Raw genomic sequence first — 71,004 nt, 5'->3', positions numbered from 1 at the left:
AGGAGCATTTTCAAGGACAACATTATGAACATTCTGATTACAGGAAGCTAAAAGCTTAATTAACTCAATAAAATTTTCCCTATTCAAAGATCCAGGACTTTCATCATCGCCTCTAAATGCACATGCTTGAAATGCAAGCCATCGAATAGCATTAATAGATGTCTTCAACCTTAACGGTTATTTGCAATAGTTTCATCACTATACCTATCAAGAACTTTGTCTATATGCTTAGATTGAGCCATTAAATCATCACAAGATTTCACACATAAATTATGGGGAGAATTAGGAATAGAACCCTTGTGACATACAAATGCACAATTTACCCCATTATTTATTTTCTTCCAGTTACTAAATTCTAACTCTGAAAATGTATTTTTTCCATCATTGCGAGCAACATAATGTTTACCAAACAAGTAGTAAGGCAAACAATAAGCAGCATCTTTTTCTGGTGAATATTCTAACCAACTTGAAAATTTCTTAAACCAAGAAGATTGAAAATATCGACGGTGATTGTTATTACCAGAAGCTGCATAGCTAATATTTGTTGGTTGGTATGGCCCAACTATTATGTATGCTCTACGAATCTTATCACGTTCATTGACATTATACTGCCAAATTGGACGTCGTTTTTTTGGATCCCTTTCTAGTAAAGAGATATCAACATCTCTTTCTAATCTTGGTACTTTGGTTTCATGTTAATATGTATTTTGAGTAAGATTATAGAGCTCACTTACTTGACCTTCTTGTGAAATAGGATTAGAGGGTTGGCTTGTTTGATCTCCAACATTATCAGTAACCTTTCTCTTAAAAATTGCATCAATTTTACTTTGCTTTTTTATCATAAAATGTTCTAATTTCTTTTTACCTGAAAAAAAAGAACTCAAATAATTATATATTTACATGAATAAATAAAGTCTAAGTATATTTTATTAATTAAATATCAATAATAATAATAATTTTTTTACTAAATCACTATTAATTTCATTAAAAAATAAAATAAAAAATAAGAGAGAATAAATCTTAAAAATAGGTCAATAATTTATCTATGTAAATACAAAAGAATAAAATTAAATTATTCCATAATAAAACAATGTACTTTGTTAATTAATAACTTTATGTAATTATATAAAAGAATTGAAAAATAAAATAAATGCATTGACTTCACTAGAGACCGGTAATGGCAGTGATATGACAAGTGAAGATTGAGGACCCCGCGTGTTAGGAAACAAAAGGATTAGAAAAGAATAGGAAAGGTGAAGACAGAGAATTAGTTTTAGAGATTTAAAAATTTTTAATGTTTTATTTGTGTTACGTTGGGCTTCTGACTAGTGATTACTACTTTTTTTTTTTAAAAAGTTGGGCGCCCAGACCTATACTTGCCCCCATGTATCCGTCCCTGGTAATATATCGACGATTTTGTGGATTTTTTTAAATAAATAAAATAAATATTTCATCTACTGAAATAAATTATTTGTAGCATTTTTATAAAAATGTATTGTATTTTTTATTTCGTTTATACTGTAAATCAAATAATACTACATATATCTCATTTACAATGTAAACGAGATAACGCACGAGACGATGTAGTCGTATCACGTTTGTACACGTGGTGTTTAATGTCTTTATCTCGTTTACAGATACGCATAATATTATTTTGTTTACACTGTAAACGAGATAAGACTGGAGGATGCCTATATATATACATTTCGTCCACATTCGTTATTTACCCCTTGCAACATCCATTTCTTCAACATTTGTCCCACTTTTACCCTTTTCTAATCAAATTCTTGAATTACTTTAAGATTATGGCACGCGCCGATAATCACGATGTGAACATCAACTGACTGAACATGACGTGGCAATTTGCTAGGACAACCAACTTTGAGTTTGGTGTTGTTTTTCATTTTATGTTTAAGGTTTAGGGATAAATGTATTGTCATACTTAGAGTACTTTTATAAAAGTAGTATGCAGTATATATTAGGCAAATAAATATATCGTTAAGAATTATTTAAATGATGTTAGACATACTTTAAAATGAATTTATTAGTTAAATATTTATTTAGAATTATTTTTCTTTAATCTAAGTTATTAAACATATATTTTTTATATTTATTAATTAGGGTTACTAAATTTTTTTAGTAAACTTAAGTAAGTAACAATGGTGTTTATACTTCTATTTACTAAATATCTAAGGAAATGGTTTTTTCAATTTGTTGTTACTTAAATTAAGTTATTAAATTGATAATGTACTTGTTGTTAGTTATTTAAGTAAATATTTTTATTTAATCTAATTTATGAAGAAAATAGAAAATGAATGTTGTTATTAATGATGTAATTAAATAATTTTATTTAGATTAAATTATACAGATGTTTATTAATTTAGTTGTTAATTATTTAACCAAATATTTTTATTTAAATTAAATTATATAGACGTTTATTAATTTAGTTATTAATTATTTAAGTAAATGTATTTATTTAAATAAAATTATAATGTAAATATTTATAGTTATTTGTTAAAATAGTTTACTTATTCAAATTAATTTGTTATGTAAACATTTGTTGGTAAAATTTTTTACTTTGAAATTTTTATAGCTTTATAGGTTTACACATTTTTTATTCGAGTTTTTTATTATTTACCAGAGGCCTTGACTACTTCTTTTTAGGAGAGTAAGTCACACACTTCTACCACCGGACGCCATTGTCCCTCTATATGAGGGAGGCTGGTTTCGGCAACGAGGTGCCACTCAAGGATTTTGTCTTTGACAACTCCTTGATCACGGTATTTGTGGAGTGCTGACGTCCAGAGACCTACACCTTCCACCTGTCGTGGAGTGAGTGCACCATCATTCTGCAAGACGTTGCGTACTGTAACACTCTACTACACAGAACCTTACGCTTGAGTCGTAAAGTAGAGGTCGCAAAATATTACGACCTCTAAAAATAAAATATACATATACATAGTATAGTTGAGATGAATATATATTCGAGGAGCCTTGAAAGAAAGCTTAAGCAAAAGTCGCAAAAATAAAAGCGCATCGCTCGCATGAACGTAAACCAAGAAAACAGAAAAGGATAAAACATATGTATAAAGAGTAGAATGTCAAGAGTTACAAAATACCGAACCTCCAACTCAACCTGCGAAGCTAAGGCTGGCCGGAGTATAAATACATAAATATACATAACCCAAAATATCCCAAAACAGATAAAACAACAACATGTTTCTCCACATCGACCTCTAAGAGGAACAAAATAATTATACATACAGAAGAGAATCTAACTACAGAATATAAAGCATAAGCTCAAAATACAGAGTCCTAAATATAGCACTTTGCTTGCTGAATGAACTCCAAACGCTTATCAAGGTGTCTCTCCACCTGCATCTGCAAAAACAACATATATATGATATGAGAACTGGAAGTTCTTAGCATGGTAACGGTGCCCACATAAATAAGATATAAGGTCCCGAGAATGGCAGAGGTAATCCTAGAACTCTGACACTCAGATTATATAACTTAAAGACTTAAGACGGAAACCATAAAAAGGGGTAGTTCTCTAAGGTTCTTAAACTTAACCAAACTCTAACCAAAATTCTTAATCCTTCACCTTCCTCCAGTCCTTCCAACTTTGGTCGAACCACACAGACAAATAGACAAACAAAGGAAAACACATATAGAGTACAAGTAATACAAGTGGCAAGTATAACAATTAGGCATACTAATTAACATAGGCACTCCCAATTAATGCACAAACAAGCAAATCAAACATATGCACATGATGCATGCCTGTCCTACAGTTGATGAGTCTCATCTGTCGATTGTAAAGCCAACCCGACATGTCTGGTAGCTAACCCTGGACAGAACACCAAACACAGAATAAGTGGGACAATGCCGCAATCCTTGCAACCTCACCACTGCCTCTTACCCAGGGGTATTACAGTTCTCAACCCGGAGTAAGCGGTGACAGAACACAGCCCTTGCATCTTACCCGAAGCCTCGAACTCTCCCGGAGCAAGTGAATAACACCACTGCATCTTACCCGACTTATTGACTCTTACCGAGAGCAAGTAGATAACACCACTGCATCTTATCCGGAGTCACATATAGAAACACATTTTCATTATCATTACAATTCGTTCTCATTCATCTATTCATTCTCAATTCATACCCAAAGTAAGTGGATAACACCACTGCGTCTTACCCGGTCACGTATATCTCAAACATAATCATTCATCATCCTCTCAATCAAACCCCTTCATTATTATCTCATTCATTATCTTCTTCATCTCATCAAATCAGATATCCTCTTCTTCAATTCATTAACCCCTTATTCCGTGACTCAACCTTAATAATACATTTTAAATAAGAGTTTCTAGAGGTTTGGAACATCAGAGGATTGTTCAGTAGTTCAAAAATAGTGAATTTTCATCAAAACAACAGTTTCGGAGGTTCGCAGGCTTGCCAAGAAGGTCAGACCATAAAAAACAGAGTTTTGGTACAAAACAGGAGAGTGTGCATACGCACATGTCCTCGTGCGTACGCACGCAGGTAAAATCGGACCATGCCACGTACGCAGCTATACGCCGCGTATGCGGGAGTGCTAGACAGAGGCTAACACTCGCGTCATGCGCGTGCGCCGCGTACGCATCCAAGCCAGCTTCTAGAAATATGTTAAGTTTGCAGAAAATTGATTTTTGCACCTAACTTCCGATGTCCATAACTTCCTATACAAAATTCAGATTTTAACAAACTTAATATCGTTTTAAAGCTCCTGAAATTATCTCTAATTTGAAATAGATTTCATTCAAATTCAAAATTCGAGGCTTAAGTTATGAATCGCTGAAGTTCATTAAAAATAAAGTTTTCATAAAAGCTCCAAACCTCAAAACTTTCATAACTTTCCATTCCAAACATTCCAAACTCTTACCAAAACTACATCAATTCTCCACCATACACATATCCACTTTCATATCATAGCTACTCTTCCAATTCGATCAATTCAACATATGATCCATCCATTATTCTAATCAATTCTAACACCGATTTTCCAACCAACTTCAACAACTCATCAACAACATATATTCATCATAATACATTATCATTATCAAACACCAACAAAATCATCTTTCAACATAATCATCATTCATCAATTCAAATACATATTGCATTAATTACAATCACTAAGTTTACACCAACACCATCCAAATTTGCTTCCTTCCCTCGTTCAACAATTCACATTCATTATCCTCTTCAAAATCATCAATCATCAATCTTTTTATTAGGATTACTAACTTTTTAACATACATGTATACTTCAACCTATCCTATGGTCATCTAGCCTATGTTTTCATGAGACATTATATATTATTTACGAAAAACCGAAACCATACTTTGGCCAATTCTCCGATAAACTTGGAATACCTCAAGCGTTCCCTGCACCACAAGCTATCAACTACAGCCCCTCATCAATGAATCCTAGGCTTCAAAATTGATCTCAAGCTTCCATTCTCTTCAAAAGAGTTCCAATTTCACAAGTTTGACCTCCAATTTGATTTTTCACCAACAATATTCAATCATCCACATATATCACTATAATTAATCTCTAAACTCAAAATCTCAACAATTTCACAAAAGGGTTAGGGTTCTTACCTTCTCCAATATTATAGGATCACAACCCAATAATTTTCTCAAGTTAGATTGACCCTAAATACATCAAAACATCAAAATCTCACACTACAAGAATATGGCCGATTAGCTACCACAAAAAGAGTCGCAAAATCATCGCTAATTTGACGCAAAATATATTTAGTGACGGATTAGCTACCGCCTAGCAACCAATGCTTTCCTCGCTAATTACAAGTCGCAGATCAGTGAGGCAAACACAATAGTCGCTAATTCATCGGAAAAGTTTTTTAGCGACCGAATAGATAGTCGCAAATCCATCACTAAATTAAAAGCTAATTCCATAAAAGAAATAGACCAACAGTTAGTCGCTAATTAGCGTCAACCTCTAGTGCAGTAAATTTATCGCTAAATCGAAGCTAACTTCGTAGACAAAATGGAAAGCTTAGTTGACGCTAATTAGTGACGAACATTTTCGAATCTAACTCGTTACAAGTTGTTCGCTAATATGATCACAAATCTATCACAATTTGTAGCAAATCTATAACTAATCTTTAAAAATCCTTAATTAAATTTGTAGGAATTTTGTCGCTAAACCAAAGCCAATCTAAATGAGAAAGCAAAGTTACGAAGTAGTCGCTAATTTGCTAGAAAATATGTATTTAATTAGTTGCAATACTATCCAAATGTCATTGCAAATTCTTTTTAAACTAGTAACAAATCGATAAGTATCTTGCACTACTAGAAAATTTGGCTTTTACAACACTTTTAAAGCATGCCAAAAATGCAAAAAAGTGTAGTGATATCTTTTCACCACGCTTTTAAAGCGTGCCAAAAAGTGAAGATACAGCCACGCTTTTAGAAACGTGCCGATTGAATTGGTTTTAGCTACGCTTCGAAAGCGTGCCAATAGGAGACATAGCCACACTTTTGAAGGAAGAAAATAAGAAAATATAAAAAGAATTGATTTTTTTATTGATTTACATGAATTATTTACATGCTATAATTATAATTAAAAAAATTATAATTCTATAATAAAACTAATAATTTAATTTACATACTGCAAATGTAATGCCAATAAGCCATAACAACCTCTTTGTTTCAAGCTGAAATATGGAGAAAAATGCCTGATCCATTTTTGGTAAATTTAATGAGAAACCATCAATTGAATATTAATTACTTCATCAGTTCTGCATATTACAAAAAAGCAACACAAATCAATAGAAAAATAAAATAAAAAAAATTTGTCCATACATGAGGTCATAGAACTAGCCAAACTAACCCATGATGCAGAATTCCATAAATGGATTCATAGAAGATTATCACCAAAAAAATAGCAAGAAATTCAACAAAAAAAAAAAGAAAATAAATTCATAATCATAAAGAATCTAACATCAGTCAAAATTAAAGACACTGTACTACACTACACAACATCATGTGATTCTTGTTTGCATGTAAAAGAAATTAATCAAGATAAACAACATAATCAAATAGAAAAAAGTAAGATGAGAAAATTATATAAAATTATTATCAAGAGAGAAAAAGAAGTGCAAAACAGTTAGTATAAATTAAACAAAAGACATAAAGTGATGACGATGATATAGAGTTATAGATATGTATGGTATATAAATACGTATGTTGTTTAACTTATTTTCAATTCCTAATCAATTTCTTTGTAATCCGATCATATCTCGTATGTCCTTATTCAATAGAACAATTTTATCACTTAAACATTCAACTTAAATTCTTGTTACTTTTTTACTCCCCACCGCTTAGTCCCGTACAACAAAATGACGAAAGTTAACTTTAAAATAATGAGCAAAGATGAGTTTATATTCTAAATTCAGTATATATGTCCTTTCTATACACAATTAAGGGTAGTCCACGCCTCACAACTGTTTAAAACATATCTAACATATGTGAATATAACTTTTCTCCAACATCCTAAATACCTACTATCATATTTTTGTTTCCACGAGAAAATAGAAAGAAAAAATTCCATGACTTTGAAATTAGTTCATATACTCAAACCACAAGAGAATAGAATACAGTTTATTATTTTATGGTTAAATTTTGCACCCAATATAGTGATAAGTTCTTATAGAAATAAAATTGATGAACTACTCCTAAATTTTAGAATTAAACATATTAATTCCAAATAAAATGATTACTCCATAATTTTGTAAAAATATAATTTGGTAGAGAAATTAATTAAACTATTTAAAATTTTAAAAGATTAATTTATCCTTTTGTTTTATAAGAGACTCATTTGCTTAATATTTTAAAAAGAGAAATTAAACAATCAATTTTCTTTAATTAATCACTAATTTGTGAAGCAAAAATATAAAAGGGACCGTTTAGGTTCTTATTCTTAAGAAAAATCCTCCATCCATTAGACTAGCAACTTTTAAAACAATTTATCTCACCTCTATAATAGGAGGAACCAATGGTCTTTTCCATTTCAACTCTTTGGTTAAGAAGTCTAATTTCTTCTCTTCATTCAACTCACTGTATGCACCCATTCCCAAGTACTTGGTAATTGCATCAACTGTTTCAGAATGTCTAGTAGATTCCTATGACAAATCTAATTTTCAGGGCACATGTGATCATAAAAGGAAAAATGAGCAACATATTATTCATACCTGACGCAAATCAAGCTTCATTAACATCATTCCAAAGGTAGAAACTCTTAGAATTAAGTCAGCTAGTCGACCATCAGCTAGCACTGCAGAGCTACATGATTGCTAAGGAAATCGAGAGTTAAAATAAAACTTTGAAAGGTATATAAACTATTTGAGTCCTTACCCCACAGCTTAAGTGTTTAGGAGATAGAATTCATGCATGGTATCAAAGCCTATAACAGAAATTGTTTCTCATTCTTCTAAGTATTAATTGAATTTAACATAGGTTACATGTGGTATGTGTATTGTCAAAGCTTAAAACTCAAGAAAAAGACTCTATTGTGAGAGCATATATTAAATATATAACCATTTATGATCATGTACCTCTACTGATAGCTTAAGCTTTTGGGGTAAGATATTTCATTATAGGATGAAAAGAAGCAGTAGGAGAAAGCACCAGAGATTCATAACAGAGGAGCAGAGGTTCCAAAAGCTGATCTGTTGTTTCATAAAAATCAGATGGATTTTGCTCACATGGACAATCCTCTAAAAGAAACTCTAGCCGACTTTGAGTTCTTTAAAGCTAAACACATGGAACAGAAAATGAATTCATTCACTACAATATTATAAATTATAAACTAATTATTTTAATTACTTGCTAAAGACAAAACTGAAAATCAACAAGTTTACATAATAATATAGATAAATGCATTAACTTTAAGGTGAAAAATTACATACAGTTGTCTGCATGTGAAGTTGATAATTGAAGATCATTAGATGACAATTTCGTCAAATATGTCAAATCATCTAACGGTTCTTATCTGTTAACTTTACATAGAGATAATTGTAGTATTTCCCTAAATTTAATGGATCATCATAAATTAACCTTTTATGGACAATTATAAATCTATTTGTGAAATAAAAGTCAAATAGGAATGCCATTCACTCTTTATTAAGAATTAATCGTGCAACAAGTTCTGTAAACATGATTAGTTAATGGTTCGTCACAATCACAAACATCCATAATCTTTCAAGTAAGGGAAAAATTAAGCCAAACCATATGAGACAAGAGAGGAATGGTAGCGGATATTTATATTTTCTAGACCTCAAAAGTGGGAAATTGTACGGCCAACTTCAACACCCTTAGATTCATAAGCCTGCAGTTGATTATATTCAAACAGGGTCTTATCCCACTGCTTTCTGTAATCATTGTCCATATATAAGTTTCTTAGCATCTCAGACAAAATATCATTAATATAGTCACGCTCAAATAATTAAAATCAATAAATTAAAATCAATTAAAATCAATAACAATTAACAAATTAAAACAATTACAGTAGCAGGCTGGCAGCAGCTAGCACTGAAGAACAACAAATCAATAGCAAGAACAAATTAATAGCAAAAAATAGCAAGAACAACAAACAATAGTAGTAGTGCAATGAAGAACAGAGAAACAATAGCAAGAACAACAAACAATAGCAAGAATAGAGAAAATCAAGAAGCAAAAAATAGCAAGAGACTGAATCAGAAATTGAAGAACCAACCTGACTCTCCATTCTTGATGAGTTGATGATGGAGTGGCAAAGTGCAGGGAGGACCACGGAAAGAGAGAGGCGCTACGAGGACGACGGCGTCCTGCATTGCTGATGGAGAGTTGCTACGGCCTGTGTGGAGAACGATGACGTGTTGCTGGCCTGCTGCTGCGTGGAGCCTTGCCAGGGAGGACGATGGAAAGAGAGAGGTGCTACGAGGAATGGATGGGAAGAGGAAACGGTCGCGGGACACGAGCAAGGGTTGGTGCCGTCCGGCGACGTCAATGGCGGAGGAGAGGGAGGAGTTTTAATGGTGTGAGAAATGAGGGGATGAGGATTTTCGGCGCTGAGGATTGGAGAGTGAAGAGGGAGTCAGTTAGGGCTACTAGTGCGCCTAGCGCATTTCACGCATTTGGGGGTGGGTGGGGTTGTATTTGGGGGGAATTCAAACCTTCTAAATTTTAAATTTTTTTTTTAGAAGGTGAAAGTCTTATTTCTTATTTTTGAATAGATTTTTTTTATATTTTTTTTGTTTTTATTTATGAATAAATGATAAAAAAATTACATTTTATCTTCTAAAATAAAATTTAAAATTTAGAGAATTTAAATTCTTTTAAGAGAGAAAATTGTGAACCGTGTGATTAATTTAAAAATTTTTAAGAGAACCAGTTTTTAATAGTAATTTAGTATAATTATAATATATTAAAATTATTTTAAAAATATATTAAATATTTATTTATTAATTTATTAATGAGTTAAAATAATTATTTTGATTTAAAATATAAAATTATTTAATTAATTTATTTTATTCATAAAATTAAATTTAAATTTTAATTATTTAAATTAAATTTTTAATTTTTATTATCTTACAATTATTTACAATTTAATTTTAATTATGTATAATAACTAATTATTAAAAAATTATTTAAACATCTTAATTAAATAAGGTTAATTTAAAAGGAATTTAATTTAGTTTATTTTAATATTTTAAAAATAAAATTTTTGAATAAACAAAATAATTTCTAACTAATTTATCAGAAATAAAAAAATGATAAGAACGATGGGAGAAAGAAATTACATAGAACATCCTATATAAGAAGTGAAGTTAATGTGTAATGTACGTGTTTAGTATAAAAAAAGTAGTGAAGATTTTTATTAGTGAAGAGTTTTTAACAATAATAATATATTAATAAATTTGTGGTTTAATTGAAAAAAAAAAACTTTTTTAAGAAAAAGCTTTTGATTTTGATTTGAGTTGTTTGTAAAAATTTTTAGAATTGACATCTTACTAGAATATTATAAATTATTAGTTATTAATAATTAGTTAGTCACAACTTTAGTACTTTAATTATTCTCTCATTTAAAATTATTTTAAATTAATGACAAAATTGTGACAAATTATATTAGCGTATTTGGCAAATTTATTTCAAAATTTTCATGAATTTTCCATAGCTTTATATAGAGGTTAGTAATTAGTAGCAACATAAAATAAGGACAAAATAAAGACTAACTTTTTTTCTGCACAAATTAAAAGCAACATGAAATAAGCGAGAAAAGTCTATCAGTTGTTAAACGGTCGCTAATTCCTCACTAAATAAGCTTTTTATTAGTGACTTAATTGCGACCAGATACTTCTAAAATTTTCTCGATTAGCTTTGGATTTGTTATAACTCTGTGACGGATTTTCAATGAGATTAGTGAGTAATTTGCTACAAAATAGGTAGGATATAGCTTTTGATTTGCGACAAGATTGCAATTGCCAAGTCGCTCGCTGAACTAAACTTGCGACAACTTAGCGACAAATGTATTTCGCCCGCTAATCAGCGACTTGAAATCAGCGAACAAAGTGTGTCAGTTGTTAAATAGTCGCAAATTTCTTGCTATTTAGCTCCTAGGCGCTCAATATCCGTGTTTCTACTTTAGCGAATAATTAGCAAGGAACACTTCCCTAGCTGAATGATTTATCTATTGCGACAACTTAGCGACAATTATTTTCTGTCGCTACCCTAATTTTGAATTTTACAATATTATGCGACAAATTAGCGAGAAACTAGTTGCTCGCTAAAAAATAAAAACTTTGGTGACAAATTAGCTAAAAAATTGTCCATTGCAAAATGCATTTCAAGTCTTTGTGACGGATTAGTTAGGAACATTGTTCCTCGCTAATTAGCCTTTTCGCATAAAGTTTATTAAGCAACGAATTAGTGTGTGAATTGTTTCTCGCTAATTGTATATCAAACACTTGCGACGGAATAGTGACAATAATATCCCTCACTACTTTACTTTTATTCGATTGAACTCCTAAGTGACTGATTTGCTAGAACATTGTCACTCGCTAATTAATTTGTGACAAATTAGCGAGGAAATTTTCCCCGCTCTTTTTTTAGCTACAAAAATCAATTTGTGAGAAACAAACTTACTCGTGAATCTCTCGCTAATCAGTCACTTTTCTCAAGTTCGGATATTTTGTGACCGCTCATTATTTTTGTCGTTAACGCGTCACTAATTACTCGCAAGTTAGTGATGGATTAGTGACAAAAAATATTTCTCGCAAAAATTGATCGCTAATTTGTCAAATTCTTGTAGTGTCAAAGCCCTAAATACTAAATTTTTTAATTTGAGAAGAGAGGACAGAAACTAGGAATGTAGTTTTCTCACCTTTTAATGTACTGGGTTTTGTAGAGCTCAATGCTGTGGTCGCGTGGCCGTAAATGGCACGCAATTCCGATCACCGGAGCAAAAGTTCTCCCACTTTAAAGGTTAGGTTTTTCATGAAACCCTCTTTCCCTTCCCTTTTGTGCTAAACCAGCGTGTGTGCTTGAATGGAGAAGAAAGGTGGTTGTGTTCTTCATTTAAGTGGGAATTGGGTTGGGCTTTAGGCCTAATACAGACCCGGTTCAATCGGTTTGATCTGTTTGGTCTAATATTGAGCCAATTTTTTTAAAATTAGTATAAAAATTTATATTTTAATTATTTCTTCAATTATAAACTATAAAATTTAACCTTCTAATTTCTTTGAATAATAATTAATTTATTGACCATCTATTTATTAATTTTGCGGGTTTACACGTACCACCTCAGGTTGCGCGCTAATGGAGAGCCAGTGATGGGTGCTTTCATGACTTGAATACATGGTACGAGAGGTAGGAGTGCAGAGGAAGGAGTCTTTCTCTCTGAAGCTGACATGGCTTCGGGAGCGTGTCCGACAGATGCCCGATACTAATGATCCAATCACCCTCCGACAATACACGAGGTGCTACATACTGTTAATGATCAGAGGTTACCTAATGACTGGTAAGTCTAATAATCAGTCCATCTCCGATAGCTCCCACTGCTAGATGACTTTTAGAGGTGCCATTCTCTGTCTTGGGGATCTGCGGTGCCAGCATGGATGTACCATTCTTTATGCTCTGCAGCACACCATTCCATCACAAACATCGCAGGATGCACTCCTCTGCTGGTATCTTGAATATACCAAATATTCTCTAAGGAGTGTCCACCTGAGCGACAGGTTTACATGTACCCTATGGCTGCGAGGTAACTGTTCAGTTTGGTTTTACTATTCTTCATTTTTGCAATTGAAAAATGGATTTTTCTCTTGCATTGCGTCCAGATCCAATGTATGATAGTGACTGGGTACAGATGACAAGGTCGGAATTGGATGCGAGCCAGGCAGAAGATACCAACGTGATGGCTCGACCGGGGTCTTCGGTACAATTTCTTCCTCCTCACCATCTTCAGAAGAACCGCAGTCGTTGCTATCCACAACATACACCTTGTCTGAATCCTCACTGTCAACATCCACGTCTTCCATTGGTTTAGCAACGTGTAGCAGTGGTGATGCGAGGGATAGGTCATCCTGCACAAAGTCTGACTGCCCAGATCTACCGCCATCGACATCACTGACCTCCGCAGAAAACTCAATCACTTGTTCCACCATGATTCTCCAGTGGATGTCAAACATCAGGCGCACATGCTCGTCGCCATGGAGTCAAAACAGATGAAATCAAAAATTTATGTTTTCCATCGATGTTAACAACCTATACTCCACCCTTCCGAACCCTTTTCTCCTGCTACCACCGACGCTACTCAATATCAAACTCTTCATCTCGGACAAAGAACTTACTCACCGGGTACACAACAGAATGGGATTTTCACATAAAATATTACCCCGTTATCACTATTTCTCATATGACAATTGGGATACACACTTATAACTAAATATTCACTACTACTAGACATTTTGTCTTATTTTCGAAATAAAAAGATAGATATTTTGTCTTATTATATTGTTTACATTGTAAACGAGATAAGAGATACAATGCATTTTTGTAAAAATGCTACAAATAGTTTATTTCAGTAAATAAAATATTTATTTTATTTATTTAAAAAAATTCACCACTTCGTTGGTAATTATTTATTGTTAGATTTTTTTCGTCTGCTATTAATTACCATTAAAAAACTTTTGCTGATTATTTTTATTGTTGGAGTTTTTTCAATAAATCTGACAGTAATATATTATTAATTAATAATTATCAACAGATTTAACTTACGGTAAATTTAAATTTTTTTAAAAATTTGTTTAAAAATTTAATATATAATTCTAAATATTTAAATTCAATAATTTTTAAACTAATAAGTAAAAAATACAACACTAATTAACTCAAAAAATAATGAACTCAAGATAATAATAAACTTAGAAAATTAACAACAATAAATAATAAGACAATAATTAACTCAAAAATAAACAAGTTAAGATTAACTTAGATAATTAACAGCAATTAACTCAAACAACACCAGAACATAAATTAGAATAATGCAGTTGGAGATCTTATACTTGCAAATTTATACAGATGAGCAACACCATGCCCTATTTTTCTTTTGTTGCTAATGTTCTCATTTGAACTAATATCAAATTGCATAATTATTACAGAATTTGAAATAAAATCATAAAAATAGAATAAACATCAGGATAATAAAACAGAATTAAAAATACAAAATTATCAAAATTATAAACAAAATTTTAAATACAGAATCATCAAAATAGAAAAAAATAATAAAAAACTATATTCTTTTCTATTAATGTGTTAAAATTTTTATCTGTTAATCTGTTATTGCAATTCTGTTAATATATTAATTTGTAATCTAATCTGACATCTTGTGGTTAATATGTTATTTCAATACTTATCAAATATTTTATTATTAACACAGTATTTATGAACCTCCAAGAATATCTTAAATGAATTTATAAAATTTCTTTTTTTTTTTAAGTTCAATGTATTTCTTTTTTTTTTTGTTGAAGATGTATTACAATTCGGTTAATCTGACGAAGAGAATATCTCAATGCAAAAAAAAAAACTTAATCACGATTGTAAGACACCTCAACTCAACTGATCTGATCTGACACTTCAGTTCAGCTGATCTGATATGATATAATTGTCAATTCTATTAATATATTAATCTGTTAATCTAATCTGACACCTCAGTAATTAAAATGTTATTTCAATACTTATCCAATGTTTTATTATTAACATTGTATTTATGAACCTCCAAGAATATCTTATATGAATTTATGAAGTTTCTTTTCTTTTTTAAGTTTAATGTATTTCTGTTTTTTGTTTGTTGAAGATGTATTACAATTCGGTTAATCCGATGAAAAAAATATCTCACTGCAAAAAAAAAAACTTAGTCATGATTGTAAGACATCTGAGCTCAACTGATCTGATGTGACACCTCAGCTCAGTTAATATAATTGTCTAAATATATCTTCTTATTATATTTTTATCTTTCATTAAATATATTATAAAGTGTTACAGAAGAATAACACCTGGTAAATATTTAATCCTTTTAGGATTTATTATTAATACAGCATTAATTGTTAGATTATCCAATGTTATATCAATAAAATCTGTTTAAAAGTTCATTATAAATACACAACTTAGTTTAAATTTAGTGAGCAACTCACTTTTAAACTTATTGAGCAACTCACTAAACTAAGCCAACTCTCCATGTCTTTGCCATCTCTCTCTCTCTTCAAATTATTCACAGCAATAATGACAAAGGAAAAACGGGTAATAAAAGGTCTGAAAAAGATATGGACAAAAGAGGAAGATAAAATTCTTGGAGAATGTGCAAGAAAATGTAGAGCTAAAAATTAGAATTCCATTGCAAAAATTTCAGAATTTAGTTGCAATGCCAAACCTGAAGAAAGGTATGTTAAGTTCGGAAGAAATTGTAAAAATTATCATCCTTCATGAAGTTCTTGGATAAACAGGTATAGTATAATTGAAATCTTATTTATTTGATTAAATATTGCTATTATTAATGCTAGTGTTAATTATTTAATTAATTAATTGAATATGCATGTGACAGTTGCCGCATACAGATAACGAAATAAAGAATTTGTAGAACAAAAAAAGCAAGATTACCTTTATACCCTCAAAATTTAGTATTATTATTTATTCTAACTCTTGAAAATATTTATTTATATAAAATATTTTCTAATCCACGACAAAGGTTTTTAACCTTTTTTAATATAGACTAATGTAATATCTTAATTATTATATTTTCACTAGAAAATACTTTCATATAAATAAATATTTTCAAGAGTTAGAACAAATATAATACTTACTTTTGGGGTATACAGGTAATTTTCTTTTTCTATTCCAAAAATATTTTATTTCGTTATATGTACGTCCCGGCAATTGTTACATGCATACTCAATTAATTAATTAAATAATCAACACTAGCATTAATAATACATAACAATGTTTAATTAGATAAATAAGTTTTCAATTATATTATACCTGTTTTGCCATTTTCAACCATTGATTTTCAAGAGTTTTGTGAAGAGTGATAATTTTTAAAATTTCTTCAAAACTTAACATGCCTTTTTTTAGGTTTGGCTCAAAATGATCCATGCATCTTAATCTTAAGCGACAGCTTTTGACATTGTGATTTAAGTTCTGAAATTTTTGCTATGCGATTCCAATTTTTAGTTCCACACTTCTTTACACACTCTCCAAGAATTTTATCTTGCTCTTTTGTTCATCGCTTTTTTAGACTTTTTTTTTTTCTACCCGTTTTCCTTTTCGCCATTATCGCTGTGAAAATAATTTGGAGAAAGAGAGAGATGGCAAAGATTGCAAAGACGGTGGAAAGCTTCACTGAGACAGTGACTACCTAGTGGCTATGATTGATGTTTTAACTATTGTAATATATATTTATTATTAACACCAACATTTGGCTGAATTGTTATATATGAAAAAAATATTGATGTTTTTCTTAATGAGATTATTTAGTATAATTACAGATGAGTAAATTTTGTAAGTGAGAAGTCAATACGTGAGGGACGTGTTGGACACGTAACAATATTTTAGTCAATATGTGGGGAGCGTGTTGGACATGTGGCAATATATTGGCCAATACATGGGGCGTCTTGAATAATTTTCATAATACTGTAATACATTTTAAATATCAATATTTAACCAAAACACTATTTTCATTTCCATATTAAAAATAATTTTTGCAAACATTTTATCAGAGACTTTTTATGCATCAAATCACATATTATTACTGGAATAATTTATAATTTTTATTCTTAAAATTTGATAAAATTTTTAAAAATATTCTCAAGTTTTATTTTATTTTAATTATGTTCTAAAGTTTTTTATTTGTAACAAATATATCTCATACAGCTAATTTTTCAAAAAATTTAATACTAATTCAACAATAATACATGACAATTATATTCGATTTGTTTGTCTTGAAGGTTATTCTTAAGAAATTATTGTTGAATTGATTCTTATTTTTTTTAAATTAATTGCCATGAGTATATTTGATGCAAATAAAAATTTTTTGAGACAAAATAAAATTTAGAGATATTTTTAAAATTTTTTGCCAAATTTTAAAGACAAAAAATATACTTAAACCTTATTATTATTACTATTATTATTATTATTATTATTACAACTTAATAGTTAAAAGATTATATAATACTTCAATGGACCAATTTTGATTATCCACTAGTTAAAAAATATTTTGTTTTTATTATATAAAAATATTTTTTTAAAAAATATAAATTATAACTTTTTAAAAAATATCTTTTTTAATATTTTTATTTTTATTATTAAAAATTTATCGAATATAATAAAAATATTTTTTTATTAACTTAATAACTCTCAAGCAAATACTAAATATTCACTTTTTCTTCTGCAGGAGAAAAAACTACAATTACTACAATCATTATCAATATGCTTAAATGAATTGTACCATAAATTTCGAACACAAGAAGATTCCAATTTAAATGGTAGTGCAGAGCATAATAGCACAACATTTTTACTTAAGATTCAGGGCCATACGAAGAAATTAAAAATAAATGATGAAATTCATCTCTAAAACATTATTCGTTCTCTAAATTAATTTTTAAAAGATTTTTTAATCAAATTTATTTTTCAAAGATTTTAAATTAATTACGTTAGTTTTTTTATAATTTTTTTTTATTAACAGTGATAAAATTTGTTAATATGGTATGTTAAGTAATATTATAACAAACACATAGAAATCTTAATTAACTATTAACATGATAAGTTTATGAAATTAGATCAAATCAAAATTTAATTGAAAAAAAAAACTTAAAGCATTGAAATCCTTCAATTTAAAATTTTAGTTACCAATTAAGAATATTCTATGTGTATTTAGTGTTATTTAATGTGTCACATCAACAAACTTTGACGCTTTAGGAATAGAAGTGATGAAAAAATTAAAATAACTAACTAAAAATCTTTGAAAAACGAATTTGATTAAAAAAATCTTTCGAAGACAAATTTAAAAAATAAATAATCTTTTAAAGATTAATTTAATCATTTAATAAAAAAACTAAATATTATCAGTCCATGTCACCCATGCACATACAATTGAAAGAATGAGAACATTACGTGCACAAGTTAATTCATTATGATAACTAACACAGATTATAACAAGTGCAAGCATTAAAAAAAAAAGAAAACAAATAAACAAACCACAATCTCTTTCCGAATCAAAAGGAAAATTTGAAAGCAAAATTATAGAAAATTTGGTAGCAAAATTAGTGTTTCTCGCTTAACTCAAGACTCGCAGTTTTTATAGGCATTATTGTTTCTCACTTTAACTACATTTTTAAATAAATAGCTGAATTGTTAAACTCTAAATAAACCAGAGAACCAATCTTTTAGCTTACTCTAACCAGCATATAAGGCTTAATAATAATCATCGCTTCATACAGTATTAATCTAAATAACAGCAACAGCAATATTAGTATAAAGAACAGCAACATCAATATTATTAAACTAAACATATAAGAATGAATAAAAATTATGGTCAAAGCAATATTAACCTAAACAATAAAATCATCGCTCATGCACAACAGCAATAGTAAACACACTAATGTTTTTCTTTTTGGTTTAGTTCTCTTTTTTTTCTTTTTTTATTAATCGAAACATATGTTGAATTTTAATTAATAAAACTCAATCATCTTAAAAAAAGAAGGTTAGACGTCTTTAGATGATTATTTATTTAAAATAATGATAAAATATTAAATTTAAAAAAAATAGATCTTTGATTTTAATTTAAAGATACATAAATTTTTGATTAATTAAAAATATAAAAAAATTTATCTTTTAAAATACGAGACATTTAAATTTTTTTCATTTAAAATATATAAAAATAACAAATCTTTTAAAAAGATTTATATATCTCATTTTTTAAAAAGTGATAAAAGTTTTTATATTTTTAATTAGTTGATAATTTATTTGTTCTATTCCAATTTTTTCTAAATTTTTTGTGGAATGATTCTCGTGCACGTGGTCATAGCGGTTCAAGTCACGTGACTGCAACCAAGAAGAAGGGAAGAATTGAAGAAATTTGGTGCAATTAAAAAAATTTGGTGCAAAAACTCTATTAAAAAAATATAAAAATTATTATGATGGGTAACCGGAGATTAATGCGTTGGACTCGTTAGGTTGACTCAATCGTTTGAGGAAAAAAGCCTTCGAATGGGTTCGCACCTTCGGGGCCTTCTCCGACTTGTGAGTGGACGGGAGGTGATACCTGCAAAGACACTCCGATGCCTAAGTCAGCAAGGGTGTGAGCAGGTCTAGAGAGTATTGGAACTTAGAGATACTTGAGGGGTGTCAGTGTATTTATAGTGGTGAACCAATAACCACCGTTAGAGTAGTTTCACCTTTTAAAGTGGATAACCGTCCCTCTATCTTAGGGAGGTTGCGATATGGCTCCTGGAAGTGGGTTGAGAGATTTTAGGGACAGTTATTATCTGCTAGCTAATCCTCGTTGCCGACTTCTTTAGAGCAAGTCGTGGTGAGAACCGACTTCTCAGGGGAAGGTCGGTGTACTGTGAGACTCAACCCTGTGGGTTGGGCCTGTCGTTTGGACCTGGGCCTTAGCGTTGGGCCAGGGTATGAATAGTGCCCCTACTCGAGCCCAATTTCTTTTAAGAGGTGGGGTCGAGTATTATAACTCGGGACCGTAGTCGACCTGCTAAGGAACCGACGTGATTTTTCGGAATCGGCGTGTTTTAAAAACTCTCAACAGTCGCGTCTAATCAAACGTCGCGTCTCTTAAAGGTTTGAGCATTCATACACGGGGGCGGTTACCTTGGTAACGGTGCAACTCTTAAATGGTTTGCGTCGTTTTTACCTTTATGCCCCTAACGTGTTTATAAATACTTTTCCCTCTCCTCGCTTGTTTCGTTTCTGAAAACTTTTCTATCTGCACCCTTTACTGTTTGAAAGAAGAAAACTCCTTCCTTTTCGGGTGCTGTTGCTTCCACCTTTCTGTGCGAGGAAAAAGGTCAGTTTCTTTTCTTACTCTTTCTTTATAGAGTTGCATGTTTTGTTCTGTAGAGTGTGGATGGTAGTCTTGGTGTTTCTCTGTTTAGTTTTGAGAGACTTGCTTTGAACCCTTAGAGACCCTATTTTTGATCCCTTTCTTTTTCCTTTGTAGGTTTTGCTATCCTTTTCTAGAAAAATAAAATGTCTGCTGTTGAAACTCTTGCTCAAAGGGTGGATGTTACGGTTCTAGGGGAAGAACCTCTTGTTGACACTGACTTCATCACCAACCTTCGCACTCATCATAGGCTTTGTACTTCTGATGAGGATGAGCCGAAATATGAACTGATTGCCCCGGGTCCGGAAGACTGAGTTTGTTTTGGGAGGGCTTCTGAGGCAGCCCCACATTTTTTCTATATGTATGAGAGTATGATTACCCACCTAGGCATTTTTTTTCCCTTTTTTCGACTTCGAGATAGATGTTTTAGGTCACTGTCGTGTTGCTCCTACCCTGCTCAACCCCAACTCTTGGGTTTACCAATTTATCAGCCATGTTTTAGACTTTCCGACTTCTTTGAAGATTTTCTTTTATCTCTTTCATATGACTAAGCCCTTCAGTGGGCAAAATAACAAATAGCAGTGGGTGTCTTTCCGGGCTATACAAGATCGGAGAGTTTTTATCCTTTTTGATGAATCCTTCCATGACTTCAAAAATTTCTTTTTCAAAGTTCAATCTGTAGAGGGTCACCACCCCTTTTTCCTGGATGAAAATTCTTCTCCTTGCTTTCCCCTATATTGGTTAGAGGCCTCTCCTTGTGAAAAATATGGTCTGGATGATTTGGATGAGGTGGAGGCGGCCGTTGTGGGGTTTCTCCGAGAAGTATGGAGGAAAGCCCCCTACCTGGATACAAAAAAGTTTCTCCAGGGGTCTCCAACCTTTATCCAGGCTCAACTAGGTAGCTTTTGTTTGTTTTATCATATTTTCCGACTTGATACTTGTACGACTTGTTTTGCTGACTTTAGCTTTCGAATTGCTTTTACAGAAATGGCAAAGAAGAATTTCAGGGAGTCTTACCAGAGGGTTCAGGAGGCCAAAGCGAGATCCCGCGCCAGAGTCGGCGGTGCCAGGGCAGCTGGTCCCTCTCTTCCTTCCCCTCCCTCTTCTTCTCACAATTTGGGGACCCCCACTCGTCCTATTGTCATTTCTTCCTCAGCCTCTTCTCTGCCGTCCCCTCCTTCCCGATCTTCTCTTGAGCCAGAAAAGAAGAAGCGCAAGACTTTAGAGTCTGGCTCTTCCTTTGAAGGTGAGGTGATGAGCGGATAATTTGTACACTTTTTGGCATTGTTTTTAGTATATTTTTAGTATGATCTAGTTAGTTTTTAGTATATTTTTATTAGTTTTTAGTTAAAATTCACTTTTCTGGACTTTACTATGAGTTTGTGTGTTTTTCTGTGATTTCAGGTATTTTCTGGCTGAAATTGAGGGACCTGAGCAAAAATCTGATCCAGAGACTCAAAAGGACTGCAGATGCTGTTGGATTCTGACCTCCCTGCACTCGAAGTGGATTTTCTGGAGCTACAGAAGCCCAATTGGCGCGCTCTCAACGGCGTTGGAAAGTAGACATCCTGGGCTTTCCAGCAATATATAATAGTCCATACTTTGCCCAAGATTTGATGGCCCAAACCGGCGTTCAAAGTCACCTCAAGAAATTCCAGCGTTAAACGCCGGAACTGGCACCCAATTGGGAGTTAAACGCCCAAACTGGCACTAAAGCTGGCGTTTAACTCCAAGGAGAGTCTCTACACGAAATTTCTTCATTGCTCAGCCCAAACACACACCAAGTGGGCCCGGAAGTGGATTTTTATGTCATTTACTCATCTATGTACTAGTTTTCTATAAGTAGGACCTTTTACTATTGTATTAAGGAGACATCTAGGACTTTTGGTAGCTATCTTTGTTTTATGCTATCTTAGACCTTTGGGAGGCTGGCCATTCGGCCATGCCTAGACCTTGTTCTTATGTATTTTCAACGGTGGAGTTTCTACACACCATAGATTAAGGTGTGGAGCTCTGCTGTACCTCGAGTATTAATGCAATTACTATTGTTCTTCCATTCAATTCCGCTTGTTCTTTGTCCAAGATATCACTTGTTCTTCAACATGATGAAGGTGATGGTTGACGCCCATCACCATTCTCACCCATGAACAAGGTGACTGACAACCATTCTTGTTCTACAAGCATTTGAGGCTTAGTGAATATCTCTTGGATTCCTGATTGCACGATGCATGGTTGATCGCCTGACAACCGAGTGCTCGCCTGACAAACGAGCCAGCCATTCTGTGAGATCAGAGTCTTCGTGGTATAGGCAAGAACTGATGGCGGCATTCAAGAGAATCCGGAAGGTCTAACCTTGTCTGTGGTATTCTGAGTAGGATTCAATGACTGAATGACTGTGACGTGCTTCAAACCTGTAACCTACTGGGCGTTAGTGACAGACACAAAAGAGTGATTCTATTCCGGTAGGGGAGGGAACCAAACCGGTGATTGGCAGCACTGTGACAGAGTGCGTGCATTAGCTTTTACTGCGCGGATGGGAGGTAGCTGCTGACAACAGTGAAACCCTACACGAGCTTGCCATGGAAAGGAGTAAGAAGGATTGGATGAAGGCAGTAGGAAAGCAGAGAGACGGAAGGGAAGGCATCTTCATACACTTGTCTGAAGCTCTTACACCAATGATATACATAAGTATCACTATCTTTATCTTCTATATTATTTTCGTTCATCATCATATATATTTGAGTTTGCCTGACTAAGATTTACAAGATGACCATAGCTTGCTTCAATGCTAACAATCTCCGTGGGATCGACCCTTACTCACGTAAGGTATTACTTGGACGACCCAGTGCACTTGCTGGTTAGTTGTGCGAAGTTGTGTAATGCCATGGAATTGAACCACCAAGTTTTTGGAGTTCATGACCAGGGATTATGAGAGTTGTGAAAAGTATTGTTCACAATTTCGCGCACCAAGTTTTTGGCACCGTTGCCGGGGATTGTTCAAGTTTTGAGCAAGCTTTTGGTAACAATGCCTGAGATTGTTCAGTTTGGACAACTGACGGTTCATCTTGTTGCTTAGATTAGGTATTTTTTTCGAAATTTTTGAAGATGAATTCTAGAGTTTCATGATGATTTGTTGAAATCTGGCTGGCTGAGAAGCCATGTCTAATCTGATTGGACCGAGGTTTCAACTTATCACCACAAGAGCTTGTTGATTTTCATCAATTTTGCTCTTGGAGCAGTGATCTGCTAAGGCTTGGCTGACCTTTGGTCATGTCTAGTGTTTTGGACCGAAGCTTTCTTTGAAAGCTTGGCTGGCTGTGAAGCCATGTCTAATTCCTGGACCGGAGTCTTAGACTAGCATTGCACTGATTCCTGGAATTCTCATCAAGGATTTTGATACCTTTTCCCACTTAATTTTCGAAAAACACAAAAAAATTTAAAAAAATCATAAAATCCAAAAATATTTGATGTTTCTTGCTTAAGTCTAGTGTCTCATCTTAAGTTTAGTGTCAATTGCATGCATTCATTCATGTGTCTTAAGGATCCTCAAGTAATTCTTGATGATTTTTGTGTTCTAATCTTTGAATTCTATTGACTTGAAGTATTTTGTATGTCTCATATGCATTCTTATATTGTTAGTGTCAGTAGTATACAAACTGCTAAGTTTGGTGTCTTGCATGCATTGTTAATTGATTCCTTTTGCATTTTGATTATTAAAAATCCAAAAATATTTTTAATTTGTGACTTTTCAAGTCAATGATACAAAGAATTGAAGATTCAGAACATACTGCAGAGGAATTATACAGAAAAAGCTGAGCATTCAAAAATGCCCAGTGAAAAAGGCAGACTGGCGTTTAAACGCCAGCCAGGGCACCTGGTTGGGCGTTTAACGCCCAAAGAGGTAGCATTTTGGGCGTTAAACGCCAGAATGTATACCATTCTGGGCGTTTAACGCCAGGATGGTGCTAGGGGGAAGATTTTGTTTTCAAACCAATTTTTTTTCAAGTTTTCAAAGTTTTTCAAAACCAAATCTTTTTCAAATCATATCTTTTCAATCAAATGTTTTCAAAATCAATTTCTTTCCTTTTTCAAAGATACTTACTAACAATTAATGATTTGATTGAACATCTCAAATTTGTTGCCTTTTCTGTTGAGAAAGGTTTAATGTTTGAATCATATCTTTTCTTGCTAGGCAAGTCACTAATTTTCAAAATCAAATCTTTTAAAATTGTTTTCTAAACATATCTTTTAAATTTGTTTTCAAATCATATCTTCTCAATCACATCTTTTTAAAACCACAACTTTTCAATTAAATCTTTTTAACCTCATCTTTTTTTTTAAATAGTTTTCAATCAAATTTTTTTTCTAATTTCAAAATCTTTTTCAAAAATCACTTGATTTCTTTTTCACTTTTGATTTTCGAAAATTGTCAATCAAATTTTCAAAATGTTTTCAAAATCTTTTAAATGAATTTTCGAAAATTTCCTTCCCTCCTTCCCACATCCTTCTATTTATGGAGTACCACTCCTTCTAAATGCACAATTCGAATCTTATCTAATTAAAGTTCGAATTCTTCTTCTCCTTCTTCTTTCTATTTCTCTTTTTCTCTGACATTTCAAGGAATCTCTATACTGTGACATAGAGGATTCCACATTTTCTTGTTCTCTTCTCTTTCATATGAGCAGGAACAAAGACAAAGGCATTCTTGTTGAAGCTGACCCTGAACCTGAGAGAACCTTGAAGCGAAAGCTAAGAGAAGCCAAAGCACAATTCTCTTTAGAGGACTTGACCGAATTCTTCAAAGAAGAAGAACACATGGCAGCCGAAAACAACAACAATGCCAACAATGCAAGGAAGGTGCTGGGTGACTTTACTGCACCTACTCCCGATTTCTATGGGAGAAGCATCTCTATCCCTGCCATTGGAGCAAACAACTTTGAGCTTAAGCCTCAATTAGTTTCTCTAATGCAACAGAATTGCAAGTTCCATGGACTTCCAATGGAAGATCCTCATCAGTTTTTAGCTGAATTCTTGCAAATCTGTGACACAGTCAAGACTAATGGGGTTAACCCTGAGGTCTATAGACTGATGCTATTCCCTTTTGCTGTAAGAGACAGAGCTAGAATATGGTTGGATTCTCAACCTAAAGAAAGCCTGGACTCTTGGGAAAAGCTGGTCAATGCCTTCTTGGCAAAGTTCTTTCCACCACAAAGATGGAGTAAGCTTAGAGTGGAAGTCCAAACCTTCAGACAGAAGGATGGAGAATCCCTCTATGAATCTTGGGAAAGATACAAACAATTAATCAGAAGATGTCCTTCAGACATGCTTTCTGAATGGAGCATCATAGGTATTTTCTATGATGGTCTCTCTGAACTATCCAAGATGTCTTTGGATAGCTCTGCTGGAGGATCTCTTCATCTGAAGAAGACGCCTGCAGAAGCTCAAGAATTGATTGAAATGGTTGCAAATAACCAATTCATGTACACTTCTGAAAGAAATCCTGTGAACAATGGGACTAGTCAGAAGAAAGGAGTTCTTGAGATTGACACTCTGAATGCCATATTGGCTCAGAACAAGATATTGACTCAACAAGTCAATTTGATTTCTCAAAGTCTGTCTGGAATGCAAAATGCACCAAGCAGTACTAAGGAAGCTTCATCTGAGGAAGAAGCCTATGATCCTGAGAACCCTTCAATGGAAGAGGTGAATTACCTAGGAGAACCCTATGGAAACACCTACAATTCTTCATGGAGAAATCACCCCAATTTCTCATGGAAGAATCAAGAGAGACCTCAACAAGGTTTCAATAACAATAATGGTGGAAGAAACAGGTTTAGCAATGGCAAGCCTTTTCCATCATCTTCTCAGCAACAGACAGAGAGTTCTAAGCAGATTACTTCTGACTTAGCAACAATGGTCTCTGATCTAATAAAGACCACTCAAAGTTTCATGAATGAAACAAGGTCCTCCATCAGAAATTTGGAAGGACAAGTGGGTCAGCTGAGCAAGAAAGTTACTGAACTCCCTCCTAGCACTCTCCCAAGTAATACAGAAGAAAATCCAAAAGGAGAGTGCAAAGCCATAGACATGGCCGAATATGGAGAGGAAAGAGAGGAGGAGGACGCCACTGAGGAAGACCTCAGTGGGCGTGTACCAATCTCCTCTGAGTTCCTCAATGAGGAACAATGGGAATCTGGGGCTCAAAATGAGACCATAGAGATTCCATTGGACTTACTTCTGCCATTCATGAGTTCTGATGAGTATTCTTCCTCTGAAGAGGATGAGTATGTCACTGAAGAGCAAGTTGCTAAATACCTTGGAGCAATCATGAAACTGAATGACAAGTTATTTGGAAATGAGACTTGGGAGGATGAACCTCCCTTGCTCACCAAAGAACTGGATGACTTGTCTAGGCAGAAACTGCCTCAAAAGAGGCAGGATCCTGGGAAGTTTTCTATACCTTGTACCATAGGCACCATGACCTTCAAGAAGGCCTTGTGTGACTTAGGGTCAAGTGTAAACCTCATGCCCCTCTCTGTAATGGAGAAATTAGGGACCCTTGAGGTGCAAGCTGCAAGAATCTCATTAGAGATGGCAGACAATTCAAGAAAACAAGCTCATGGACTTGTAGAGAATGTTTTGGTGAAGATTGAAGACCATTACATCCCTACTGATTTCATAGTCCTAGAGACTGGGAAGTGCATGGATGAATCCATCATCCTTGGCAGACCTTTCCTAGCCACAGCAAAGGCTGTGATTGATGTTGATAGAGGAGAGTTGATCATTCGAGTGAATGAAGAATCCTTGGTGTTTAAGGCCCAAGGACATCCCTCTATCATCATGGAGAGGAAGCATGAAGAGCTTCTCTCAAAACAGAGACAAGCAGAGCCCCCACAGTCAAACTCTAAGTTTGGTGTTGGGAGGCCACAACCAAACTCTAAGTTTGGTGTTGAACCCCCACATTCAAACTCTAAGTTTGGTGTTGGGAGGTTCCAACACGGCTCTGAGCATTTCTGAGGCTCCATGAGAGTCCTCTGTCAAGCTAATGACATTAAAGAAGCGCTTGTTGGGAGGCAACCCAATGTTTTATGGTTAACTATTTTCTTTTGTTATTTTATCTTTTTGTAGGTTGATGATCATAAGAAGTCACAAAAACAATGAAAAAAGCAAAACAGAATGAAAAACAGGAAGAAAACAGCACACCCTGGAGGAGAAGAAGCTGGCGTTCAAACGCCAGTAATGCTAGCTGTTGGGCGTTTAACGCCCAGTCTGGCACCATTCTGGGCGTTTAACGCCAGAAAGAGGCACCAGACTGGCGTTAAACGCCAGTAAAGGGCAACAACCTGGCGTTAAACGCCAGGAATGGGCACCAGCCCGGCGTTTAACGCCAGAAATAGCTCAAAACGTGATTTTGAGCAACATATGGTGCAGGGATGACTTTTCCTTGACACCACAGGATCTGTGGACCCCACAGGACCCCACCATCACTCTCTCTCTTCTTCCCCCATTCACCAATCATCTCAATACCTCTTCCCCAAAAACCCTTCACCTATCAAATCCCATCTTTCTCTTCACCACTCACATCCATCCTTCATAAATCCCCACCAACCTCACCCTTCAAATTCAAACCACTTTCCCTCCCAAACCCACCCTCCATGGCCGAACCGTTACCCCCCCTCTCTCCTATAAATACCCTTCTTCAACCCTTCATTTTCACACAACCTAAACACCCTTTCTTTCCCTTCTTGGCCGAACACACCACCTTCCCCCTCTTCCTCATTTCTTCTTCTTCTACTCTCTTCTTTCTTCTTTTGCTCGAGGACGAGCAAACATTTTAAGTTTGGTGTGGTAAAAGCGTTGCTTTTTCATAACCATTTATGGCATCCAAGGCCGGAGAAACCTCTAAAAAGAGGAAAGGGAAGGCAAAAGCTTCCACCTCCGAGTCATGGGAGATGGATAGATTCCTCTCAAGGGTGCATCAAGTCCACTTCTATGAAGTTGTGGCCTTGAAGAAGGTGATCCCCGAGGTCTCCTTTTCACTCAAAAAGGGTGAATATCCGGAGATCCGCCATGAGATCCGAAGAAGAGGTTGGGAAGTACTCACCAACCCCATTCAACAAGTCGGAATCTTGATGGTTCAAGAGTTCTATGCCAATGCATGGATCACCAAGAACCATGACCAAAGTGTGAACCCGAATCCAAAGAATTATCTTACTATGGTTCGGGGGAAATACTTGGATTTTAGTCCGGAGAGTGTGAGGGTGGCGTTCAACTTGCCTATAATGCAAGGAGATGAGCATCCTTACACTAGAAGGGTCAACTTTGATCAAAGGTTGGACCAAGTCCTCACAACCATATGTGAAGAGGGCGCACAATGGAAGCAAGATTCAAGAGGAAAGCCGGTTCAATTGAGAAGGCATGACCTCAAGCCCGTGGCTAGAAGATGGTTAGAGTTCATACAACGCTCAATCATTCCCACTAGCAACCGGTCCGAAGTTACCATAGACCGGGCCATTATGATTCATAGCATCATGATTAGAGAAGAAATAGAGGTTCATGAGGTTATAGCCCAAGAACTCTATAAGGTGGCGGACAAGACCTCCACCTTGGCAAGGTTAGCCTTTCCTCATCTCATTTGTCACCTCTGTTATTCAGTTGGAGTTGACATAGAAGGAGATACCCCCATTGATGAGGATAAGCCCATCACCAAGAAAAGGATGGAGCACACAAGAGACCCCTCTCATCAAGAGATCCCTGAGATGCCTCAAGGGATGCACTTTCCTCCACAAAACTATTGGGAGCAAGTAAACACCTCCCTAGGAGAATTGAGTTCCAACATGGGACAACTAAGGGAGGAGCAACAAAGACAAGGAAGAGACATTGAGGAGCTCAAGCACTCCATAGGATCTTCAAGAGCAAGAAAGAGCCGCCATCACTAAGGTGGACCAGTTCCTTGATTTCCTTGTTCTTTAATCTTCTATTTTTCGAATTTTAATGCTTTATGTCTATCCATGTTTGTGTCTTGTGATCATTAGTGTCTTAGTGTCTATGCCTTAAAGTTATGAATGTCCTATGAATCCATCACCTTTCTTAAATAAAACGTGCTTAATTGAAAAGGAAAGAATAGCATGAATTCTGAATTTTATAATAGTTTAATTATTTTGATGTGGTGGCAACACTTTTGTTCTCTGAATGTATGCTTGAACAGTGCATATGTCTTTTGAATTTGTGGTTCATGAATGTTGGCTCTTGAAAGAATGATGAAAAAGGAGACATGTTACTGAGGATCTGAAAAATCATTAAAAATGATTCTTGAAGCGAGAAAAAGCAAACGAAAAAAAAAACCGAAAAAAAAAGAAAAAAAAAAGAGAAGAAAGAAAAAGAAAGAAATAAAGTTGTGATCCAAGGCAATAAGAGTGTGCTTAAGAACCCTGGACACCTCTAATTGGGGACTTTAGCAAAGCTGAGTCACAATCTGAAAAGGTTCACCCAACTATGTGTCTGTGGCATGTATGTATCCGGTGGTAATACTGGAAGACAGAGTGCTTTGGGCCACAGCCAAGACTCAATAAATAGCTATGTTCAAGAATCATCATACTTTACTAGGAGAATCATTAACACTATCTGGATTCTGAATTCCTAAAGAAGCCAATCATTCTGAATTACAAGGGATAGAGTGAGATGCCAAAACTATTCAGAGACAAAAAGTTAAAAGCCCCGCTCATCTAATTAATACTGATCTTCATAGATGTTTTTGGAGTTCATTGCATATTCTCTTCTTTTTATCTTATTTGATTTTCAGTTGCTTGGGGACAAGCAACAATTTAAGTTTGGTGTTGTGATGAGCGGATAATTTGTACACTTTTGGCATTGTTTTTAGTATATTTTTAGTATGATCTAGTTAGTTTTTAGTATATTTTTATTAGTTTTTAGTTAAAATTCACTTTTCTGGACTTTACTATGAGTTTGTGTGTTTTTCTGTGATTTCAGGTATTTTCTGGCTGAAATTGAGGGACCTGAGCAAAAATCTGATCCAGAGACTCAAAAGGACTGCAGATGCTGTTGGATTCTGACCTCCCTGCACTCGAAGTGGATTTTCTGGAGCTACAGAAGCCCAATTGGCGCGCTCTCAACGGCGTTGGAAAGTAGACATCCTGGGCTTTCCAGCAATATATAATAGTCCATACTTTTCCCAAGATTTGATGGCCCAAACCGGCGTTCAAAGTCACCTCAAGAAATTCCAGCGTTAAACGCCGGAACTGGCACCCAATTGGGAGTTAAACGCCCAAACTGGCACTAAAGCTGGCGTTTAACTCCAAGGAGAGTCTCTACACGAAATTTCTTCATTGCTCAGCCCAAACACACACCAAGTGGGCCCGGAAGTGGATTTTTATGTCATTTACTCATCTATGTACTAGTTTTCTATAAGTAGGACCTTTTACTATTGTATTAAGGAGACATCTAGGACTTTTGGTAGCTATCTTTGTTTTATGCTATCTTAGACCTTTGGGAGGCTGGCCATTCGGCCATGCCTAGACCTTGTTCTTATGTATTTTCAACGGTGGAGTTTCTACACACCATAGATTAAGGTGTGGAGCTCTGCTGTACCTCGAGTATTAATGCAATTACTATTGTTCTTCCATTCAATTCCGCTTGTTCTTTGTCCAAGATATCACTTGTTCTTCAACATGATGAAGGTGATGGTTGACGCCCATCACCATTCTCACCCATGAACAAGGTGACTGACAACCATTCTTGTTCTACAAGCATTTGAGGCTTAGTGAATATCTCTTGGATTCCTGATTGCACGATGCATGGTTGATCGCCTGACAACCGAGTGCTCGCCTGACAAACGAGCCAGCCATTCCGTGAGATCAGAGTCTTCGTGGTATAGGCAAGAACTGATGGCGGCATTCAAGAGAATCCGGAAGGTCTAACCTTGTCTGTGGTATTCTGAGTAGGATTCAATGACTGAATGACTGTGACGTGCTTCAAACCTGTAACCTACTGGGCGTTAGTGACAGACGCAAAAGAGTGATTCTATTCCGGTAGGGGAGGGAACCAAACCGGTGATTGGCAGCACTGTGACAGAGTGCGTGCATTAGCTTTCACTGCGCAGATGGGAGGTAGCTGCTGACAACAGTGAAACCCTACACGAGCTTGCCATGGAAAGGAGTAAGAAGGATTGGATGAAGGCAGTAGGAAAGCAGAGAGACGGAAGGGAAGGCATCTTCATACACTTGTCTGAAGCTCTTACACCAATGATATACATAAGTATCACTATCTTTATCTTTTATATTATTTTCGTTCATCATCATATATATTTGAGTTTGCCTGACTAAGATTTACAAGATGACCATAGCTTGCTTCAATGCTAACAATCTCCGTGGGATCGACCCTTACTCACGTAAGGTATTACTTGGACGACCCAGTGCACTTGCTGGTTAGTTGTGCGAAGTTGTGTAATGCCATGGAATTGAACCACCAAGTTTTTGGAGTTCATGACCAGGGATTATGAGAGTTGTGAAAAGTATTGTTCACAATTTCGCGCACCATGAGGCCAAGGTGGATGCGCCTCAGTTTGTTCGGAAGCATATCTATTCTCATACTCGTATAAGTATGGATGATGCTTCTGTTTGAAACCACCTTACTGTTCTGGCTCAGGAGAGTATCAGGGCAGCGGGGGTGTGCACCAAGTTTCTTGATATTTTTTAGAAGACTCCCCTCATCTCTTTGGGTTTGTCCCTGAGGGTTGAAGAGCTAGAGGGGAGGATTCTTTTATATCAAGAGGATGATAAGAGTTTGAAGGAGGAGGTCGCCAAGTTGAAGGAGGAGAGGGATGATCTTCGGAAGGAGGAGGAGAAGTTGATAGGCCGGTGCACCATGGCAAAGGGTCTGTGAGAAAAGGTGGAGCAGAGCTATTCGAGCTTGTTCCAGGACCTTGTGGGGGTTAAAAAGAATCTGGTAAGAGCTCGGGATGCATATGCGAATATGGAGGACTCCATTGCTGAGGGAGCCGAGGAAGCGTGGAGGGTCTTTAAGGAGCAGGTCAGGGTTATTGCTCCCGATCTGGATCTCTCCCCTTTGGATCCTGACAAGGTCGTAATTGACGGGGCCATTGTATCTCCTCCCCGACCTATGTCTGAATCCGAGCTGAAAACTCGGGGCCAGAGGATTATAGAATCCCTTCCCCGACCAGAAGATGTCCCGAGTTCTTCGAAGGCTCCTGAAACTTCCCCTCCATCTCCTATGGATGTTTCTCTCCCTGACTCTGGTGGTGCTCCGACTACTCTCCCTAGTGCTGGTGGTGATGTCCTTCCAAACTGAAAAAATTATCTTTAGCTATATGGGGACCCGGCCTGTGGGTCTCCTCTTTTTAAAACTATTTATTTTTGTGTTGTGGTGGTATTCTGCTGACATTTTCTTGGCCTTTTATGGCCGTAAACAAAATGCTTAAAAATACCCTTTTTTGGACAAGGGTTTAAGTTATCTTTTGTTGGTTGTGTGCATACTTTTTCTGTTTAGGTTTCGAAAAAACCCTTTTGATATTTGTTTTGAAAATCTTTTTTCTTGGCTGGCTGTCCCTTCTTCTAAGTTTTTCTCAAATTTCTCTTGAAGGCTTGGGACAGTCTTTACCTTAGTGCCTTCTATAGATTTTGTGATCTCTTTTTGGTATTTCTTGTACTCAATTTTTTTATTTATTGAGTTTTTATAACTTAGGTTATTTTTGTGATACATTTCTTTGTTTTTCAGTATTATCCGACTTGTTAGTCAGATAATTTCTGAGTTTATCATGATCGACTTCTATAACCTCTTTACACCGACTTGTACCTCGTCGTTTTATCCTGACGACCATCTAGGTCGGTTCATGGGATTTTCATGCTTTGTCGAGCTTAAGTCGGTGCGTTTCGTAGAAAGAAAGAAAGCGAGAAGGAATTTATAAGAGATATTGTAAAAGATCTTTATTTATTTGTGAAGGTACTTTACTGCTACTAAGGGTGTTTGGCTATCTATGACCCCTTAGTCTCTACTATGATGCCTCGTTAAAAACCCCCCTTTTAGAAAAAACCCTTTTCTTTTAGAAAAAAACCATGGAGTTGGGGAAAAGAGTACATCAGGGAGTAGAGTTCACTTTTAACTGTAGTACCTTTTCATATTACAAGCATGCAACGACCTAGGTTACTTTGTAATAACCTTTTCCTAAGACCTCACTAATCTTGTATAGTCCCTTCCAATTAGCAGCGAGCTTTCCATCTCCAGATTTATTGACTCCAATGTCGTTTCTGATTAAGATCAAGTCATCTGGGGCGAAGCTCTTTCAAATGACTTTTTTGTTATATCTGTTCGTCATCCTTTGTTTCAATACTGCTTCTCTAATGTGGGCTCGTTCTCGGACTTCGGGGAGTAGCTCAAACTCTTCTTTGTGTTCCTGTATGTTTCCAACCTCGTCGTAGAAGCTCACCCTTGGGCTTTGCTCATTGATTTCGACCGGTATCATGGCTTCTATGTCATAAGCAAGTCGGAAGGGTGTTTCTCCTGTGGTAGACTGAAGTGTGGTCCGATAAGCCCAAAGTATTTGTGGGAGTTCCTCAGCCCAAGCTCCCTTTGCATCCTGCAACCTTTTCTTCAACCCTGCCAGTATGAACTTGTTTGCTGCCTCGGCTTGTCCATTTGCTTGTGGATGTTCCACCGATGTAAACTGATGTTTGATTTTCATAATGGCTACCAGGTTTTTGAAGGTTAAGTCGGTGAACTGAGTGCCATTATCGGTGGTGATGGAGTGAGGTACCCCATACCTGGTGATAATGTTCTTGTAGAGAAACTTCTGACTTCTCTGAGCGGTGATGGTGGCCAAGGGTTCTGCTTCTATCCACTTTGTGAAATAATCCGCTCCCACTATTAGATACTTTACTTGCCCCGACGCTTGGGGGAATGGTCCTAGCAAGTCCAATTTCCATTTTGCAAAAGACCATGGGGAAGTTATACTAATGAGTTCCTCGAGAGGGGCTACATGGAAGTTTGCATGCATTTGGCATGGTTGGCACTTTTTCACAAATTGTGTGGAATCCTTTTGTAAGGTCAGCCAGTAGAACCCAGCTCGGATTACCTTTCTGGCTAACGACCTTGCTCCAAGATGGTTCCCGCAGATTCCATTGTGTACCTCCTCTACCACCTCGGTTGTCTTTGAGGTTAGGACGCACTTTAGTAGTGGTGTTGATATCCCCCTTTTATAGAGGATATTTTTCACCAACGTGTAGCTTTGTGCTTCCCTCCGGATCTTTTTGGCTTCTTTTTCCTCTTTGGGAAGGATGTCAAATTTTAGGTATTCGACTAACGGCTTTATCCACCAAAGATCTAATCCGGCGACCTCAATGACATATTGAACAGCCTCCGTTTTGGCCACAGAGGGTTCAGGGAGAGTTTCTTGGATCAGGCTTCTGTTGTTCCATCCTGGTTTGGTACTTGCGAGCTTGGAGAGGGCGTCTGCCCTGCTGTTGAGGTCCAGAGTTATATGCTTTACCTCGGTCTCCTCAAAGCGCCTAAGGTGCTCTAAGGTTTTGTCCAAGTACCTTTTCATGTTAGGATCCTTGGCCTGATACTCTCCGTTTATTTGGGAGGTCACAACCTGAGAGTCGCTAAATATCATTACTTTAGTTGCGCCAACTTCTTCTGCCAGCTTTAATCCTACAATCAAGGCTTCATATTCTGCCTGATTGTTGGAAGCTGGAAACTCGAACTTGAGGGAGACTTCTATTTGCGTTCCCCCTTCGCTGACTAGTATTATGCTTGCACCGCTTCCAACCTTGTTAGAGGACCCATCTACATACAACTCCCATGTAGTGAATTTTTCCTCTTGATCTCTGGCGTATTCTGCTAAGAAGTCGGTGAGGCATTGAGCTTTTATTTCCGTTCGGGCTTCGTATTTCAGGTCAAATTCGGAGAGCTCTATTGCCCATTAAACCATTCTGCCCGTAATGTCCGTCTTCTGGAGGATCTGCTTCATGGGCTGGTTCGTTCGGACTTTTATCGTGTGCGCTTGGAAATACGGCCGTAATCAGCGTGAGGCTACTACTAAGGAGTATGCAAACTTTTCAAATTTTTGATACTTCAGTTCTGGGCCTTGTAGAACTTTGCTGGTGAAGTACAGAGGATGCCGCCTGACCTCATCTTCCCGTATTAGAGCTGATGCTATAGCTCTGTCTGCTACTGACAGGTATAGGACGAGCTCTTCCCCGACTATGGGTCGGGTCAGGATTGGAGGTTGGCTCAAGAACCTTTTAAACTCTTGGAATGCTTCTTCGCATTCCGGAGTCCATTCGAACTGGCATCCTTTTCTTAGTAGAGAGAATAGTGGAAGGGATCTTAGTGTCGATCCCGCCAGGAATCTGGAAAGGGCGGCAAGCCGTTCATTCAATTGTTGGACCTCATTTAGACAAGTCGGACTTTTCATTTCCAGGATAGCTTTGCACTTGTCGGGGTTAGCTTCGATCCCCCTTTGTGTTAGCATGAACCCTAGGAACTTTCCCGCCTCCACCGCGAAGGTACATTTTGTGGGATTTAGTCTCATCCCATGCAACCTTATGGTGTTGAAAACTTGCGAGAGGTCTGTCAAGAGGTCGATTTCTTCCTTAGTTTTCACCAGCATGTCGTCTACGTAGACCTCCATTAAGTTCCCGAGGTGGGGAGCTAATACTTTATTCATCAACCTTTGATATGTGGCCCCCGCATTTTTTAATCCGAAAGGTATTACCACATAGCAGTAGTTTGCTCTAGGTGTGATGAATGAAGTTTTTTCCTCATCCGGCTTGTACATTGGGATTTGGTTGTATCCTGAGTAAGCATCCATAAACGACAAGTACTGATACCCTGAGCTTGCATCTACTAGGGTGTCAATACTAGGAAGTGGATATGGGTCTTTGGGACATGCTTTGTTCAGGTCAGTGTAGTCGACGCACATCCTCCACTTGCCATTTTGCTTTTTGACTAGCACTACATTTGCTAGCCATGCCGGATACTTGACCTCTCGGATGAAGTCGGCTTCCAGGAGGGCTTGCACTTGCTCCTCCACCACTTGAGCTCGTTCTGTTCCGAGTTTGCGCCTGCACTGCTGTACGGGTCACGATCCGGGGTGTACTGAAAGCTTGTGGGACATGTGCCGAGGGTCTATCCCTGGCATGTCGGAAGCTTTCCAAGCGAAGAGGTCGGAATTATCTTGCAGGAGCTTTATCTGCCTCTGTTTCAAGTCTTCGTCTAGACTGGCTCCTATGTTGGTATTTTTTCCTTCCTCTTTTCCGATTTGAACCTCTTCGGTTTTTCCCCTCGGCTGTGGTCGCAGCTCTTCTTTAGCTTTTATTCCCCCAAGCTCTATGGTGTGAACTTCCTTGCTCTTTCCTCGGAGGTTCAAGCTTTCGTTGTAGCATTTCCTTGCCAACTTCTGATCTCCCCGCACCGTTGCTATTCCCTTAGGTGTTGGGAATTTCATGCAAAGGTGAGGGGTTGACACCACAACTCCGAGCCGATTTAGCATAGTCCTGCCGATTAAGGCATTATACGCCGATCCGACATCGATGACGATGAAGTCGATGCTCAGAATTTTGGAATTTTCCTCATTTTCGAAGGTCGTATGGAGGGGGATGTATCCCAGTGGCTTAATTAGCATGTCTCCTAGCCCATATAGGGTGTCCGGGTAAGCTTTTAGCTCCCTTTTATCCAACCATAACTTGTCAAATGCGGGCTTAAAGAGTATATCAGCCGAACTCCCTTGGTCCACCATGGTCCTGTGGAGGTTGGCATTTGCCAAGATCATAGTTATCACCACCGGATCGTCATGCCCGGACATGATCCCTTGTCCGTCCTCTTTGGTGAATGAGATGGTTGGGAGATCGGGGGATTCGTTCCCGACTTGGTATACTTGCTTTAGGTGTCATTTGCAAGATGATTTAGTGAGTCCTCCTCCCACGAATCCTCCAAATATCATATGTATATGTCTCTCGGGGGTTTGTGGTGGTGGGTCTCTTATGTCCTCATCATCTCGTTTTCTTTTTCCATGATTGTCCGACCTTTCCACGAGATATCTATCAAGTCGGCCTTCCCTGGCCAACCTTTCTATCACATTTTTAAGGTCGTAACAATCATTTGTTGAGTGGCCATACATCTTATGGAACTCGTAGTAGTCACCGCGGCTTCCTCTTTTTTTGTTTTTGATGGGTCTAGGGGGCGACAATCTTTCAGTATTACAGATTTCTCTGTATACGTCCACTAGAGAGACTTTTAGAGGAGTATAAGAGTGATATCTCCTTGGCCTGTTGGGACCGACCTCCTCTTTTTTCTTGGGCTCCCTCTCTTTCTCTTTCGCTGAGTGAAGGGGCCCCTGTCGCCAGCTTGGCTCCCTTAATCTGGTATTTTTTTCCATGTTGATGTACTTTTCTACTCTTTCTTGTACATCACTCAAAGAGGTGGGGTGCCTTTTTGATATGGACTGAGAGAAGAGACCCTCTCTAAGTCCATTTACTAGCCCTATAATAACTGCCTCTGTGGACAGGTCTTGAATTTCCAAGCACGCTTTGTTGAACCTTTCCATGTAGTCACGTAGAGGTTCTCCGACCTCTTGTTTGACTCCCAGGAGACTCGGTGCGTGCTTTACTTTATCCTTCTGGATGGAGAACCTCATTAAGAACTTTTTCGAGAGGTCCTCAAAGCTAGTAACTGACCTTGGGGGGAGGCTGTCGAACCATTTCATCGCTGCTTTCGACAGGGTGGTCGGGAAAGCTTTGCAGCGAGTCGCATCAGAAGCGTCAGCCAGATACATCCGACTTTTGAAATTGCTTAAATGATGCTTCGGGTCCGTGGTTCCGTCATAGAGGTTCATATCAAGGCTTTTGAAGTTTATTGGAACTTTTGCCCTCATTATGTCCTCACTGAACGGATCCTCTCCTCCCAGGGGCGACTCTTCTCGGTCGCCACGGGAGTTCCGACTTCTAAGGGAAGATTCGAGCTTCAAGAGTTTTTCTTCCAACTCTTTTCGTCGCTCTATCTCTTTTTTGAGATTTCGCTCTGCCTCTCGTTGTCGTTCTAATTCTTGTTCCAGTTGTTCCAAACGACCTTGGTGACCGTGGACCAACCCCATTAGCTCAGTTGCATGGGGTGGCCCCTCCTTTCCTGATTCTCGTTCGTCCGAGGAGTTTACCTTTGGGTTCTTAAGCCCAGAGGTGCCTTCTCTACGCTGGTCGTTGGTTCCTTAGTGAAGGGTCAGGTCCGCGTTGTTTCCGGTATCTAGATTTTCTTGTTTGGAATCAGACGCTGAATGACCATCCTGGGGTGAGTTGTCCGCCATTACTGGTTGATCTCTCGGTTCCTGGCAACGGCGCCAATGTTACGATGGGTAACCGGAGATTAATGGGTTGGACTCGTTAGGTTGGCCCAATCGTCTGAGGAAAGAAGCCTTCGAATGGGTTCGCACCTTCAGGGCCTTCTCCGACTTGTGAGTGGACGAGGGGTGGTATCTGCAAAGACACTTCGATGCCTAAGTCAGCAAGGGTGTGAGCAGGTCTAGAGAGTATTGGGACTTAGAGATACCTGAGGGGTGTCAGTGTATTTATAGTGGTGAACCAATAACCACCGTTGGAGTAGTTCCACCTTTTAAGGTGGATAACCGTCCCTTTATCTTAGAGAGGTTGCGATATGACTCCTGGAAGTGGGTTGAGAGATTTTAGGGGCAGTTATTATCTGCCAGCTAATCCTCGTTGCCGACTTCTTTAGAGCAAGTCATGGTGAGAACTGATTTCTCAGGGGAAGGTCGGTGTACTGTGAGACTCAACCGTGTGGGTTGGGCCTGTCGTTTGGACCTGGGTCTTAGCGTTGTGCTAGGATATGAACAAAAATATAATTAAAAATTTTGCAAAACTATAAGAATCAACAAAATAATTAAACATTAAAAAAATTTAGACGTTTTTAGATGAGTGATTTATTTGTTTAAAATAATGATAATATTAAATTTTTTAAAAAAATAAATAAATTTTTATTTTTTAATTTAAAAATACATCAATTTTCTACTAATTAAAAATATAAAAACTTTTTTTATCTTTTAAAATAGAAAATATTTAAATTTTTTTATTCAAAATATATAAAAATTAGTCGATAATTTATTTGATCCACAGTCGATTTTTCCAAATTTTTTGGGGACACGATTCTCGGGCACGTGGTCAGAGCGGTTCAGGTCACGTGACTGCAACCAAGAAGAACTGAAGAAGTGCTTCAGTCGTTGGCTCTGATCCCAAGCGTGAGTTGAGTAATCAGTGATGGCGAGCTTCGTATCAGAACTCCTTTGTCCTCTCTTCATCTTCTTCTCTATCATTCAATCTTCACTCTCTCAATCTAACCAGGTTTTTATGCGTGTTTCGTTCTCCATTCAGTTGCCATTCATGTTCTTGTGGATTCTCTTTATCACTATGATTCGAATTTGTGTTTGGTTTTCAGTACTGTGATGCTGGATTTGAATATGAGAGTGGCTCCACCACCGCGTGTGGAAGTGGAACTGCACCGTCGAAGTTGTTAATAAAGGGAGGCATTGTGGTCAACGCTCATCACCAGCAACTTGCTGATGTTTATGTTGAAGACGGTATCATTGTTGCTGTCGAACCTTCTATCACTGTATGTCATGCGTATATCTCTTCAATTATTTTGATATAAGATTTGTGGTTGCTGGTTAGTGCTAGCATAGTTTTTACTTCTGTCATGAGCTTTCAGAATTGATTCTAGGTAGGGTTCATTATATATCAAATTGATTCTTAGCTAAGATTCATAGTCTCTTTACGAGTAATTATGAAGGAAGGTAACAGATTTGTGGTTGTTTTCTGAGAATCAATTCTTGAGAAACATCACAATGGTTATCCAATCATGAAATTGATTTTGAACAAACCGGTTAGATATATAACCATTCATGTTGTCTCCTTCTATCAGCTTAAGCTTTTGGGATAAGTGGTTTTGTGACATGGTATCAGAACTCTATGTCCAAAAGGTCTAGAGTTTGATCTTTGGTGAACCCCAAAAGCGGAAAATTAAAAATAGCATAACGCAAATAAAAAGAGAAAAAATGCCTATGCAAAAATCAAGCAAACTTAAAAGAAGCTCTTGCTTGAGGGGGAGTGTTAGAGATATAACCATTTATGTTGTCTCCTCCTATCAGCTTAAGCTTTTGGGAGGAGTGGTTTCTAGAGTGGATTTTGAACTACTCCAACGATTTTCCAAACATGCTGATGAGTTCAAATCAGATTAGTTCTGATATAGTGTGTTAAGTACTGGTGGTTTAGACGAAAAGAAAAGAAAAAGTTGTATCTTGTATGATTTGTTTCTTAATTGATTTCATCGGCAGGTTGGGGATGATGTGAAAGTGATCGATGCCACTGGGAAGTATGTCATGCCAGGTTAGGCTTTTGACATTCAATAGATGTCGATTGTTTTATGTGTCGGCGGAAGTTCTGATAAATTTCCAGCATGTTGAGTTCCAAGCCTTTTCATTTTCATGTTTTTTATCCAGACTTGTTATGCTCTTCACCTGTGTATCTTCCTCTTTTACAGTTATTGATTAAATTTTTTACTGTTTAGTCAGATAGAAATTTTGATATAATCATTCAAGTGTGTGTAGGTCACAATAATCACCTCAAAAGTTACTATATGAGTACACCTGATTGGTTGACAGTGTATCAAGATTAATCTCTACTAGTATTGTAATATTGTTCGAGTTTCACATTTTTTATGTTAGTCCTTTACCTTGTACCCTCGCACTTGTTGGATCTGAGATTCATCTGATTCAAGTTATGGTGTCTCGTTTCATCTTTTACCTGACTCTACAAATGCTTCCTTTGTTAACCAACAGGAGGCATTGATCCTCACACACACCTAGACATGAGTTTTATGAGTAGTGGAACAATAGACGACTTCTTCAGTGGTCATGCTGCAGCATTAGCCGGTGGGACAACTATGCACATCGACTTTGTTATACCAGTGGATGGTAGTTTAACGGCTGGTTATGAAGCCTATGAAAGGAAGGCAAAGAAGGCTTGCATGGATTATGGTTTCCATATGGCTATTACCAAATGGAATGATGATGTTTCAAGAGAAATGGAGATCATGGTCAAGGAGAAAGGTCTTAATTCTATTTCCGTATTGCGATTTGGATAATCCAGTTGAATATGGGGTGATAGGTATTTCAAATTCGGATAACTTTGGAGGAATTTATCTTATTAGTACATGTATGTTTTCTGTTTTCAGGTATCAACTCGTTCAAGTTTTTTATGGCATACAAAGGAGCTCTTATGGTCAATGATGAGCTTCTTCTGGAAGGATTTAAGAGATGCAAGTCGCTCGGTGCCTTAGCTATGGTCCATGCAGAAAATGGAGATGCTGTGGATGAAGGCCAAAAAAGAATGATAGAACTTGGAATAACTGGTCCTGAGGGGCACGCCCTTTCAAGGCCTGCAGTGGTAAGTTCTCATATTTTCATTTGTTATGTCAAACCACATTTAATTGGAACATTATTAGATTGATTGTGTTTTCTTTTCAAATATCCTACAATTTGTGCGGTCTAGAAAGTATATATCTCTTCATGTTTTATGGAACATGAATTATTTCTACTTTGACTTGCATATCTGTGTAGTTGGAAGGAGAAGCAACTGCACGCGCTATTCGCTTAGCAAATTTTGTGAACACCCCATTATATGTGGTTCATGTGATGAGCATTGATGCAATGGAAGAAATTGCAAAGGCCCGAAAGTCAGGTTTTCAATTTCGATCACTGTACCATTATGTTTAATATTCATTGATGTGACCTTTTAGAGCTTCTTTTTGGGTTCTCTGATGGCTTAGTTTTAGTTGGGTCACTTGTTTGTTTTGATGCTGCAGGACAAAGGGTTATCGGAGAACCTGTTGTCTCTGGATTAGTCCTCGATGAATCGTGGCTTTGGCATCCCGACTTTAAGACTGCAGCATCGTAAGTGACTTCACTTGTTTATTTGTTTTTCTTTTCCTTTTAAGTTTTAAGAATGTAAGTGATATCATTTCATGTTTCAGGTATGTTATGAGTCCCCCGATTAGAAGTAAAGGACACGATAAGGCACTTCAAGCTGCCCTTGCAACCGGAGTTTTGCAGGTTTCAATAATTTTTCAGCAATAAGAGTTTGATCAAAGTAGTTAGGATTCTCTCACATCCATGCAATACATCCTATCCAATTTTGATCATTTGTGATCTACATATTATGTCTGTCCTCAGCACACTATGTTCTTTTAACAATAGTTTACCTTTCAAAATTTGCAGTTGGTAGGAACTGACCATTGTGCCTTTAATTCCACCCAAAAAGCTTTAGGAATTGACGACTTCCGGAAAATTCCCAATGGTGTCAATGGTAATCACACCTTGCACATGATTATTTGTGATCTACAAACAATTCTAATTGATTTATTGTTTATTATTAATTTGCATTGCAACCTGAAATTATAGGTATTGAAGAAAGGATGCATTTGGTATGGGATACTATGGTGGTAAGATCGTAATTTCCAGCTTAGCAATCCCTAAATTTTTTGTTGGAATTACAATAATATATGGAAGAGAGGATGTCTTTTTTAACTGTAGTTTACTGTTTATCACAGGAGTCTGGCCAAATATCAGTCACCGACTATGTCCGGGTGACAAGCACTGAATGGTATGTTTTGAGTTGATCTAAAGCAAGGTAATCAAACTCGAGAGTTTACCATTCATGGAGCTTAGGTAAACTTGAATTGTAAAGCTCTGCTCGTAAACTCAATCTGAGAATGTATAAACTCAAGAGTTTGATAACCTTAATCCCAGAGTAAAATCTGGCATCCAGTTTTTGCTTTATTGTGTTTATTTTTGTTGGAAAAAGATATTTGGTAAAGAAGCCAAGTAGTATTAATGTTTTCAATTCTTACAATCATCTCAGTGCTAGAATATTCAATATATATCCAAGGAAAGGAGCAATTCTTCCAGGATCTGATGCAGATATCATAATCCTCAATCCAAATTCAAGCTTTGAGATATCAACAAAGTCACACCACTCCAGACTTGACACGAATGTGTACGATGGAAAGAAAGGAAAGGTACATTTTTTTATTATAACCTGGTCCCTCATGAGATTGAAGTTAATCAAATTCACAGTAGCAACATTAGTGTTAAGATCCATTGCGGTTCAGAGAAAAAGAACGGCGAGGAAAATCAACTATAGAAGTGTTGTTTCACAAACTCAATTTGTTCATGGTCTATTTCTTTCTCTTTTACCTTTTTTGTTGCCTGTTCCATATATCAATTACTTTTCGTTTTTCAGGGGAAAGTTGAAGTGACCATATCTAGAGGGAGAGTTGTATGGGAAAATAATGAACTGAAGGATACTCCGGGTACTGGCAGATACATACCAATGCAACCTTATAGCTATCTTTTTGATGGATTGGACAAGAAAGATGCCACATATCTAAGTTCCCTTAAAGCACCAGTAAAAAGAGCCAAATCTTCCTCTTAAAACATTCAGCTATCCTTTTCAGTTTAAAAATAAAGAAAAATGTTACATGTTCTTGTACAAGAATTTTAGAAAGCATTACATGTATATAAGTATGTATGCTTCATGTTCTTCTTTTCCACTGATATAATGTACATTTTTGCTTACACTTTGTACAATAGCTCAATCAATAGTATAGAACACTTGGTTTCTGTTGAGCCTGTCTCATCTACACACAAAGTCTCACAGAAGTTATGAATGGATCCATTTATGATGATTCAATATAGAGTGCCCTTGATTTTGAAAATTCAAGGAGTGGCTTTATGATTATTCTATCACATATCGTGGCCTAATACAGCAATCTATGAAGGTTGGGATCCTTCTCCTCCCCTGCAATGAATGAGATAATACACAACATGGGAATTAGAAATTTGTTTTTCACCTATCTCCATTGAAGTCAATTCTCCTTCATCTTCCATGTTATTTGAAACAGAAATCTTATAGTATGTTTTAATAGTTCTTACCTCAGCCCATTTGGCTTCTATGACATTGTCCTAGGATTGGTTGGTTATTTTTCAAATTTTTTTAATAGAGTGATGTTTTAATTATACTAACATTTCATGTCATTAGGGTTGATGTTATGTGGTTTTGGATTACAATTCAAAATCGTAATTGTAGTTGCAATACTGTTTTTACAATATCAATTACATTGATATAACGAACGACTTAAAACTTGCTTTAGATAGCTCCATTTAGTAATGATCCATGCGCGTTGATCAAGGGGTGTATGGACCATAACTAAGTGGAGCATATCAAAGCATACCAAGAATACATTAAACTATAAAAGATTCAAAAACTTCGAAATAAAGATCTAGAATTGCATAAGAACTACTAATAAGAAAGAAAGTCTCACCATGCCAAGAGGTTCATCTTGATGAGCATGATTAACATTAACAATAGCATTAGCATTAGCATGAGATTTTCCTTGAGCATGATTAGCATTAGCATTAGCATTAAGAAACTCTTCATCACTCCCAAGGCTTGCACGCTTAATTGATTCAGTCAAATCATTCTTCATACTCTTCTTGTTTGCACGTGCTTGAGCAAAAACCATTGAATAGTTTGTAGATCCTGGATCCCTCTGATCCCACCCTCCAAATTGAGGCACAGAACTCACTGAAGAAGGAGCCTTCTTCTGCTATGCAAACACAATTCAATAGCATCATAAGTCACTAATCATTATTACCATCATCATCATTAACATAATGGCATAGTTTTTGTTTTAATTGGAAGATCAATCTTGAACTTGTATTGGTTAATACACCCCTTGATCAACGCACATTAACCATTACAAGATCAAGGATTCAAATCTTCCAATGTATCATAATATTTCTTTGCTCATTCTATAACCATTATGTTACATATTAATATTAATAGGGACAATTTTTTTTTTTTAAAAGTAAAAGATAAAAAATAAAAGAACTAATTGTAAAACTTCAAAGACGGCGAGGCTTCGCCTCTTGTTCGTGCCATGGCCGGAAAGATCATGTTTGTTTTTTTAAGGTTACCTCCTTTCGTTCCATGGCTAAAATGAAGACCCTTTTTGAATAGAGAGGGAGAGACAGGGACCGAGCTGCAACTATAATTGTATAAATTTATGTGTTAGAAACTTCATCAATAGTTTTTTTTATGCCTCTAATTTGAAGGTTTTGGAAGGGTGGTGTATTTGAAGTTTTGAACTATTGGGAAACTAAGACTAAAAAAATTGAATTTGTTATGCTAAGTATTTTTCATATTTATATCAAATTCATAGCTTCATGATGGAGGGCTCAGCATGATTGAAGGATTTGTTTGTTGATGTATGAAATCTTTGATAAGAGTAAAAGTAGTGCAAAAAATTTTGTGGTTGTCCACTTAAGTGTTTTATCCTTCTGTTCTTAGCTTTGTATCAAAATTAGAATAAAACTTCCTAAATTTGAGGTAGATATGGTGGTTCTATTCTATGCCGTAGAATACAAGATATCTATCTATACACTAATTTTGCACCAAAAGAATTCTCATTTTTCTTATCTTATTAAAACTTGAAACAACTTACCTGCCAAACTAATTTCTGGAATGTGTTTGACTTCTTTTTTAATTCAACATGGATGTCAAAATTATAATATCATTGACTCTTTCTTTTGTAATTCCTAGAGAAACAAAAAATTATTGTAAAATTTTTGTGTTGTCATTCAATTATCATCATAGTTCATCTCAGATACTACAATTTTGTTCATTCATTTTTTTCCTTTGATAAATAAAATATAAGAATGTACATGTTTAATAAACTAAATTAATTGGTCTACTGAATAAAACTATTTATATCTAGTGTATCAAAATTAAACTCGTATTATAAAGCATAAAGCGTAAACATTGTTGCAATTATTGAATGGGTTTGATTTGATTTCTTCGACTTATTTATTTTTTATACATCTTTAATTAAAAAAAAGGTTACAGAAACATTCACTATAAGATTCTTTTATAATACCACTGTATAACAATCAAACTATGAACCATACACTTCAACAATTTCAGAAACATAATAAGAGATACATTAGGATGAATCATATAAAAAAAAGTTGAATTAGTAAAATTCAACTAATTTTGTTTCATATGAATCCAATATCTACTATCAAATATAGTGACAAAATCTGTTCTATATCTAAAAGGAAAAGTTCTGAAATTGAATTGAATTACAATCTTGGCACGCATGCACTCTTATAAATTATAATATTGTTATTTGAAAATAATCTAACTACACCATTAATTAATAATAATTTATTTTTAGCTAATATCTTTTTGATAATCCAAGGACTAATCTATTCAGAATTTCATTTAAGGGTTGTCAATAGCCATTAAGTTATTGTATGCATAAGGCAAAATTCAAACCGTCCGATACTAGTTGAAGCAAACGAGTGAATTAACCACTAGACTAATCCAATTGAATTTAATTTTGATGCATTATCAATGTAAATAGTTTTAAGGACTAATCTGTTGCGGATCTGAATTTTGTCAAGTCAAGGACTAATCTGGCACAGTACTGAGCTTCATTCAAGGGTTTGTGGTTGGCCAATGGGTTGTTGCATGTACAAGACTGGATTAGAACATTAATACTTATTTAAGTGAGCTAACCCCTTGACCAACCCAACTCAATGACTCTGTTTGGAAGGGTTTTTTTTTTTTTTTTTTGAGGCTTTTAGCCCAACCCAGAAAACAAGACCAACAAAAACCCCAAAAGAAGTCACAATATAAATCCACCACCTGCCCCAAAACAACAATTTTCCCGAGAAAATTCGAGACTCTATTTTCCTTCACTTTCCGAGCATCCAAACCCCCACAATCGTAGAAACCCTGAGAAAGCCATGGCAGCCATAAGTCTCCGGAAGGGTAACACCCGTCTTCCGCCGGAAGTGAACCGCGTCCTCTACGTCCGAAACCTACCTTTCAATATCACCAGCGAAGAGATGTACGACATCTTCGGAAAATACGGCGCCATTCGCCAGATCCGAATTGGCACCAACAAGGACACTCGCGGCACCGCCTTCGTCGTCTACGAGGATATCTACGACGCCAAGACCGCCGTCGACCACCTCTCCGGTTTCAACGTTGCGAATCGGTACCTTATTGTTCTGTATTACCAGCAAGCGAAGATGAGCAAGAAGTTCGATCAGAAGAAGAAGGAGGATGAGATTACGAAGATGCAGGAGAAATACGGTGTCTCCACCAAAGATAAGTAGGGGAGAAAATTTTCTAGGGTTTCTGTTGTTATTGTTGTTGAGGAAATTGCATACGATTGTGACTATGTTGTTGGAATAGAAATTGAAATTATGAGGTATCTGCAATATACATGTGTTAATTGTGCAAAATTAATCTGAATTTGGAGAGCAAGAAAAAAAAAGGGTTTTTAGGGTTCTTGAATTTGAAAAATTGACTCCCTGTGTGATACTATGCGTCCTTAGATTTTGAATCGAAAGTTCTAAGTTTGCTGTCTGTCAATTTTCAAAGCTACTGGGTACCAATGATTATGTAAATAAATAAATAAATAAAATTTAAGTTTTACCCTTGTTGGCTTGCATGAACTCTAAAAAGAGATTGTTCTTAACAGAAGCTACTCTTTTCAGCTTTTAATTAAGAGGCATAAATATATTATTTTTATAACAAAATCATAATTCAGAATTCGAATTTACTCGAAACTTGGAAGTTGAACATTTGGAGATATCTATATTATTGAGCTACATGAGAAACCATGTACATTTGAGATTGCATTTTCATGAAGACGATGAGGTTAGCTATGGTTATGAAAATTTGGAAAGATTAGCTGCTAATGATTACTTTTTCAACTTGCAACTTGATGATTCTTCAAGCACGAGTCTCTTTATGATGGTATGGATTTTGATTAGGCTCAACAAATTGATTGATGAAGTGGATAAGATGATGGTTTAAGATTTGAGGTAGCATTGCTGCATGAATGAAACAGTTCAAATTTTGATGCTAAGAAATTGATTAGGTAAGGATCTGCCATTAAATAAGTAGTTATAATACCATCTGAATTGAGAAGTAATGAAGTGGTTCAAAACTTCAAATATATGAAGCTAACAGGGCACATGAACACTATGGATACATAGAAATTAATATACAAATAAACACACTTTCAACTTTATTCCTAAATTGATACAACAGAGAATTGTTACAGATTTTCGGAGGAAACAAAGAAACAAATAAAAAATAGGAAACCACCCCCAGTCAAATCACCTATTATAGATATGTTCACATTTTTCAAATGTTTGTTGTAAACCCCCCACCCCAACCTATTTTGCTTGTTTCCACATTGACCCATCATTCCTCAACCTATATCATATCATATATCATATTCATCTTTCTAATGCCAGTTTTAGCACCTGCAGGGCTCAAGTGATTCTGGTTTAACAATTTTTGCCGAGTCCCCCCAGCTAGTACAGCGAAGATACCGAACACCTTTTCCGGGTCATTATGGCTTCTGGGTGTCCCTTACTCATCATTGCTGCAAACTCATCATAGTTAATGCGGCCGTCCTGCACAAACATGCGATTTTCGTCATTATTTCCTCTTGAATCAAGACTCATCTAAACATGAGTTGCTAAATTAACAGTTAATTCATTCATTCAGTACAGGTCTTACATTATCAGAATCAACTTCTTGGATGATTTCCGAGATGTCTCTTCCGTCATGCATGTTAAACTCTTTAAGAGCTTGTTCTAGTTCTTCAACAGTGATGTACCTGATTTATGCCAAAGTAATGAGATTAAAACAACCCTTTTAACTACACCAAATTAGTTATCTTCAATATTGTTAATTTGCCCCACTTACCCGCTGTTATCTTTGTCAAAGTATTGGAATGCTGTATAAAGGTGTTCTTCTCTGTTCATTCTGTTCATGTGCATTGTTGCCGCGATGAACTCGTCGTAATCTATTAGTCCATTACCATCTGCATCTGCCTGAAATTTTGCAAAAGAGAAAGGAAATCTGTTTAGGTAATCATAACATAGATGCTTCATTAGGACACAAGCTTTTTGAAGGTAAGGTTTAACTTACAGCTTCCATTAATTGCTGAAGTTCTTGTTCTGACAACTTAGTCCCTTGTTTTGCCATTCCTTGCTTGAGTTCTTCAATTGTAATGGTTCCACTGTTGTCGGTGTCCATCCCCTTGAACATCTGCTTCAGTCCCATGATTTCTTCCTCTGATAAGCAACCAGCAATAACCTATATATCCATATTGAAAATTTATTAGTCCCATGTTCATGAAAATTTAGACAACTTCATGCTTCATGCAGATGAAGCATAAGCTTGAATAAGGTGATTATCACCCTTAGAGCAACTTTCTTGAATTGGTTCATTGCTCTGAATTGTTTGAGCCTATTCAGGACAGCGTTGTCGAGTGGTTTATCCGGTGCTTCTCCATCCTCCTTGATCCATGGATGGTCTGTTTCAAAGATGAGAATCTGAGTAATTATCATACATGAATTCAAGCAATTCAAGCAACTAAATACTTACTGAGAACTTGGTAGGCTGTTATCCTTTGTTTGGGATCAGAATTCAACATTTTTCTTACAAGATCTTTTGCTGCTGGTGAAATTGAGGGCCATGGATCACTTGAAAAGTCAAGGTGGCCTCTTAGAATGGCATTGAATATCCCATTTTCAGATTCTGACAAAAACCAGATATTGATTTCAGTTATTTCAAGATATAACAAGCCATACATATTCTCTATAAAATAATGTAAATAAACCATGTATTATGAACCTGCCCAAAATGGAGGAACACCACATAGAAGAATGTATAACATTACACCAACACTCCATATATCAACTTCTGGCCCATATTTCCTCTTCAAAACCTCTGGTGCAATGTAATATGCACTACCAACAATGTCTTTAAATACCTCTCCTGTCAAAAACAATAACAACAACAACAATAAACAAATTAGCTAGTTATTGAGAACATGCTTCTTGTACCATCTGAAGCATGTTTTCTGTTTTCGCCTTCTGTTTTCTCTTTTCTCTTCACAAAATTCCGAAAACAATGAAACACACCCTTAATTTTCTTCTTTCCTTAAATGATACCTTGCTTGTAGAAAACTGAGAGACCAAAATCTGTGGCCTTAAGGGGGGCATTCTCATCCTTATTCAACAAAAGGAAATTCTCAGGCTTAAGATCTCTATGAATAACTCCCATTGAATGGCAAGTATGGACAATTTGGACAATGGTTCTCAACAAGGAAGCCGCGGCACGCTCAGTATAATGCCCCTTAGCAATGATCCGATCAAAGAGCTCGCCTCCGGCGCACAACTCCATGACAAGGTGAACAGACTGTTTGTCCTCATAGGCACCAATGAGCTCCACAATGTTAGGCTGCCCTGTGAGATGGTGCATGATCTGAACCTCTCGGCGAACATCCTCGATATCCTCCTTGTTAGACAGCTTCCTCTTGGCTATGGTCTTGCAAGCATATTGCTTCCCTGTGACCTTATGAGTGCACAAATGTGTCACACCAAATTGTCCTCTACCTAGCTCCTTGCCCATGCTATATATTGATTTAACATCTTCCATTGGCCTTCCTAGGACAGGACCAACCGGCCCTTGTTTGGTCGGCTTAGCAGGCGCGGCCGGCCTTGATTGTGCCTCTCCTCCACCTTCTTGCTTGCTGCCAGGGTCTTGCCTTCCATCTTCCCTCTTGTCAACACCACCATTGGCATTGGCATTAGCATTAGAATTCTCCTCTGGGGCCTCAGTGCCTCTAGAGCAACAGTTCCCCATGGATGAAGGAAGATATAAAGGTCAAGGTGGTGGTGATGGTGGTGGAGGAAAAGAGAATAACAATAAGAATAATAATAGTAATAATGAAAATGAATATCTATTTTTTGTGTTGGGAGAAGATAAAAAAACAATAGGATGATGAAGAAAGAGTAGTGAAGAAGGGAGAAGGCATAAAAATAATCCTAAAAAAAACATGAGGACAGTTTGATGATTTACAGATTGGAATGATGATGGAGTGGATTTGAGGAAGGTAATTGACAGTGTGATTAATTCTTGTTACTTTTTTTGTTACAATAAAAAAAGAAAAGAAAAATGTTACAATAAACTATATGTCTCTAATGCAATAATTTTTGCATAACAAGGGTGTGGAGGAATTCTCGGAGGATAATAGCAAATACTAAACAGATATACCTTTTGGTATTTTATGCAGTTTTAATATTGAAACTAATACAGTTTAAGTTTAGAGTTTGGTATGTTAAAAATATCATAGGATCTTGGTTTCTAACAGTGTGTTAATTACTCTCACTTGCAACAACTAATATTAGTTTTCTGTTTGTAAGATCTAACAATAATCTTAACTTGAATTGTTACCAGTGCGTTGCACTTATTTTAAGGAAGTATAAAATGGATCATTTTTTTATTAAAAAGTTTAAGTTGCTTATATTTTTAATATACTTGTAAAGTACCAAATATGCATAAAAGAATATCAACAATTATTATTTTTAGGGTCTTTCAACACATATCCTAAGAATACATATGTTGGTATTACTCCTTTTACCTAAATCCATATAATAGAGTAAAAGACACCAATATTAGTGTTTTTGTTCATTGGAAATGTCTATAATATAGATAGAGAAAATCATCCACGTGTATAAATATAATTGGATGGATTATTTGCCTTATATCTTATATTGGAAATGCATGCATGAGATGGTTTTTGTCGGAAAATTTTGATAAAATGATTAATATTAATGATGAAAAAAAAAACTCATCATTAATACTAATTATTTTACTGTCTTTTCGACAAAAATACAATCTCAACTAAAGCATTGCATAGTTAAGGAGCCTTTTGCTTTCAACCAAATTTATACATTATATGTATTTCTAAGATAAGTATAAGATAAATAATTCATCTACGTTATACACACGTGTAGATATTTTTTCTTATTTATATCATATACTTTTTCTTTATTCATTGGAGACTAAATAACATTTCTTTTGCAAAAGTTAAGTTGGTGTGATATTTATATTTATCCGTTTAATGTTTTATTGTTGCTGTTTTATTTGAATATTTGATAGCGAAAAGAGCATAGTATACATGATTATATTCTTACATCAATATTTGATTATATAAATATAAAAGTAACAAGGGTATATAACAGCAAAAAGGGCATTTGGTCTAGTGGTATGATTCTCGCTTAGGGTGCGAGAGGTCCCGAGTTCAATTCTCGGAATGCCCCTAAAATTTTTAACACATTATTCTCCTTTTTCCTTTTTGAAACATTTCTTCTACATTTTACCCTCTCCTTAATTAGCTATGATTTGTGACAAAAATAAAATGAATCACAATTCTAATAATAGGTAAAAAGGTCACATTGTATTTGTATAACACAAAAACAGAATATCCTCACAAAGTAACAATTAGAAGAAAAGAATTCCAGCTAAAATCCTATCTCAAGAAAAGGATTATATCAGTAAGTGGGGACTGATGGATCAACTTGCTCAGCATATGCATGAATTCCACCAGAAATGTTGTACACTTTCCTAAAACCCTGAAACATTCACACATCATCACAATCAATAACTCTTTTCCAGGTTTCTTCTATATACATATAGACGCACATACGCACACGCACACGCACACGCAAGCACACGATGTATAAGGCCATATATCATTTTACCTGTGACTGCAACCACTTGGCAACCTGTAGCGATCGCATGCCATGATGACACTGCATTCAGAACTCAAGTTATTTTAATATTGAAGTGAATACTGCGTTGCATTTGAAATCAGATCCAAATATGATCATAATTTGCATCACAGGAATAAGATCACTAAGCAGCCAATCTGACTACACTATCGCTGGTCGAAATGCAGCATAAATTCATTTAGAATTAAGATATAGTCATACCGGTGCTTTCTTAAACATCTGTATAGAAAGGCCTCTGGAAATTCAAACTTAAAGAGTTCTAAATGAAGGAACTTATTCAAAGAATTCCAGCTTCATTCTTACAAACTAGTTAGGCAAAAGCAGGAAGTGGCAAGAAGGACATGAATGTATCTTCCATAATCCATACCGATCCAATTTCAAAATATAAAAATTACAGAATTACTGTTAAGAGTTTGGTAAACCAATCTTTCGTACTTACCATAACATATGTATCTTTGTTAGGGTCAAAATTGGTAGCTACTTCAGGACCCCATACCCCAAACTGCCGGAGGGGAAGAACCTTAAATCCCGGCAAAGATGCTTTGGCCCTGTTTAAGATGCATGAACCGAAATGAGTTACCATGATAAACAAAGCATAGTAAATGAATGCTCCACATATTCAAATGAAAGTGTATATGCCTTGCTGTGAAATCTCAAAAGAGCATTAATATTGAACTCAATTAACTAACTACTGTTGAATAAAGCATGAGCATACACTTCATCAGGCTCTCGAACATCGATTAACTGTGCCTCCTCCAGAAAGTTGGGATCCTGCATTTTCACTTGCAGCTCTTGAGGTTGAATGTCTTGGAGTATCGATTCTTCCCTAAGAACACCAGCCGAATACTTGCATCATTAATCACCATAGGGCTTTATCAGAAACCAGTATTTTTCATTAAATTCGCATACTTTATTATCTGATTTTGAAACATATCCTTGAAATACCTTTCAGATAAAACTTGCAGCAGGTGCCATCCAAATTTTGTTTTACACCTTACAACTTTGTTTAAAGGAGCACCAAATGCAGCCTCCTCAAACTCGGGAACCTATCACATTTTTCACCGTCCAACATATATCATCCAATCACATAATCGCAGTAAAACCAACGAAAAACATTTGCTTCAAATTTCAAAAACTATATCCCCTCCTCATCTACTTCCCTTTACAAATCAAATGGCAGATTATCAAAGTTAAGGAAAATGCAAGAACAAACACAATACACATATGATCATTTACCCTTATCTCACCGACCCGAAATAACTACATACTTTATTTGTTTACTTTTATCCGTCACCGGTCACAGTTACTGTTTGATACATCTTTAGGCTAATGCATCCAGATACAATTGATATAAGAGATGGTGACAAACAAGAGGGAGCTGAATCAGGAGTAAATAAATCACCTTGCATCCGAGAAAAAAAGCTTGGTTTACATAAGGCAGTGATTCATAGAAACCTTAAAACCTTGTAAAAAAGGTAGACAATATGCAAAGGCATACTACAAATACTTTATTAAAACCCCCCAAAACAAGCTTGAATCCAGAAACTAGCATACCATTTGCCCCTTTCTGACCCATCCAAGCATTCCTCCTTCTTCTTTGGATGGACACACTGAATATTCCACAGCAAGATCACTCAAATCTTCACCTGAAACACACAACAATTAATCAATACAGAGTCACAGAGTCTATCATATAAAGTAACTCAATTTATTCACTGACATATAAACCCTATCATATTCATACACAAATTGAAACTTTGTTTCATAGTCTAAGTCAAAACCTGAAGAGATTCTCTGCTGAAGATCCAAGAGCAACTTCTGGTCATTTTCTTTGACCAACAAATGCTGCACCAGTATCTCTCTATTACCTTCAGGACCAATCCCAGTGCCATATGAAGCTGTCAAAATAAAAATGAAGAAAAAAAAAGGAATTTTTTACTTGTTGGGTATCCTCCATATTCATAACAAAGCATAAAAAAGGAAACTTTTAGTTACCTGAAGCGTTGGGAAGATGATGGTGGTGATGATGATGAGCTGTCATAGGTTGAAAGTGTTTGAGAGTGAAGGGAAGGGAAGGAGAGTGGGAATGGAAGGTTCTGTGGATAATTCTGTTAAGAGAAGAAGACGAAGACGAAGAAGAAGGAGGAGAGGAAGAAGAGAAATAGGCGAAGGTTGAAGAAGAAGAAGAAGAAGAAGAGGAAGAGAAGGGTATTATTGGGAATGAAGAGCGTAACACAGAAACTCTCAACATTGCTATGATATTTCTAAGCCTTTGGGAATATCAAACTCAAACTGAAAAAGTGAGAAAAACAAGAGAACTACTTACTCAATTACTCATCTTCATGTCTTCCCCTACAGAGGTTTGGACGAAAAGAGAAGGTATAAGTGACCAATGACTTAAACGTACAATATATACAATGAAGATTTAGAAAGTATTAGAGATATGATTATTAATGTTATATTATTTTATTAGGTTATGCTTTTGGGATGAGTAGTTTATTAGAGTTCTAAATTCGAAAAGTTCAATAGTTCGATTTTTGGTGAACCCCAAAATTTATGATATGAGATGTTCAACCAAGGATTTAGTCCATTATACGCTCCCTAGCAGTATTCAAATATTATTTTAATTTTGTAAAAAATGATAAGAATAAAAAGATTAATTACAAAGTCAACAATGTTATGTTATGTATATGTATTTATGTATATATATTATTTAATTTATTTTTAATTTATATTTTATATAAATAAAAAATAGTTAATTTTTTATATACAAATAATATTTTTATAATTTTCATAGGTTAAGAAAATGATTTTAATCAAGTTTCTTAAGAAAAATGGAAAACAAAATTAAAAAAGTGGAAAAAGAAACCCTTTTGTTCTAATCATAGCACGTGTCTATAATGAAAGTATGTTGCCCCTTAACTATGGAGCAATCAACTTAAAAGAGGTAAAGATAAGGTTTTGCTATTTAGGACGATAGATAGTTGAAACTTGAAACTCATCAATTGGTTGATTTAGGTCAAATTTAGAAGCTAGTTGTAAACAAAAAAGCAGCAATAAAATGATCGAAATTTCTTTATATATAATTATATATGTCTCTTTGTAAGTAATACTTGTATAAATTCTTATATATTCTTTAAAAAAATTGATTTGAAAAGTTGGACAAACTCCAAGAATATTGCATAAAAACATAGTTTTATTTTTTATACATATTTTAACACGTGATATAGTTTGACACATTAACACATATTTTTAATAGGGTATTTTTCTGATTTTAGTAAAGTAATATGGTGCATGATATCAGAAATTATTTTTAATATAAAAATGAAGATATTTTGATTAAATATTGATATTTAAAGTATTATAGTATTATGAATGTGTAGAAAATGTGTCAACATGCATACTATATGTTGGCTAGAATATTGACAAGTGTTCAAGTGTTGTCAGAAGGATGACACGTGTCTAATATGCATCTTGCATATTCAACACACATCTTACACACACGTAATTACACCAAATAATCTCATTTTCAACAAAAATACCGATATTTTTTTCATCTTAAAAAAAATTAGCCGCATGATATCATGACATGTATTAGTAGTTAAAAATCCAAACAAGAGAATTTCAGTTTGGCTCATAAACTTATCAACTCAACTTATTAAACGGTTAAAGGATCCAATTGGAAAATTTCCTTAAGTTCACTTCTGTGCCTATTTAGTGTTCAGTGTGCCATTCCACACACTACCCTTGTGTTCTTATGATTAGGTCAATGGTAGCAATAAGAAAAACTGATAAAATCTTATCACACTGAAATGAGATTGGCTGCTAGATAAATTAGACTATGCCATACTTTGTAAAAGAACAAGATCTTGGAACTCTTTGTAGCACTTCAATATCTTAGTCTTGGCCCCTTTTTTCCATGGCAAAAAAACATTATTCTGTTTTCCTACCTTACACAAAATATTCAACTTGAGACATCTTCTATTTCTTCTTTCTTTATACCCCCTTTGAGCCTAGCTCATCAAAAAATGCAAATTTGCAATTCACTAAAAATTGAAACTAAAATTAATATAACAACAACAATATTTTGCTTTCTTCTTCTTATATCCATCATGGAACAAATTGGATCATGAATTGTTTCTTGTAGTAGTGTACCATCTTCATTGAAATGTCAACTAATTGCAACATACATCATTCGGTGAGGAAGCATTTGAAGGGGTCCATGCATAAAAAAGTAACCCCAAAACTAGAATGATGGCCCCAGCTACAAAGCCTGTTGGAAGAGATGATCCAACCCCAAGGTATGGCAATGGCAGAGTGAACACATAGATTGATATTGGAACTGCCACACAACACAAATTGCAAATTGCACGAGTTATGTTATGTATATCTCATAACTCCCACATTACCTTGCATGATTAGTTCATATAAATTGGTAGTGGTTTCCTTTCTTTTATTCATAGTTTAGTACATCAGTGTTAAACTATGAATAAAATTATTAGATGTTCATGAAATAGCAGGTGGATTATGCTCTATGTAATAACAAAGTGACATTTTAGATAAAAGTATAACTTCATAACAAACTCAATGATGAAATACTTATTCCATTATTTGATACAAGCACAATTCAATTTTTGGCTTAGTGTTCATTTCATGGTCATCTAATAATTTCTCACTATGAAAAGTTTATTTAAGAATTTCTCTCCCTTTATATGTTTGATTATGAGGCAGAGTCACAAACTAAGGAAAGAAATGATTTCAATAGAGACATGAATGAAGCTATATATAGTTGATGGAAACAAATGACAGACCTGAAAATGTGGAAGCCAGACAAGATACAACAGCTGAAGAGATCTTGAGGAGATGAAGCAATGCAATATTGAATCCCATGTTAACAATAATAAACAGCATAGGTAGCAGAGGGGCACCATCACATCCTGGAACCAGAAAAGGCCTTCGTTATCTCAAGAATTACCAAAGATAAGAGCTAAAGTTTTAAAGATTTTAGACTTAGCCCTCCCTTTGAAGTGACAATTGCAATTCTTGAAATCTTACAGAAGCTAGTAATCTGGTATAACCTTTTTAAAGTCTACCTCTTGCAAGTGCCAATACGCATTTGCTTTTCGCATTGTGTTGTTTATAAAAATGATGTGTGCAACACATGCTGACTCACATATCATTCACCATTGAATTGAGTGTAGACAGTAAGGTTCATATCTCATCTAACGGTGACGGATATGTGAATTGGCACATATCCCATCTAAGGTTCATATATTGGTATTCTTTTTTCCATATAGAGCTTATCCTTGAAAAGTTCATCCCATGATACAAGTGGACACCAAACTAACTCATAATCCATGTTTGGTAATTGTTTCATGGCACAAATACAGATTACAGAGGCATCGAAACAATAGAGATGAAGAAAATCTAATAGAAATATCTTTTGTCAACTCTCCGAACAAGTTTATATCTCTAAATATTTCTGTATTTTCTATACTAGAACAATCACAAAGCCAAACTGAAATCATGAACTATGGATAGAAAATAATGAAGTAGAGCTTACCACTTGATAATGTACCAATATTCAAGAAGCAGGCTGCACCATCTTTAAGGTAGGTTGGTAGTTGACTGAAGGGTATGCCCCATAGTTTTGAAAGGAAGGGGAGGAGAAGGCATATGAATAGTGCCTACACTAAACACATTTTCATGCATTTAGCCATCCATTTTATATTTGCACTGTATGCACTTTTATTGCAAATGAAAAGCTGAAAACAATTTCTAAGAAAACTTCAGAGTGCTTACTTGAAAAGCAGATCCATATGAGTTTACAACAAATAGGTCCACAGAGCCACACTGTTTCAGAATTCAGATAATGTTAGATAATGCTGATTAGTATATTTACCTTTCAGAGGGGGAACAAATGTAGAAAAAAGAAAAATGACAGTTATAAATAAGTAAATTGAACGGTTTAGCAAAAGATGCATCTTACGGATTGCAAGTTTCAGAGTATTAGAACAAATTAATATATATTGTTTAAGATAAAAACTGAAATGAAATTTTGACTACAAGTAAACAACATTTTTCATAAAAATATACAAACCTTCAGTTTTCGGTTTGCATCCAGAAAGATAATTTCCTACAAAGTATGAAAATTCCAAGCATTAAGATAGAGAAATTAATAATTTGAAACCAAGGAAAAGGAGATAAACATCATAAATGACAATAACCTTGAGAACTGTATCAGCTGCTTGGAGAAAGAATGAAACTATCATCAGAAGGCTCCAAAATACACCACCTTCTTTTAATGAATTCCCAGCACTTGATCCACTACAGCAGTAAAAAAATAAAAAATAAAAAACATATGCATAGAAACACAAGGCTTTAGACAGTTTAGTTTGTGCCAATCATATGTAATTATAATGTCATAATCAGCTATATTCATAGTCAATTCACTTGTAAGAGTGCTACTTAGAATTTGTTTTAGAAGTTGCTCCCTTTTGTTTCTTTTTTACTGTCACTTTTCCATTAACATGTGGCCTCCTAAACTTAACACACACTAACCTTGCTACAGTAACAATTACGCCAATGGTTACAAGAAAGCATCCAAATAGTTGGCTGAGTTTATATCTTCTCCCAAGAAAAATAATTGACAGAAGAATTTGCCACACAAGAAAACTCTGCAACAAAATATAGGCCAAATTAGCAAACTGAAACCTATGCAGCATGTATATAGATATGAACTTAACAGAGACTTAGTTGGTACTTAAGCACCCAATTTTAATTCGAGTAAATACTCAACTCAACTCCTATCCATTTTTAGAAAGGATTATACCACTCTTAACAAAAAATAAATGACAAAGGACTATAGCACTTTGTGGAATATATGAGTCCATTTTAAACCAAAAGGACCTCATTGTGGAAAACAGAGTAGATAAGTGAGTTACCTGAGACAAAATTGGAATTGATGCTCCGGAGAGAATTGCTGGTGCAAGAAACAAACACCACAAGTTAGCAAATAAAATTCAGAAAGATGATTTATACCAAAAAAAAAAATTCTGAAAGATGATTGTTTATTATGGGAGTGAGGATATTGCCACTTTTTTATAATGTCACTTCATGCCTTATATATATTTTTTATATTACATTTTTGGATAATACGGAAAAATATAAGAATAGCATTATTATCAAAATAAAAGTGACAATATCCATTCAATTATCACCAAGGATAGAAAGTAGAAAATTACCGGCCGCAGCCATGCCAGTGGCAGCAGCAAGAGCCTCTAAAATACCAATGAGAACATAAGGGGCTTTTGGCATACTCAGCATCTCTTCAGTAACAATACCAGCATGTTGCCGGATATACATTATGCTAAAATACACTATTACATATCTGAAATTATAACAATTAACACATTTTTTATTTTTCATGATTCATATGAAATGAAATAAGATTTAACCATATTATTACGCTTTCATAAAAAATAAGAATCACTTGTATAAAATACATATTAAAATACTAAATATTTATCAAAAGTAGATGAAACAACTCAGTTACAAAGAATAATATTACATAACCAGTAAATATTATCATTTTTTTTTACTAGTACTTAATTAGTAATAATTTACATATATATTTATAAAGATTTTATACACAAAAAAATATATAATTTCTACATATATTTGCACACATAAATCAATACAATTTATATCACATTTTTCAGAATTTGCACGTACAAATTACTAAAATTTATTTGTTAAAAGACAATTTAGTATTTATATTAACTCGGGTGCAATCGACTTTACTTAAAGTTGATAGCTGAGAGTTAAATAAAAATTTAGTCAAATTGATCAAATTATCTAACAACTCTCGGTTATCAAATTCACATGAGGTAGATTACACCTGACTTTTCCATTAATGTAGTTAGTTAGTTGAGTTACCCAAAGGTGGCAAGCTGAGCTAAGAAGAAAGGGTACTGTTTCAGAGGAACCAACGCCAGCTTATACAGCACCCTGTTCCCCACTCCGGTTACCACCGTCGCCGCCACCGCCACCGCCACTTCCACCGCCGTTCCCCGCCCTAAGCCCACCCTTGATGTAGCAGCTGCTGCTGCCACCGCCGTATCATCCTCCACGGCATATGAACACGGACCCGCTGCCTTCTCTCTTCCCGCTACCTCTTCGGATCTCTCCCACGCGCCACCTCGGCGCGTGGACCTCACCTCCGACGCCGCCGCCACCAACCGCATTGGAAATCTCAACGTGATCGACCTCCGCTTCCGGAGAGGATCGTAATTGTAATTGTAGCGTACTGCGGTAATTCCAGGCTCCTGCCTCGGCCGCCGAAGTTGAATTCCAGCGGCGGAGGTGGTGGCGCCGCCGCCAGACAATCGGCGGCAAAATGGCTCCATAATTTGGCGGTTAATTTTGAAGGATTTGTTAAAGAAATTAAATAGGAGAAAAGAGAATGAAAATGATGAAATGAATGAATGAATGAATTAATTATAAGGAAGCATTGTTATGAATTTATATAAATAAGGTTAATGTTGTAAGATCAATGATCAATGATTGAATGCGCTACGTAATGTTTTTTTTGTTTGCCTACGAAACTAATCCATAGCAAATTAGATTTCAATTTCAAAGTTTATGGAAATAAATTATTATATACACAAAATAAAATTTAAATTTTTTATATTTACTCAAATAAATTAGTGAATTAACCATTACATCAATCGAAACTGATTTATTCATGTCTATTGTAATGTTAATGTATGAGTGTGAAAGCATTGGCTTCAATTTAATTTTGGGGGAAAAAATTGGTTATATTCCATATTTCCATGTGAGTATGTGACTAACATTTCTAAACTTATAACAAATTTGGGTTATACAAAATTTCTATTGGTCATATTTTTAAATACTATTTAAATTCGTGATTAATTTAGCTATTAATTATTTTTGGATATTTTATTAAAAGAAGTATATAACAAGAAAACAATACATAAGTTTTTAAATTTTTAATTAAAAAATAAATTATTAATTAATTAAAAATATAAAAATATTTTTTAATTTTCTAAATTCGAAATATTTGAATTTTTTTAAGAGACATATTTGTTTTTATATATTTTGTAAAAGATAAAACATATTTTTATATTTTTAATTAATCAAGATTTTATTTGTCTTCAAGTTAAAAATCATGGACTTATTTATTTAATTTTTTAAAACTAATTTTTCAAAAATTAATATTAGTCAAGTGTTACTATAAAATTCTTTCTTAAAAATTTTAAGATTTCAATTTAAAATTTTAACATTTAAAATTAATAATAAAAAATTAACTAACTAATATTAATTAAAAAATTGAATTTTTTATTGAATTTAATAAAAAATATTAAATAATTTGACATATATAATTAACTACCATATTTATCATAATCTATTTTGGTATTAGCTATTATGTTTGCATAAATACATACACTAAGTAGCCACTTATATTTGGACATCAAATTTGTTCACATCTTTGTATATTATTTTTGTGTTAAATTATCAACCACACACACGCACACATAATTATCAACTTCTATTTCTTCTTGTCTATTCTGTTTTGGAAATAAATCTTCTTATTTATTTGTTCTATATATATATATATATATGTTTCATGAAATTTATCATATACAAACAATCTTAGATTCAGTTAATGTGCTACATGCCTTAATTTAATACGAGTTATTGTAATGAGATTTTGTATTCAAATTCCACTAAATTCTCAAAATGTCTTTCTTATTCACGTTTTGCATTAATTTGTTAATTGAGATTCTAATTGCATTATTATTTTTTTTTTAAATTGAACTTTGAATATTACAGTAGTGGTCTTTTGACTTTTTTTTTTCGACAATAAATCAGCAAATAAAATAAAGAACAGGTATTCTAATGCTATGTTGAATACTACAATAATTATTTAATATGACAATTTAAAGCTTATCATATCATATAATCGTTGCAGTATCTAGTATAGTATTAGAGTGCTAACTCATTATTCTATTTCTTTAAGTCATTGTTAGCAAAAGATAGAAAGACCATTATAATAATGCTCGGATATTAATTTAAAGGATAAAATATATTTTTTATTTTTAAAGTTGGTCAAAAATTTTAAAAATATTTTTAGATTTTATTTTATTTTTATTTTGTTTCAAAAATTTTAGAATTATATCAAATATATTTTTGGTGTCTATTTTTTTTTTCAAATTTAAAATTAATTCAGCAATAAATTTTTTAAAATAATTTTTAATATAAATAAATCAGACATAATTGTCATATATTATTATTGTATTAATCTTAAATTTTTAAAAAATTTAACTGTTAAGAATAAATTTAATACAAATAAAAAAGTTCAGAAACAAAATTAAAATAAAATATTTTATTTTAAACTTTTGATAAATTTTAATAAAAAATATATTTTAGCTTAATTTAAAAGACAATAATACAATTGAAATATCAAGATTCAAAATCGGTGTAAGGTGTGTAGTAATTCAAATTCCTTACCTGCATATATAACAAGTCGTGTTTGATAACACTGCTTATTATTCTATATTCTATTGTGAAAAAGGGCACTCAGTCAATTATTTTATTAAGGATATGATCAAGTTTAATAGAATATTCCAAGAACAAAAGAATTCCAAATTGAAATTGACTTCTTGTTGGTTCACCTCAGGTTTTCCTCCAAAAGTGCACGAAACCCTTATTAATTTATTTCCAACTCATAAAGCTTGAGTCACATGCAATGATTCCAAAGGAATGGTCATCATGCAACTCACAAATTATTTGCATAGAGTTGAAATATTTTAATGGCTGCCATTGCACTAATAGTTAAAATAGTTATACACAAATTAAATATTAGTTAAGATATAGTATATATTACATCAAATAGCTCAATCACACTAGATTTAGTTTAATAAATATATAAGCTTAATATTGTTATTAAAAATATGGATTCTACTACATATTCAAGCAATTTATACAATCAAACAATTAAGTTATTTGATTTACGTTGCGATATTTTGTCTTCTTCTTCTTTCTATTCTTTTATCTATTTTTTCTTCTTCTCTTTTTTTTTTTCATCTCTTTTTTTATTATGGTCATTGTCACCACTACCATACCGGCCACCACATCCATCTCTCCTCCTCCCTTTCCTCTTATTTCTTTTTTATTTAAAATTTTTTTATTTTCTCCTCTGTTCCTTTTCTTCTTTCTTTTCCATCATTATTATCGTCATTACTAACAATACCAACATTTTACTAACATCTTTATTAATTCTAATTCTATGTGGTGATCGAATAAACCGAAAATATTATCAAAACGAAATAATTATATAATACCAAATGAACCAAAAATGGTTCATTATATAAATTTAAATTTAGAAACACTTGCATCTCGAATGAACCATAAATATGATCAAAACGAAATTATTATTATATAATACCAAATGAATCAAATATTTTCCATTATACGTATTAGAAGAAGACAATAACAATGATGATGACGACGATGATGATGATGGAGGAGGAGGAGAATGATGAAAAGGAAGGATGTGAAATTCCAATATAATAGAAGGAGGAGGAGGAAGAGGAGAAAGAAGTGTTGTTGATGACGACGGTAACGAAATTGGAAAATAATAAAAAAGGAGAAGGAAGAGGAGGAGGAGGAGGATTGGAGGAGAAGAAGAAGGGGCAAAAACGGAAAAAGAAATACGTAACTCAAATCACTTGAATGAATTTAGATGCAAAATTACTTGAATGTGGAGAATTACTCTAAAAATATTATGTATATACTAAAATTAGTTACTAAAACTAATCATTATCATGAACTAAATTGAATTGGTCTAATGATTAGTTTATTAGTCTACTTTAATTAGTTTATTAATCTACTTAAATAAGTATTAAGAGTTTGAATCCCACATTATGCATGCAATAAATTATTAGTTAGTGACAAATTTTTAAATAAAATTTTAATTCGTAAATATATTTGTTATTTAACTCATTTTTAATATATATTTTATATTTTAATATATATTTTATACTAATAATTAATTTTAGTGATTAATTTTAATATATATTTAATATAATTATAAAAATACCATAGGGGCTATGAAACCACAATATAATTTATAGTTTTTTAAATTTTTTTAATCTGATTTTTTTTATCACATGGTGTGGTTGTTCAACTGGTCCACACACACTTGATTATGATCTTTCGGCTTTAGCACTTTTAAGCAGCTTCAGTTTTTGCTCTCCCAAAAGTTTATATCATTCTCCTTCGTACACAACACATGACATAGCCGCATCGTTATTGCTTCAACTTGTCATTAAAAGATTTTAAAAAATGGGGAATAAAACAAACACAGAATGAAAAATTGGAATCAACTACCACAACCCCTCTTTGTGGTATGCTCTTAAATTATATGTGGTGATGACTTCCAGTATGTCTATAATAGTTACAGTGATTATATAAATATTATAAAAATTAAAATGAATTTTTTTATATTTTAATAATATTTTTTGAAATATATTATTTAATAATAAAAATATTATTTTAATTTTAATAATATTTTTAAGATATCATAATTATTGTAATTACTGTAGGATTTAATTATTTTTAGAAGGCACTTCAATATATAGAAGGAAAAAAAATTATTTGCTAGCATTTTAGTCATTTATCAGTTAAAGCAGTAATAAAAAGTCATCTTTAAGTTTTGTTATATTTTTTAAGTAATGTCAAAATTTTCTGTAATTATAATTACTATCTAATATATAAAAATTCAAATATTATTTAATAATTATTAGTTTATATTTTTATGTAAGAGTAAAATATATTTTTCTAATTTTCTTCTATACATTTTTTATGTAATATTTTTAGTATTTAATTTAATTTGTAATATGAATAATTAAATTAAAGACAAAAAATAGTTTTTAAAAATTTTATGAACACAAATTATATCTTAGCTTAATATAAGTTATCCTTGCCATAGTCAACCAACCACAGATACAGATTTGATGCGACCGATGTTGTTGACCACAACTAGCAAAGACAAATTTGATGTCTTTTATTTTAGTGTTTGTTACTATAAAATAATATTTATATGCTTTATAATAAAATACATCAATAAATTTACAAAAAAAATAGTTAAATTTAAATTAAAATATTACTATTTTATTGACTAACAGAAAATTTTGAGTAAGTAGTTTTAATAATTTTAGTCGATATTTAATTAATATAAAAATTCTGATAAATATTTTTAATATATTTGATCAGTATATCTCTTATGCTTACCATCGATTTGTTACAAATTATATTAAGAGAAGATAGGAAAATTTCAAATTGACAAGTGCCATCGGATTCTACACGCAATTATTTTTTGGAAGTAAAAAGTGAAAAATAAATATAATATATATTATATGAATTTTGTTTTCGCCTAGAGACGATACATGATAAAATTTAATAGTATTATTTAATTTATATAATCAACTCTATTTAATTTAATAGAATAAAATTTTGTTATTATTATTGTTTATTAATGTAAAAGAATTTTATATAAATAAATAACCGTATTAAAATTTATTATTTAAAATATTATCTAAACATATAAATTTAATTGGATATTTGTAGAAAATTTTTTACATTCTTATGCATCAAATTATATATATATATATATATATATATATATATATATATATATATATATTATATTGTTCTTCCAAATTTAATGTCTACCATCAGTTTATTTTTATTCGTATTCAGTTCTAATATCTCACGCCTTGAATTAGTGGTGATGATCCTTCTCTATTAAAAAAAAAAAAATTGTGAAAATTTCCTTTCTCCGTGATCCATTAATTTCCAAAATCTTACCTTAATGACAAGAGAATATTGTACGCATTGCATTGCAATTATTGAAGTATTGAAAGATATTGACAACCTTTTATTTATCAATATATCTAAATATAAAATCCATATTTTGAGTGATCCTAGTATAAGAAAATTGCTATATTCAATGGTGTTTGGATAAGGCAAAGAGTCATACATTATATGTACATCATAATTGACATATGACAAAGTTTTCTTTTTTAAAAATGTCAATTTTCCGTATTTTTTTAAGTTAAAGTTTCCATGCGTTTATCAAGAAAAATTCAAAAGATAAAAAAGAAAATATAAAAGCAAGAATTTATGTCTATAAATATACAAATAGATATTTCCTAAGAAAATACAAAAATCATTTTTCAGAATATTTGTGTTTATTCTGATATCAATATTTTTCATATAGTTTAGCCCACACCACACATAAATAAGAAAATAAAATATCATACCAAAATTTTAAGGAGAAGTTATCCAAAATAATTATTTAAAAAATATGCTTGTGAGTTCCACTAATTTGATTAAACTTGTGCAATTGTGCTCATACAATAACCTCTTATACAACGTAGTATGTTGGTTATACCCATAAAACTTAAGAAAAAAGGACAATTTTAATTTTTTTTTTTGGTATTAGAGAAAACAAGATCATGCAAGTTTTTGTTGAATGTAATAGAGCAAAGGAGCCCAAAATTGTAAATCAAGCCCAAAATCAAGAAGAAAAGGATAAGCAACCAACAAATCCTGTCAAAATAAATAAATAAATGTAAACCAAAAATAAATAAATAAATAAACGTCTGAAGTTTGAATCTTATTCTATGTTGTAATAATTAATTGACTAGTGATAGACTCTTACATAAAGCTTGATTAATTTTTAACCTATCGAATTAAAGAATACCATGAACAAAAAATAAAATAAAATAAAATAAAATAAAAAATAAATAAACTAATAAAGCATTTCATCGTAAAGCTTCCTCAGTATTTAGGTGTATAAGTTCAGATGTTCAGTTGCTTAAATTTGACGGAAATAATCGTAGCATTCGATTGGCTGATAGCACCATCACACGGATTGCCTTCCATTCCATTGATCAGCCAAATGCCCAAATGTTTTGATTTCAAATTCTAAACAAAACTCATTAGCAGAGGGAATTTTCCCGCAAAAATTTTCTCTCTCTCTCCCTCTCTCTCTCTTTCCTCAATTTGTTTCTCTCAATTCAATCTCACTACCATCTATCTATCTATCTAATATATAAAGATTAAGTAGTTCAGTAAACGAAGCTTCCACAGTATTCCCTCTAAAGCTAAACTCTCTCCAGACGGACACGTTGCAGGCAAAAAATAGTCTTCCCTCCAATGCGGCGAAGCGGGAATTTTCCCGCACAAATCCATTCTCCAAATCAAATTGCTCCAAATTGCTCTCTTTTGTTTTACTTTTATTGAGTGAAAATTAAAAAACTAAAGAAAAAAATTAAGAAACTTATTCTTTTTCGGGATCTCACCATCCTCCACCACCCCCACATCCTCTGATCCTTCTCTTCCTCCTCATTTTTTCTCTTCATGTCACCAGCTGGAACTTGTGTTTCAAGTCACCATGATCGGCTGGGCAGTCCCATTCATCAAAATAGAGCTCGAAGTTGCAAATGTCTTCGTCTATGGCAGTAAGGGAAAGCCGTGTGTCGAAAGAGAAAGAACTGAGTGAACCCAGATGAAGAAGAAGGTTTAGCAACAGAGACTATGAGCACAAGGTGAAGAGAGCAGCGGAGGGTATCCCAGCAACCAGTAGGGTTGAGATTGTAGCCGAAGATTTGGAGTTTATCTTAAACGTCAGACTAAATGGGAAGGGAGATTTCAGAAGTCCCGAGAAGTAGAGGCGACCCAGAGATGAAGCAGGATGGGGAAGAACAAGGATATTCAAGAACGTGCCACCGCAACAATAAACAGAGATTGGAGAAGTGGCTATCGGAAAAGTGGAATGGCGTTGGTATCTGCTGCATGTCACGCGCTTAAAAGCATGAAAAGATTCTTCCATACTTCTTCTTCTTCCTCCAAATGCATACTGTTTCTACTGTTAGTTATCTATTCCAAGGTGGGATTAACACTATTGGGCTTCAGGTTTCAATATTTGAGTTCTTTTCTTTTGCTGACTTTGTATAAATTCCTTCAAGTTCTTTATTTCTTTCTTTTTTCGGTAAAAAAGAAATCAGTAATTGTTAATATATGATATAAGAAGAATGTTGAAATTGATTATAAAATCTACTAATTATTGTCTCAATTAGAAGTTCACGTGGTTCTTATTCTTATTAATTATTATGATATTGGTATGCTTAAATTTCAGATTGCCACAAAACATGGAAAGTACAGGTATAGTTTATAACGAAGGAATCCTTGGTTTCATTGTTAAAGATTGTTCATGAAGTAAGTTTGAATTTGTTGTTTGTGGTATCACTTGGATCCTTTAAATATGAGTTTGTGACAAATTTATTAACTTATCTTTATGTTATCCCAATTTGAAACATTTTTATATAGTTGTGGTTGTTTGGAATATTGGGTAATCACTAAAACATTTTTATATAGTTGTGGTTGTTTGGAATCTTTATTCAATGAATTGAAACACCATATATTTTTTGAGTACATCTATTTCTTTTCTGTTTAATCAAAATGATTAACTTAACTGTGCAAATAGAAAATTTTACTATTTCAATATTACTTGACAAAAGCATTAAGCCTGAGCAATTCACACCACCTGTACTCTTTTGTTTTTCTATAAACTTAATTGAGGGATTTTGTTTTATGTTTCCAATTTACAGGTGATGATGAATTCGATGAATTTTACTTCCAAAAGAAGTACATTGAAGGTAATTCTCCATTATAAATAAATAATAAAATTGGATCTTCTAAGTTTCTCCCTCTTTTTAAAGAGGAGATAGTAATGTCTCACCCTTAAGAAATTATGCTTTCTCTATGTTAGGAAGATGCAAAAGGATTCAGATCTCCACAGTATTCCCTTTAGGTTCGATCGTTACATCAAATTCCTTCCAGTTCTTTCTTTCTTTCTTTTTTGGTAAAAAAGAGATAAGTAATTACTGATATATGATATAAGAAGAATGTTAAAATTCATTATGAGATCTACTAATTATTGTCTCAATTAGAAGTTGGCGTGGTTCTCATTCTTATTAATTATTATGATATTGGTATGGCTTAAATTTCAGATTGCCGCAAAACGTGGAAAGTACGGGTATAGTTGCACTTTAAGGAATGAATCCTTGGTTTCATTGTTAAAGATTGTTCATGAAGTAAGGTTGAATTTGTTGTTTGTGGTATCACTTGGATTCTTTAAATATGGGTTTGTGCCAAATTTATTAACTTATCTTTATGTTTTCGCAATTTGAAACATTTTTCTATAGATATGGTTGTTTGGAATATTGGGTAATCACTAAAAGCTGTGCAGTATCTATGGAAATACATGGCTAAGGTAATTAGCAACTAAATTGTTTGAACATTTACTTGCCTAACATTATGTATTGTTACTTCTGAAATGGAGCTTCAACTGATAGTAATCTAGAGGTCTTCAAAATCTTTATTCAATGAATTGAAGCACCCTATATTTTTTGAGTACATCTAATTTTTTTTCTGTATAATCAAAATGGTTCACTTAACTGTGCAAATAGAATAGTTTACTATTTCAGTACTAC

General features: G+C 34.4%; 7 protein-coding genes and 1 non-coding gene across 9 annotated transcripts; 3 read left to right on the top strand and 5 right to left on the bottom strand.

The window, feature by feature from the left end:
- Positions 1–37,576: 37,576 nt before the first annotated feature.
- LOC130939266 (uncharacterized) lies at positions 37,577–38,779 on the bottom strand. Its single transcript, XM_057867385.1, has one exon. It carries the CDS (start codon positions 38,777–38,779, stop codon positions 37,577–37,579), a length of 1,203 nt encoding a protein of 400 aa, XP_057723368.1.
- Positions 38,780–39,831: 1,052 nt separating this feature from the next.
- LOC130939144 (dihydropyrimidinase) lies at positions 39,832–44,433 on the top strand. Its single transcript, XM_057867243.1, has 13 exons — positions 39,832–40,034; positions 40,129–40,302; positions 41,024–41,075; positions 41,528–41,797; positions 41,923–42,134; positions 42,308–42,428; positions 42,553–42,640; positions 42,721–42,799; positions 42,965–43,052; positions 43,148–43,188; positions 43,297–43,349; positions 43,608–43,764; positions 43,989–44,433. The coding sequence occupies exons 1-13, from the start codon at positions 39,951–39,953 to the stop codon at positions 44,178–44,180; spliced, it is 1,611 nt and encodes a 536-aa protein (XP_057723226.1). The 5' UTR covers positions 39,832–39,950; the 3' UTR covers positions 44,181–44,433.
- A 50-nt stretch (positions 44,434–44,483) lies between these two features.
- On the bottom strand, positions 44,484–45,739 carry LOC130939265 (uncharacterized). The gene is made up of 3 exons (XM_057867384.1): positions 45,725–45,739; positions 45,070–45,354; positions 44,484–44,546 (listed from the first exon to the last, which is right to left on the bottom strand). Exons 1-3 carry the CDS (start codon positions 45,737–45,739, stop codon positions 44,484–44,486), a joined length of 363 nt encoding a protein of 120 aa, XP_057723367.1.
- A 1,737-nt stretch (positions 45,740–47,476) lies between these two features.
- Positions 47,477–48,258, top strand: LOC130939147 (splicing factor 3B subunit 6-like protein). The gene has a single exon (XM_057867245.1). The coding sequence runs from the start codon at positions 47,558–47,560 to the stop codon at positions 47,930–47,932; it is 375 nt and encodes a 124-aa protein (XP_057723228.1). The 5' UTR covers positions 47,477–47,557; the 3' UTR covers positions 47,933–48,258.
- Positions 48,259–49,144: 886 nt separating this feature from the next.
- Positions 49,145–51,488, bottom strand: LOC130939146 (calcium-dependent protein kinase 17-like). The gene is made up of 9 exons (XM_057867244.1): positions 51,419–51,488; positions 50,795–51,364; positions 50,475–50,618; positions 50,226–50,378; positions 50,039–50,154; positions 49,767–49,934; positions 49,542–49,669; positions 49,353–49,452; positions 49,145–49,246 (listed from the first exon to the last, which is right to left on the bottom strand). The coding sequence occupies exons 1-9, from the start codon at positions 51,486–51,488 to the stop codon at positions 49,145–49,147; spliced, it is 1,551 nt and encodes a 516-aa protein (XP_057723227.1).
- A 1,388-nt stretch (positions 51,489–52,876) lies between these two features.
- Positions 52,877–52,948, top strand: TRNAP-AGG (transfer RNA proline (anticodon AGG)). The gene has a single exon. It is a non-coding gene; the product is annotated as a tRNA-Pro (tRNA).
- A 94-nt stretch (positions 52,949–53,042) lies between these two features.
- LOC130940659 (rhodanese-like/PpiC domain-containing protein 12, chloroplastic) lies at positions 53,043–55,798 on the bottom strand. Its single transcript, XM_057868866.1, has 8 exons — positions 55,415–55,798; positions 55,201–55,317; positions 54,974–55,065; positions 54,365–54,465; positions 54,135–54,245; positions 53,859–53,967; positions 53,390–53,440; positions 53,043–53,260 (listed from the first exon to the last, which is right to left on the bottom strand). Exons 1-8 carry the CDS (start codon positions 55,668–55,670, stop codon positions 53,180–53,182), a joined length of 918 nt encoding a protein of 305 aa, XP_057724849.1. The 5' UTR covers positions 55,671–55,798; the 3' UTR covers positions 53,043–53,179.
- A 1,249-nt stretch (positions 55,799–57,047) lies between these two features.
- Positions 57,048–62,050, bottom strand: LOC130941713 (protein CLT3, chloroplastic-like). Of its 2 annotated transcripts, none has more exons than XM_057870289.1 (10): positions 61,358–62,041; positions 60,664–60,809; positions 60,364–60,401; positions 59,981–60,096; positions 59,647–59,746; positions 59,520–59,555; positions 59,222–59,272; positions 58,983–59,106; positions 58,231–58,356; positions 57,048–57,761 (listed from the first exon to the last, which is right to left on the bottom strand). In XM_057870289.1, the coding sequence occupies exons 1-10, from the start codon at positions 61,825–61,827 to the stop codon at positions 57,595–57,597; spliced, it is 1,374 nt and encodes a 457-aa protein (XP_057726272.1). In that variant the 5' UTR covers positions 61,828–62,041; the 3' UTR covers positions 57,048–57,594. The 2 variants fall into 2 exon arrangements, 1 of the variants encoding a protein (XP_057726272.1); XR_009070693.1 differs by having other exon boundaries at positions 57,649–57,761; positions 58,983–59,111; positions 61,358–62,050.
- Positions 62,051–71,004: the final 8,954 nt, after the last annotated feature.

The sequence above is a fragment of the Arachis stenosperma genome, chromosome 7 (assembly GCF_014773155.1).
Source record: "Arachis stenosperma cultivar V10309 chromosome 7, arast.V10309.gnm1.PFL2, whole genome shotgun sequence".
Taxonomy (NCBI): Eukaryota; Viridiplantae; Streptophyta; class Magnoliopsida; order Fabales; family Fabaceae; genus Arachis; species Arachis stenosperma.
Note: the sequence above shows the minus strand (reverse complement) of the source record. Positions and strands in the feature narration are given on the sequence as shown.

What these genes read in the sequence shown, in the direction of transcription:
- LOC130939147 (XM_057867245.1), top strand. Translation starts at nt 47,558, where the DNA reads ATGGCAGCCATAAGTCTCCGGAAGGGTAACACCCGTCTTCCGCCGGAA.
- LOC130939144 (XM_057867243.1), top strand. Translation starts at nt 39,951, where the DNA reads ATGGCGAGCTTCGTATCAGAACTCCTTTGTCCTCTCTTCATCTTCTTC. An exon ending in CACTCTCTCAATCTAACCAG is followed by an intron (nt 40,035 to 40,128) that starts GTTTTTATGCGT and finishes TTTGGTTTTCAG; the next exon opens with TACTGTGATGCTGGATTTGA. An exon ending in TGGTATGGGATACTATGGTG is followed by an intron (nt 43,189 to 43,296) that starts GTAAGATCGTAA and finishes TGTTTATCACAG; the next exon opens with GAGTCTGGCCAAATATCAGT.
- LOC130939265 (XM_057867384.1), bottom strand. An exon ending in AAGATGAACCTCTTGGCATG is followed by an intron (nt 44,547 to 45,069) that starts GTGAGACTTTCT and finishes CATTCATTGCAG; the next exon opens with GGGAGGAGAAGGATCCCAAC.
- LOC130939146 (XM_057867244.1), bottom strand. Translation starts at nt 51,488, where the DNA reads ATGGGGAACTGTTGCTCTAGAGGCACTGAGGCCCCAGAGGAGAATTCT. An exon ending in TGCTAATGCCAATGCCAATG is followed by an intron (nt 51,365 to 51,418) that starts GTGGTGTTGACA and finishes GCAAGCAAGAAG; the next exon opens with GTGGAGGAGAGGCACAATCA. An exon ending in TCAAGAAAGTTGCTCTAAGG is followed by an intron (nt 49,935 to 50,038) that starts GTGATAATCACC and finishes ATGGATATATAG; the next exon opens with GTTATTGCTGGTTGCTTATC.
- LOC130940659 (XM_057868866.1), bottom strand. Translation starts at nt 55,670, where the DNA reads ATGTTGAGAGTTTCTGTGTTACGCTCTTCATTCCCAATAATACCCTTC. An exon ending in TCATCTTCCCAACGCTTCAG is followed by an intron (nt 55,318 to 55,414) that starts GTAACTAAAAGT and finishes TTATTTTGACAG; the next exon opens with CTTCATATGGCACTGGGATT. An exon ending in CTGCAAGTTTTATCTGAAAG is followed by an intron (nt 54,246 to 54,364) that starts GTATTTCAAGGA and finishes TGGTGTTCTTAG; the next exon opens with GGAAGAATCGATACTCCAAG.
- LOC130939266 (XM_057867385.1), bottom strand. Translation starts at nt 38,779, where the DNA reads ATGGGGTTGGTCCACGGTCACCAAGGTCGTTTGGAACAACTGGAACAA.
- LOC130941713 (XM_057870289.1), bottom strand. Translation starts at nt 61,827, where the DNA reads ATGGAGCCATTTTGCCGCCGATTGTCTGGCGGCGGCGCCACCACCTCC. An exon ending in CACTGGCATGGCTGCGGCCG is followed by an intron (nt 60,402 to 60,663) that starts GTAATTTTCTAC and finishes TTCTTGCACCAG; the next exon opens with CAATTCTCTCCGGAGCATCA. An exon ending in TCTGGCTTCCACATTTTCAG is followed by an intron (nt 57,762 to 58,230) that starts GTCTGTCATTTG and finishes GTTGTGTGGCAG; the next exon opens with TTCCAATATCAATCTATGTG.